The 61,026-nt window shown below is 31.9% G+C and overlaps 3 protein-coding genes and 1 long non-coding RNA gene across 7 annotated transcripts; 1 reads left to right on the top strand and 3 right to left on the bottom strand.

Moving 5' to 3' along the window:
- Positions 1–7,493: 7,493 nt before the first annotated feature.
- On the bottom strand, positions 7,494–8,605 carry LOC107961084 (uncharacterized). The gene is made up of 2 exons (XR_001701181.2): positions 8,027–8,605; positions 7,494–7,714 (listed from the first exon to the last, which is right to left on the bottom strand). It is a non-coding gene; the product is annotated as an uncharacterized lncRNA (long non-coding RNA).
- Positions 8,606–12,837: 4,232 nt separating this feature from the next.
- Positions 12,838–18,147, bottom strand: LOC107961055 (myosin-binding protein 3). 4 transcript variants are annotated; one of them, XM_016897312.2, is made up of 4 exons: positions 17,881–18,147; positions 15,815–17,140; positions 14,100–15,722; positions 12,838–13,347 (listed from the first exon to the last, which is right to left on the bottom strand). In XM_016897312.2, exons 2-3 carry the CDS (start codon positions 16,953–16,955, stop codon positions 14,122–14,124), a joined length of 2,742 nt encoding a protein of 913 aa, XP_016752801.1. In that variant the 5' UTR covers positions 16,956–17,140; positions 17,881–18,147; the 3' UTR covers positions 12,838–13,347; positions 14,100–14,121. The 4 variants fall into 4 exon arrangements, with proteins under 4 accessions (XP_016752801.1, XP_016752789.1, XP_016752806.1 ...); XM_016897300.2 differs by having other exon boundaries at positions 17,754–18,137; XM_016897317.2 differs by having other exon boundaries at positions 15,815–17,090; positions 17,754–18,097.
- On the top strand, positions 17,780–26,530 carry LOC107954109 (uncharacterized). The gene is made up of 6 exons (XM_016889586.1): positions 17,780–17,852; positions 24,453–24,540; positions 24,745–24,907; positions 25,001–25,393; positions 25,436–25,846; positions 26,195–26,530. Exons 1-6 carry the CDS (start codon positions 17,780–17,782, stop codon positions 26,528–26,530), a joined length of 1,464 nt encoding a protein of 487 aa, XP_016745075.1.
- Positions 26,531–40,455: 13,925 nt separating this feature from the next.
- On the bottom strand, positions 40,456–44,559 carry LOC107961044 (NADH dehydrogenase [ubiquinone] flavoprotein 2, mitochondrial). Its single transcript, XM_016897292.2, has 10 exons — positions 44,402–44,559; positions 44,278–44,310; positions 44,107–44,172; positions 43,458–43,574; positions 42,089–42,166; positions 41,891–41,996; positions 41,732–41,778; positions 41,245–41,322; positions 40,921–40,986; positions 40,456–40,796 (listed from the first exon to the last, which is right to left on the bottom strand). Exons 1-10 carry the CDS (start codon positions 44,465–44,467, stop codon positions 40,689–40,691), a joined length of 765 nt encoding a protein of 254 aa, XP_016752781.1. The 5' UTR covers positions 44,468–44,559; the 3' UTR covers positions 40,456–40,688.
- Between the last annotated feature and the right edge of the window lie 16,467 nt (positions 44,560–61,026).

The raw sequence follows: 61,026 nt of genomic DNA, 5'->3' as shown, positions 1-61,026 counted from the left end.
ACGCACGGGAAGGATTAGCACCTCGATACGCCAAAATTGGTACCTAGTTGATTAATTAGTGTCTTAGTGTCGAAAATTTGAAAACTTGAAAGAATTTAAAATACGATCCCTCTTTGTAAAGAAAATGCTCAAATGTTAAGGACCTTCTCGTCTCACAATATAAAATGTCACATCCAGTAAGTTAGGACACGACATCTTGAATTTTCGAGAACGAGCTTGCCTTTTATATAAAAATTCGTGTATTTCAAAAGGTTATTCAGTTAGTTAAGGTGAACGAGGAAAATCGAAACCCAGTAAGTTAGGGCACGTTTCCTCGAATTCCCAAACACCGAATATTGCCTTTACTTGCAAAAATCTTATTTCGAGGTAACGAAATGCCATACCCAGTAAGTTAGGGAACAACACCTCGTATCTCCGAGAATAAGCATTTTTCAAAACTCATGTCACGATTTAAAAGAGTATTCCGTTATTTAGGTTAAAGGAGAAAAATCGAAACCCAATAAGTTAGGGCACGATTGTCTCGAATTACCAAATACGGAATATTACTTTTATAAAAGAATTATTATTGGGTTGGATATAATGATAATAAGAATAATATTAAAGTAAAGTAAACAATAATACTATATATAAATGTATATATATATGTATATAATAGAAATACACACTACTATATAATAATAATAAATATAGAAATACAAAAAGCAAATATAATAAAAATATTAAATTAAAGTAATAAAAATAATACTATATATAAAATATATATATACATAAAAATATACACTAATATATAATAGTAATAGTGATAGCAAAAATAATAAAAATATAAGTAATATTAATAATATATTAGAATACAAAAGTAAAGTAATAACAATAGGGGTGATAATAATAATAATACAAACAATAATACATATATATAATAATAGTAGTTAGAAATAAAAAATAATAAAAGTAACAATAATGATAGTAATAATATAAATAAATATGGAGAGGGCATATATAATATAATAATAATATAAAAAATAATATATACATGAGAAATAATAATAATATAAATAATAGTAAAAATAATAAAATAATAAAACAAAGCTCTCAACTCTCTTTCTCCCTCTTTTCTAAATCCGGCCGTTGGTCCGGCTTTGCTTCGGTCATGGACCCCCACGGGCCGCCATCGGCGCCACCGTACACGGCGGCCGGACCTCAAAAAAACCTTTTTCGATAATGAAAATATGGGTAAGCTTCTTACTTTTATTTTTACTTTCGTATAAAAAAACAAAATAAAATTGAAAGGAAAACAATAAACAAACAAAGAACTAAAGATAAGAATAGACAAAAGAAACCTCTTTTGCTTTGATCTTTGATTAATCTCCAAAAACTAGCTTTTCCAAGAAACAAAAATAACCTTTTTTACAAAAAAACACCTCCAAAAAACAAAAAAAACCTCCTCCAAAACAAAGAACAATCCTTCTCCAAAAATTCAAAAACCCACCCCCTAAAAACAAAGTCTTGAATGGCTTTTATAGCCAAATTTTACAAGTGGAGTGGTTGGGGTGGTTTAGGTGGCCAAGGGTGGTGGAGTTGGTGGCTAAGGTGGGTGGCCAACAAAGGTGGTGGAGTAGGTGGCCAAGGTTTTTATTTATTTATTTATTTATTTTTTGTGTTTGGGTTGGGATTAGGTTGGGCCAAATTGGGTTTGGTTAGGGTTGGTTTAAGTTGGGCCAAAATTGGGCCTTTACAAATGTAACCACCTTTAAGTTATCAGTTTGAATCAATACTCTATCAATATTCTTAACTTCTTTTCTTTCTTTTGAATTATGGTTCACATTACTTTATATAAGCTTTTAGATAATTAATCCCAAGAATTTATTTATCTAGTTATTTAATGTTGAAAAAATTATTTCACTAAAATAATTGACAAGTCACACCGTAGCTAAACCTCTAATTAACAATTCAAAATATTTGATAATTATAAAAAGATTCATAGTTAATATTATTCCAAACATTTTCTAAAATCCATTTTATACATTATGGTGAAGCAATCAAAATATATATCACACATCTAAAAATTACAAATGGGAAATATGTGATTCCTAGCCATAAGGAAATTGTAACGGGGTTAGTTTATTAGCTTGATGCATAGAAGTGTTGCTGCATGTAAAATGTTATATCTCCATATATGTATGAGAATCCGTGTTCTCACAAGTAATGATTTAACTATTAATTAGAGGCGTTTAATTAATACTATCACTAAATTTTGCGTATAAGCAATAGGCTTTGCAACATATTGTTTCAACTTACATACAATATCATTAAAAGCTTAAGATATAAACTAATCAACATTAGCAAAATTGTCTCAATTACATCATTTGTAATTTTCCTCTTAAACTAATTATTTAAGCAAATGATCTCACAAATGACATGTTATGAGTTAATAACTCACATGTGATTATTTTATAAATGCATCTACCAAAATTATATAATTTTATAACATTCCACATGGTGGATGGATGAGATGAGCCCATAGTTATTCTAAAAATATGAGAGATTTAAAGTAAGATTTAACTAGTGAAATTCTAATAAATAATTTTCTTTAAAAACAAGCAACACATAAAAATTATTTAAATTGAAAAATCTTCGAATTCTTTAATGGGTGCTCGTCGAAATTCTCAATTATTTTTCTCACCTCATTGATTAAGATGACTTGGCTAATCATGCCAAATAATTGAAAATTTTGAACATGTGTTTGTTTTTGTACTATACAAACTGAACATTACAGCTGTAGCGACGTAAAAAAATTTCGCTTTCGGTCACTAATTAAGGCGATTATTTGAAAATTTAAAAATCGACTTTCGATTTTATTAAAAAAGGGAGTCGCCACCGATCTTTTTTCTAGGTGTGACCGGACACCTAATAAATCATCCTTTTTTAGAAAAGAAAACTTATTCTTGCACAAAAATGAAGGCCGAATTTAGGTCTACGTCAAAAGCCAGAGTAAAGTTAGGTTTGGGAGTCGGTTACGCGTGAGGAAGGTATTAGCACCCTCGCGACACCCAAAATTGGTATCTTATTAAACACATGTTGTCTTGATTTTCAAAAATACGAATTCAATTTGACATTTAAGTGTGATCCGATTGAAGGAAATGAGAAGTTGCAAGTTTTTTTGTTTTTTAGAAGGGCGTCCCGTTTTTAACACAAGCCGATTGATTTCACCCAACATAGCGATGAAATCGATGACTTAATGTTAAAATCGGTACATTGCCTTATTCTTAAAATTAAAATGTAAAAAGTTTTTAAAATGATAGTAAAAAAAAATCCAAGAATATTATTGTCAATAAAATGCAAATAATGATGTGAATAATAAAATATATAAAATATAAAATATTAAAATATCAAAATAATAGAATAATAATAATTAATATTGACAAATAAAAAATAAAATAGAAATAAAAAAATGTACATAATATATATATATTAGAAATAATAATGATGTTTAAAAAACAATACTATTAATAATACTACATAAATATGTACATATATAAAAAATAAATACGTGATAATATTAAAAATATGTACATAATATAGTGTTAAAAATACATACATAATATAGTTAAGATATATACATAAGATAACATGTAGAAAAAAAAAATATATATATATAAAAATAATATAATATTAAAGATATATACATAAAATAGTACAAAATATATATATACGTAATATAGAATTTAAAATATACCTAATATATTAAAAGAATATATATAATATAATATTAAGAAATATAATAATAACAAAAAAGGAGAGAGAGGGAGAGGGTGGGTGATTTCCGGCCACAAGGCCGACCACCGTCCGGTCGCCGTCGGCCCCACCGTACACGGCAGCCGGACCTCAAAAAACTTTTTCGGTAAAAATGGATAAGCTTCCTCCTTTTATTTTTACTTTCGGATAAAAAAAACAAAATAAGATTGAAAGAAAAAACGATAAGCAAACAAAGAACTTAAAACGAGAATAGACAAAGAAACCTCTTTTGCTTTGATCTTTGATTAATCTCAAAAAAAAAACTAGCCTCTCCAAAAACTAGCCTTTACAATAATTCTTCTCCTTGATTACTCCCAAAAAACCTCTCAAAAATCCTTTACAATAACTTTCTCCCCAAAAAACCTTTTTTTTAGACAAAGAAACCTTTTTTGCTTTGATTTTTGATTAATCTCCAAAAAAAAAAACTAGCCTCTCCAAAAACTAGCCTTTACAATAACTCTTCTCCTTGATTACTCTAAAAAAAACTCTCAAAAATCCTGTACAATAACTTTCTCCCCCCAAAAACTTTTTTTTTTAGACAAAGAAACCTCTTTTGCTTTAATCTTTGATTAATCTCCAAAAAAAAACTAGCCTCTCCAAAAACTAACCCTTACAATAACTCTTTTCCTTGATTACTCTAAAAAAAACTCTCAAAAATCCTTTACAATAACTTTCTCCCCCCAAAAACTTTTTTTTTACATTTGGTTTTATGATGGCTTTTATAGCCTTGTTACAATATTTTTTTTTTTATTTGCTATCTTTTCTTTTTGCAAGATGGAGCAAGTGGAGGAGCAAGTGGCAGACAATGGATATCAAAAATGGGAGGAATTTGGGGTAAGTGGGAAAGTGGCTAGGTGACTAAGGTTTCTTGATTTTTTTTTAGGGTTAGGGCTAGGGTTAAATGTGGGCCTAAGTGTAAGTTAATTTAGAGGGGTTTTGATTTTTTTCTTGTTGTAAATGGGTTTAATTTGTGGTAGGCCAAAATTGGCCTGCAACAACAACAAAAGCTACATATAGTGTCCCTTTTTTTTATTACCTATTGCTGTTCTTAAAACGACTACTAAAAAAATAGTCGCCTTAAAAAGCATAGTAATTCAAGAGATCGAAGAGTTTGTTACAAGAAACGCAACAAGTTAACGACGCTTTTTTTTAGCTTTAGCGACATAAGCCATTATTTTATAAAGAGATTAGTATTCGATCGAATCAAGTGAAAATATTTTGAATAAATTGAGTTAACGAGTTTTATTTTATCATTCTAATTCGATTTGAAATTTTTTCGAATTGAGTCAAGTAAAATGAAATTCGAGTTGAGTCGAATCGAGTGAAATTGTTCGAGTTAAATTTAAAAATTAAACATGTCAAATTAAAATCTTGTTATAGTATAACTAATTTCATGTTAGAGCACATGAATTTGAAAACTTTTTCAAAGAAAAATTATAATAAAATAAATTATTTTAGTATGATAAACTTAAATAATTAATTAACTTATTTAGGTCAAAAAATTATTAGTTTAGAAAATTTTTAAAATTTTAACTATGTTTATATATTCTTTAGAATTTTTATTTTTTTTAAAATATATAATTTTTATAAGTATTTTGAATTTTTTTTTGTAATTTTTGTTAAGAGAGATCAATTTGCTCATTTTCAAATTTGAAAAGATCAAAGAGGTATTTACACTAATCTATTATTCGAATTATTCAAGTTATTTGAATTGTAAAATTCAACTCGACTCAAACTTGAAACTAAAATAATTCGATTTGATTAACTCAAAATTTATTTTTTTCAATTTTTTCAAATCGAATCGAATTTTTTTATCCCTAAATTTATACATAATGGAACGCTTTGTTTCCTTCCGTCACAAAAAATTACTTTGATAGAAAATTATATTTAATTGTGTTTGTAAAAAGAACACCCAATTTATTTGTTTTTGCGATGTTGTCCATCTACTTGTCGCCATATTTATGAATTTCTAGTTAGGGTGAGTAAAATTCGTTTCAATTCGAAAAATTTGATAAAAAATCAAATTGTGAATTAAATAATTCGAGTGATTCGAATCAACTCGAATAAAAAATTAAAATTTTTAGTTTAACTCGAATATGAATTACACAATTCGAGTTATTTGAAAATCTGAATAAGAAAATGCAAAACTACGTCGTTTTGATAAATGTTTATCTATTAAGTTAAAAGGCAAAACCATTATATTGTTTATGTAGTTAAACAACCAGTCTATGTAAATGTCATATTGAGTATAAATAATAGGATTCATTAACTCGACTCAAAAATTTTTAATTTGACTCGATTCGATTAAAAAAAATTTCATATTGAGTTCGGTTGTTAAAATAAGATTCGTCAACTCAAATAGCTCAAATTTCCTTTTAGGATTCATATGACATTTCTAATTTCGGATTTCGTTTTAGAATTTTCATAACATTCTTTTTTTTTAAATGGAATATGAAATGCAAAATTATTGAAAACCTGATTTTATATGGACTTTTCGAGGCCGATTGCTAATTTTAAGCTTATGAAACCATTGGATCTATATTGCATATTATGTGGATGAATATTAAAACAATACATGAACTTTAGTTTGATATGCAATGTTATAGATTTTATGCAATTTTATATATGATATTTTAACTTGATTCAAATTTTATAAACTACTAACAACATTATCGACATAGTACCACTTTACGTTTATATATCGTAAGCACAAACAATTATATTAATCCAATATGAAAATAAATAAATAAATTTATTTCTTTTAAATGTGCACAATTAGATTAAAATTAAAGTTTAATGTGTTTATGTATATGTATATCTATAAAAAGAGGAAGAAGATGGGCCACAAGAAAAATTCCCGCAAATACCATGGTGATAGCATGTATAAGAGCCGAAATAGGAGTAGGCCCCTCTATGGCATCAAGTAACCATACATGAAGAGGAAATTGCGCCGGAAAATAATAAAGAGGCACATAAATTAACAAATAAAAAATTAACCTCATTATTATAAATCAAGTTATTAAATATTTCGAACAAATCTTGAAATTCAAAACTTCCCGTTATCCAATATAAAAACCTAATACTCCTAATAATAAACCAAAATCGCTTATCCGATTAGTTACAAACGTTTTTTTACAAACGTTTACCACAGCAGGTCGTGTGAACCAAAAACCTTTTAATAAATATGAACACATTCCAACTAATTCCCAAAAAATATAAATTAGTATCAAATTCAAACTAGTAACTAATCCCAACATTGAAGTGTTAAACAAACTCATATAAGCAAAAAAATCTCAAATATCCTTGATCATGAGACATATAATTGTCACTATAAATGAAAACAAAAATTCCAACAATGGTGATTAATATTGACATAATAGAGGTAAGTGAATCAATAAAGTAGCCAAACTCAGAAAGAAAAATCATTCTTGATGGTCCAAGACCATACATATTGATAACAAATTTTCATGTATATAATTACATCAAATTAAAGTTCTTATATTGCATTTCACATTAAAATAAAATTCATGTATAATTTTAATATTTATCCCAATATTATAAATCTGAAATGTGCCACATATTATAACATTATACTATGATATATATTGTACCATCAAAATAGAATGTAAAAACAGTAAATAATATTCAATGATAAACTAGTTAAAGCAATTAAAGAATAATTTCGAAGTGGCCCAAGACAATAAACCCAAATAATAAGTAATAAAAGTCCAATTTATAGTCCATTTACAAATAACTCAATTACTAAACCCAACAAGCCCAAAAGTTTAGAAACCCTAGCTCAACTACCAAAAACACTTCAGCAACCCTAGCCTCCTTCAGCCTCAGCCGCCGCATGCCTCCTCTGCCACGTGCGCCACCACCGCTCGGGGCACCAACCACCAGCCTCACACGCTCACATCACCTGCAAAGTGAGACCAGCACGCAAACAAAAGAAAACAACAAACAAAGAGACAAAAACGGTAGCAAGACAACAAGAAAGAAAACAACGCAGAAACGACAAAGAAATAAAAACAAACAGTTTACTATCCGGCTATAAAAATCAAAATATGGCCTTTTGTAATTTTTTACGCGCATTAAGCAATCACAATAGCAAAAAACCAAAGAGGTTGATTTTATTTCCATTCTCGTTTTATGTTCTGAGTTCATTGATTCTCTTTTGTTATTTATTTTTTATACGAAATAGACAAAAATAAAATAAGGAAGGGGAACTTACCTGATTTACTCCGTGATCGCGCCAACAGAGCCTCCTTCTCTTTCGCCGGACTCGAGTCCAAAAAGGGGGGAGAGGAGTCTTCTTTTCTCAATATTTTCAGGGCTAAAAGGGGGGGCCTTTAGGCGTGTTCAAACAGGGGCTAAAGAGCCCATTATCGCACCTCCGACCACCGCTTATGGCGGCCGGTACGGAGGTGAATCGCACCCTCGGTGACCAAAGGCAAAGGGAGAGGGAGAGAGTAAAAAGAACTCTCTGTTTTTTAAAAAAAGGGAATGCAGAAATGAAAAAAAATTGACCTTAATAAAAAAACATGAAACGGCAGCATTGTTTTCAAGGTTAAAGTGGGTCATCTGCACTATGGGTCCTTCAGTTTTGCTACCCGTTTCCAATATCCCCATTTGGTTCTTAATTTTGCGCTTTAATTTGGCCCCATGGATTTTACACTAGTCGCATTTTGGTCCTGCATGATATAAAGCGCATAAGGGCTGGGATATTCTCCTAACAAGTCCCTCTTTCTCTGCATACGTTCCATTCGGACCCTCTTTCTTATAAAATTCATCACTTCAGTTGTATTTTATTTTTTTAATTTAATCCCTAACCTACTAATATCAAACTATTTTGTATATTTTACGTACTTATTTTTTTAAGAAGAACATGTGTTCTGTTAAACAATTATATATATATATATTAGTTCTTAAAAAAAAAGTACATTCTATGTATCATTTATTTAAAATTGAGTTATAGTATTCTTTTCAAATTGTTTTATTGTACATTATTCTAGGTTATGAATATACATTTTCTTATTACATATCATTTTTTTTAATTATCTTGTATATTATTTATTTTATGTTTTTATGTATATACCATGTATTTTAAAGTTTTACATATTTTAAATTTTTATATATCATGTAGTTAAAATTATTTTATATGTTATTTATTCAAAGTTTTATATATAGTTTATTTCAAATTGTTTTACTATTATTTACTTTAAGTTTATCTATATTATTTATTTGAGATTTCTTTTTATTTATTCGTTTTGAATTATTCTTATACATTGTTTGAAACTATTATTTACTTGAAATTGCTATGTTATTTCATCTTTTGATTGTTAAGATTAGAATTTAAGTGACATATGTTATATAATTATTACCATTGTGTGTATTAGATTTAGTTTATTCGTATTTTCTTTATTGTCATTTGCTTGTATAATATGGTATTTATGTTGTATTATTCCATGCTCTAGGCTATATTTTGTTCCATCTAGTCTAAGTCATATCATAAATTAAACCCCAATACATTTATCCAACAAATCGCTTTATTTTAACCTAAATAAATAATACACGTCTTTTAAATATTGTATTCACTACTATTCAAAAACCAAATTTTCCAAATAAGGCAATGTTTTTCATTTTGAAATATCGAGGAATTGTGCCTTAAGTTACGGGGTTTCGATTTTCTCGTTGTTTCTAAATAGTTAAATATCCTTTTCGAGTTTTAAAATACATGGGATTTCAATTTAAATTAAAGACGACCTTGCACTCGGAAATTCATGGTATTGTGTCCTAACTTACGGGATGTGATACTCCGATATCTCGGGATAAAAGAATCTTTAAGCAATCGTTTTGAGCTAATTCAAGAATTTTAAAATCGATGTTAATAAAAAAGATCGTATTTCAAATCCATTCCCGATTTTTAATTTTTGACATTAAGACACTAACTAATCAATTCGGTACCAATTTTTGGGCGTGTCGAGGGTGCTAATCCTTCCTCACACGTAACCGACTCCCGAACTTGTTCTCTTGAATTTCGTAGACCAAAATGCCGTTTTAGTAAACTAAAATTATTTTATTAAAACAAAGGTGATCCGATCACACCAAATAAAGATCGGTGGCGACTTCCGTTTTAATTTTCGTTTTCACACAAAGTCGATGCCTGTTTTCAACAAAAAGGTTTCGACATTTAGTTTATAAATTAATTGTAAGAACAACTCAATAATTATCCATTGCCGATGAACAACCCTAAGAGACCTTCTGATGATTTACTCACTAATCACCTTACTAATTAGAAAGATTTGACTTTAATTAACAAATTCAACCGTGCACGCGTTTTTATTTAAATTAGATAATTCATTCCCATAACATAACCCAGTTACTCTCTCAATCAAACTATGCTAACTGGTTCCATTTATTAGAATAAAGAGATAATTACAGATCTAATTACTCTAATTAACTGATTATTATCTTAAATATTAAATAAGGGGTCATACTTGAAATGATACTAAGATCAATAATAAGTGATTGCCATACCTTTCTTATAAAACAGAGAATGAGCAAATATGTAAGAAAAGAATGAAGAACACTTTGAACCTTACAGTTCTAGTAAGACTCATGAGCTTCTATTTACGTTTTGCTAAAAAAAATTCATAATTAAGAGAATGCCGAAAAAAAATTATAGTTAATCCTCTCTATAATAGTAATATTTACCTATCAAATTTTTGAATATTATAGAGTGATGGTTGTTATACACTTATAATTTCATTCGAGACATCTATAATAACATTCGAGATTAGATCATATTTAATTTTTTTAAATTTTCAAATTTAAAAGCTATAATTTATAATAATTGATGAGATTTAAATTATATTTTTAATAAATTTTACAATAATAATTTCCATTTTTTAAAGATAGCCTTCATTTAATAACATATGATTAATATATTTTTATATAAAATTTAAACATTTTATTATTTTTATTTCACTTAGGAATAAAATTAATTTTATTAAAATTTAAGACAAGTGACTACAATACAAAAGTAATTTAGTAAACTGTTATAGAGAAGTAATTTAATAAAAAAATGTATCTCATACTTCATGATTATTGCTGTTATAAAATATAATAATAAAACATAAATAAAATTGTTCTACAATAAACTTGAAGTACATATGATTATTGTTCTCTTTTCTCATCAATCCAATCACCGCTTATGTTTTTCTTTTCCTTATCAATGAATAGACATCTTTACTTGTATGACTTATGTCTCCTATTTCTTGAAAAAATTATTCGATTATCAGATTTGGTATGATACTGATGAGATATTTGATGACATCGATAAGATTGATATTCAAATATTTCTTCTTAAAACGTATTAATTTGACCCCATAAGCGAGACCACCACCCCATGGCATGTTGCCGCCAAAAATAGAACCCCGTAAATCTCCTAATTGTTCCAAAGCAACTAGAAAGAGATTTTTTAACCAGAAAGAATTCAGTTCAAATGTAGGATACCTATCCAGAAGTTCTCGCAACTCAATCATGTATGACGGAATCATCAAAGATTTGCCCTTTTCGAACTCTATCTATAACTCACTATAGGCTCAAGAAACAAAGAGAAGATGTGTACGAAATATACAACAACAAGAAGGAAAATGATTGAATAGAGGAACTCCTGAACATTTGGCAATCTCAGATGTGTCGATATCAATGATGACTCATTATTTCAACGAATCATTTCTTTGGACAGAAGAAAATTATGTTTGTATTACACAGAAGAAAGAAAGTTCATATTCAGTTCTTTTTAAACTATTGCCAAAAGTTATCTCTTATAGAGGAGTTTTATTCCAACTTCATTCTATAAAGATAATAAAAATATAATAATTTACCAAGTATTTGAAGATCAATCTTATTTTGTGCGAGATTTAGTGCAAAGCAAACTATATTAGCGTTACACGGGCTAATGCATTATCTTAATAGTGTCGTGTAAAGCTATTTAATTTATCCCAAAAAATATAATAATTAAAATAATAAAAAAATCTTATAGTAAAATAAAAGATAAAAATAAGAATTTTAAATGAACTAGAACACCTCATTCAACGGTGAGTATTTGGTACATTGATAATGCATTTTTTAATTCCACGAGCATATTTATAAATTGCAGCGTTTTTCATTTCTTTTTAATTTTTTATTATACTTGTCTAACTCATTTTATTTGCAAAATTTTTAAATTTTACTAATAATATATCAAATATTATTTCGTAATTAATAAATTATTATTAAAAATATTATGGTAGATGACTTGATCCAGAAAGTCTCTTTTTTGCTGCTCAAATTTCCTCAAGGGCGCCGTGCTCTAAGCCAAGTTGAATATTTCCGGCGTATTGCATAAAATTAGCTTAAATTTTAGTATCTTCATGACATAAAATAAACAAAATATACTAATATTATTAGAATTAAATTCCAAAATCATGCCAAATTATGTGCTTTAAGTTGGGATTTGTTTGACTCATTTAACCTACATTTTAATGAGCATTTGGTGGTTCTAATTCTTGTGTTTCTTCTACTTGTCTTTAGCTGTTTTGTTTACTTTGAGACTGTATTGACTGAGATTAGCCACCTACTGTGACCAATTCCAAGGACTTCTCTCTTTGAAATCATTGCTCAATGGTTGTAGTTGAAAATTTATTTATAATAATATCGATTCGAATTATGCTCACCTCGGAAATAAATATGTTGAATCTATCTGAGAAAGGATTGTATCAAACTGTGATTCCACATCATCGCTATCCCTTTCCAATAGAAGAATAACAAGTCAGATTTTTTTTCTCCTAATTTTTAGCACTTTTAGTTTATTTGAATTTTTTTTCCAAGAGGAAAAAACTTAAAATCAGAAGTAAAAGTCTCATTTGTCATTCTCCTAAGGTATTGAGATGATGTAAAATCACAATTTCATACTATCTCTTCTCCTTACATCTATGTCTGAAATATATCAAAGGAATAGAATCAAGAATCAAAACAGCACAAGATATCAAGAAGTTGTGAAAATAATAAACTATTTATATTGAGAAGTTCTGAATTTACAATTGAAGTAGGATTGGCTTACTATGAAATGTGAACAAACCTCCAAAAATAAATAAATAAATAAATCAATGGAAGTAAATAAGACCAAAAATTCACCCGCTTTGAAACCTACTCACACTGCTTCAAAAAAACACCACAAATGTAACCCTTGCCGAAGCAATAAAAAAATAATAATTACTTTTACACGTTTACTCCCACCTACCAATATTACTCTTAGTCGGACATGGGAGTAAGCTCTACTTTCTAAATTTTTTTTCATTGTAGGAACAAACCTCATATCCATGCCCGAATATATATCAAATACAAATGTCGGATACGGATACTTTAAAATAAATAAAGAGTGGGGATAACATAGGTGGATAGCATGTAAAACCGATATTGGTTATTCACAATTTCGTGGTAAGCTGACATCCTGCAACTCTTGAATCAAACTTCATGCTGGTCAGTTTACCCTCAATCTGACTTCACCTGAAATATAAATGTCATGTAGTCGATCATGATTATACAACCAAAGGTTTAGGATGTCAAACAAAGAAAAACTGATTAACTAAACAGAGCAAGGCATTAAGTTTACATTACTCGAGTTTAAGTGCGTGTTGGATACAGTCAATATTCCCATATCAACATCTAGATATTCGTCGGACGTGAATGTCAATCATAGGTATTTCAAGAAAAATTAAGAGTCAAAGCAGCATAGCACTAAATTGAAATTGAGTTCGATAACATGATCAATGGTAGAAGTTCATTATGTTACATAAGAACCTCAGAATAAATATGGCATATATTATGAACATCTGATGCACGTTCGAGCATGATGATGCAAAACCCGGGTTTCTTATGGATGGTAAATAGGATGCAGGTACAGTCACTTCCAGTTATCTCTCAAATACCTATCTTCATTGCTTCCTATTTTCTATTCTTAATCCTACAAAACTCACATTTCACATATGTGGCATCATTCATGGTTAATCTAATTATATCTTGCAGATACATGACCATACAGCATTCATTGTTACAAAACCAAAAAGAAATGATCAGCTTGAGATGGTAGCAATTTACTTGAAACAAAACAAACACGAGGCAGTGTTAATCAACGAGAGGCATAAAGCAATTTGCGCAACAGTCAGTCAAGGCATGCAAAAATTTTATACTGAATGTGCAAGATCTCCACCAAGAAGAGACTATTTTCTTCGGAGAGACATTTATAAAAGAATGCTTACCATGTAATGATAAACATAATGCTCATGACGCAGACATGTTCCTCCTCCTTATCCCCAGTTTCCTCAATTCTCGTAACTCATGAAGTATCTCTTGAATAAGAAGTAGACCTTCGTTTCCAATTTGAAGAGATTTTAGAGAATTCTCAAGAAATTTATAGTCAACCACAAGTGCTTCCAGCTTCTCGTTAAGGTCAGAAATTTCATTTTCAACACTGGCCAAACCAGTTTCATTACAATTCTCAGAACCCTTCTGCCCATTGGAAACCATATGACTGTTTCCCTTACTAACCACTTGATCTTCACTTACTGAAGTATTTGACAATTCTTGCGAAGGAGCACTTTCATCAAGGGACTCTTGCTGATGTTGGCCTCCATTTGCTGCTTCATCCAAGCTTTCCCTATCGGAAATGTGTGGCAAAGTACCATGATGAGCAAACTTGCTAACTTTCCTCTCCAAATCTCGCAGACGCTCAGAAATGTACAACTTCTCATCCTCGAATTCTGACCATGCAGATTTGGCTACAGGATTATCACTGTCGGGAAACATTGTTTTCGAGGGAAATCTCAGATCATCTTTTACGGAAAATGTGCTCGTAGTCTCGGTAGAAACATGCCCGTTGCTTAAGTTGATGCTTGCCCCAGTTAAATTCTCTATATGAGTTTCATCTGTGAAGGTTAATCTGTAAAATTCAAGCTCTGCTTCCAGATCTTGTAGTTCTTTCTCCCTTTCTGCCAGAAGATCATTAGCTTTATCCAGGGCATCTCCATCATATTCTGCCTGCTCTTCCATCATCCTTAGGTAATGCAGGCCCTCCATCTGGAGGTTTGACTTCTCTTCTTGCAACCTTGTAATCATAGCCATTGCCTGATTAGCAGCTATTGCGGAGGCATTTCTTTCTTCCTCCAATTCCTTATATAATCCATCCATGCACTTCTGATAATGCTCAACTTGCCGCTTCAGCCTATCGACTGGATCTTCACCTTCAATTTCACTGAAAGTGCTTTCATTCAAAGGTTCAAGGATATCAAATTCACTCCTTTCTGTATAGAGTAGGTTATCAAAACTCTGAACCCCATAAGGATCGGATTCATTAGTTGTCTCAAAGTCATCACTATGACCTTGTAACTCAGGACTTAAATGAATCCCTTCTTCAGAAGAATTCTGAACTGGCAATGACTGATCTTCGTTAACTCCAAAGCTACCAAATTCACTTCTTTCCGCAGAAAATAGATTATCAAAACTCTGAACCCCATAAGGATTGGATTCATCAGTTGTCTCAAAGTCGTCGTCGTCATGTGGGAACTCAGAACCTACATTGTTAAATGATAAATCAATCCCTTCTCCAGAAGAATTCTGAACCGGCAATGATGCATATTTGCTAACTCCCTTATTATATCTCTGCATTGGTTCTTCCGTAACAAACACAGATGCACCTTTTTCTTCACCATAAACTGGTGACGTATTCACAGCATTTAGATCCTCATGCGCAGAATGTACCACAGCAGTATCACCCACAACTTGATCAGTTTCGAAACCAGCTCCAGCTGATGTGCTTATCAACTTCAAGCTTTTGTCGGTCTTGTTGATAGAAATATTTTCATTTTTACTTGCACCAGTAACATCTGCGATTGCAAATTTAAGACATTAAGCCATATAAGATAAGACCAACATTTACATGCATACACATATGTACACAGAAAGGGAGATAACTTACGCTTTCCCGATGATGCTTCAAGAGGAGTTTCCATAACATTAACTGAAGGGGGCTTATCAACTAGAGAAATAAGATCAGAAAGTAACGAAGCACTGTAACTTGGAACTCCCACAAGGCATGATGATGCAGGAATATCATCTAGAGAAATAAGCTCCGGCAAAACTGAAGAATTGGTTTTCTTATCAGCCAGCTGTCCTTTACGGTCACAGACATTATTCTCACTTTGGACATTGGGATAAAAATATCTAAAATCATGGGGCTCACTAGATTCAGGCTGTTTCCTTTTAACCAAATTGTTGTACAGTCTTTTAGATGGAGTTTCCGGAGCAGAGTGAACTAGAGATTCTTTCTTACTCTCATTCATATCAAGAACCATACAATTGCTAACCTCATCATCAGAAAATGGAATCTCAGACTCCGATTCAGAAGTGATCTTCAGCTCAGTGAATCCTGCATGAGGCGATGTATCAATTCCAGTGCTTCCTATATAAGTCAATGCTGGAGCAGAAAACTTATCCTTTGACTTCTTCAGACCATTTCGATGTCTTAAGCGACGTGGCAAATAAAAGTTTGCCCTTGCAACCTCAACGCCACGTGATTTTAGGGGGGGTAATCCTTGGGCATTCGATCTTGGAGTCCATGGTTTATCACAACATAAACAAAACCTAGTGCTTTTAGAAGCAGGGGAAAGATCCCTGTTGAAAAACAAGCTCTGGGAATCACAATTTCCAAAACCTGCAGGTTCAAACCCCAAATTTTCTAAGGAAACCCTCTGTATATCTGAGTTGGATTTGTTTTCCTCAATGTCTGATGAGAGACAATTGTCACACATACCATGACCATCAACCAGCTTGCCATGAATGTTGCAAGAAACCAACGATGAAACCTCTGATCTATGGTTGCTGCAAAATAGATTCCAATAGTATCCGGGTTTTTCATTTCCGAAAACATGATCAAGCCTAGAGCATAAAATGCAAGGCGCTTGCAATCCACAGTAATGTGCAAATCTTGTCAGCAGGTACGAGAAGGCAGCATAAAAAAACAGCAGAACAATCAGAAAACATTCACAAGCAGCAGATTTTAGGGCCGATGTAAAGCCCTTCAAATTCCTTTTAACGTGTGAAGTACTGTTTGTAGCCATTTCCACAACAATAGCTCTAGGATACCACAAGGTTCATAACTGGATGAACATCAAAAAGCCTTAATTGATGCATAAAGTAGTTCTTAACCTTGCAATACAAAGCTGACAATCCCATCCCCAATTCAATGCGGCAAGCTACGATTACGCCATAAAGAAACAATCAATCAAGTCAGCAATAGCCCCACCTTGACAAAAGAAAAAAAACAACAACAAATTCAGTGCTAAGCAAACTTCCTAAGCTATCAAAAATGTATAGAAACAACTAAAATTAGAAACACACAAAAATGCATATGCTCGAACACACGATACAATCGCCAATTCAGTGTTCCTTGCTTTGAGTCATTCAACACAAATAAAGATAAAAAAAACAAAACCCATTCTGAAAATGTAAGAATTTGCAACCATATCAAAAACATATTCCTTTAAAAAAATGTGAATTTCTTAATAACAAAAAATTGAAGAGGACATGGAGACAGTTTAGAATTGAATTAAAATAGTAAACTACAATCAATTCACATGTGCAGCATAATGCTTGGGGGATCATCATCATCAACCTAACCAATTAATATTAATAAAATTCAAAGACCTAAAACCTAACCCATTAATATTAATAAAAACAAAAACCCCAAATGGAATTTAAAACCAGACCCAGTTATGAGATCCATTGAAAACAGCTTTATCATCCAAAACCCGATATTAAGAAGAACATTTAAATACAATTCCAGATATTGTTCATAATGAGAAGCTTCAATCCAATGCCAAAATAAAAAATAAAATAAAATAAAATAAAATAAATACCTTATGGAGAATTGAGATTGGCAATGATGAGGGAGGGAGGGAGGAAAGGAGAGAGGAAGAACAAGGAAGAAAATGAAAGGAAAAAGGAGGAAATGGAAAGTACTTAATTTCCGAGAAAAGGACTGACCGTTGAATTCAACTGCTGTGATTTGTTGGTGCCAAATTAAGGAAATGCTTTAAAAAATTTACATTTTGGTTTTCTCTATCACTATAATAAGCTTCTGCCTAATTAATTCATCATCTTTCAAAAAGAACCCCTTTTAACTCTTTGCTTTCTTTTCCTTTTTAGTAAATCTTAAATCAATGCAAAACCATTTCCATATCCATATCCATATCCATTTCGTTTCTGTTTCTTTTCTTCTTTTTTTTCTTAAATTAAAATCTAATCACATTCATTTATTTCTTAATTTTTTATATTATATTGATATGAGTAAATTTTAAAAATAGTCACTTTTGTTTGCTTTAGATTATATTTTAGTCCCTTATATTTGAAATATTACGTTTTAGTCACTTACGTTATCGTTTTGTTATGAAGTAGTTACTCTATCATTAAGCTCCATTACTTTCCTAAAAACTTATTCTCATCCCAACAACTAGATATCTAAATTAGCATTTAAAATTTATTTAGACTATCACATAGGGCTGCCGTCAGAGAGATAACGGAGTTTAACAGTAAAGTGATCACTTCATAACAAAATAATAATGTAAATGACTAAAACATAACATTTCAAACATAAGTAATTAAAATGTAATCTAAAGTAAACAAAAGTAACTATTTTTGTAGTTTACGCTATTGATATTTATATATATTTGTTATTCAATTTGAATTTAAATGGAATGAAATCAAATTCATCCCAACCCAATAATTCATTTGCAATTACAAATAATATATTTAAATAAAATATAAAATAAGTTGAAATTTGGAGTTGCAATCTTAAAAGTTTCTAAATTTTCAATTTTGTCATTAAATTAAAGTTTTATTGAGAAAACAAAAGAAGAGAAATTCATTAATTCATTCCATGTGATCATACAATTCGAAAAAACAACAACAAACACTTATTGTATATGGTAAAAGATAAACCTTGTCAACACAACAAAATTTCAGTTTCAGTGTCAATAGAATATTATGACACGATAACAATTGGTTCTATAACAACTCAAATACGACATATTTAGAGTGATTGTAAGTACTTGATACGATAATAAAATAATAATTTTTTAATGTTAAATTAAACTTGCTAAGAAATCAATGAGGATGGCTATTAATTTTTTAAAAATATATATTTTATTTAAATCTAATTCTAACATTATAATGTATTAAAATATAAATATTATTAATATTTTAATGCTTTTAAATGATAAAATAAACTGTCTTAGGTCAGAGGAGCAAAATAAATATTTGGAGAAAACTAGACCTAAAAATATTAAACACTATTAGAAATAGACCACACAGCACGAACATTGTGTGAGTTATTAAATACAAATATCTAAAAGATAATATAATACAAAATATTAATACATTAATACATTAATGTATAAATATAAATATATATATATGGAATACCTAAAATACAATTATGATATGATAAAATGGGTAGTTATTAATTAGTTAATACCGTGAAAAATTTTAACTTCGTAAGTAAGGTTAGAGATATTTTTATATGTTCTTAAATTGTATTTAAAAAATTTTAAAAAAAATAAATAAGACATGTGACATAATCTCAATCCGCTCTACTACTTGTATACTGAATAATTATTATGATAAAATATGCAAAAGTATACCAAAACTTATAAAATGAATTAATTTAAATGTGATTATGAATAAGATAACTAAAGAATTATTAACGTAGTAAAATTATTTTTTTAATATTAAACTCATTATAAATTTTAATTATATTTGTTCTTTTTTATAAAATATCTAGAACAATTCATAACTCTTCCAAATTTTTAAATAGAAGGATAATATGTTACGACGTACTCGAATCAAAATTTTTTTATAATAACAATAATACTTCGATTAAATTACCTCGTAATGGAGATATATCATTGGCGTAATAAAATTTAGCTAACAACCCAAAATAAAATTGCCACTCACTGAAATGCGTCACAATTTATGGGTGTATTTGGCACACCTGCATTGAGGTGCGGAAAATTACTCTTCTAGCCCATCCATCATTATTATTTTAATTATTTGTTTATTTTTTAATACAAAAATGAATTTAATAATTATTTTATATCATATAATTGTAATATAATAATACTTTTAATAATATTTAATTATGATTTAACATAAATATAATTTACATATTATAATTTATTATCTTTAATGATTATTTTCTATTTTAATCTCATTAAATCTAAACATATATCCTATTACCAATATAATCTCCAATAAGTAAAGCATTAAATTTAAGCATTTTAATCCTTTAGTTAAATAAAAATTTTAAACTTTAGTCCCTCTAAAAAATAAATAATTTAATTTAAGTATTTTTAACATAATATTTTTAATTTTGGCTTTCAAAATTTTATAATTTTATTTCAACCCCTAAACAAAATTTTTAATTCTATTCTTATTATTCTCATCACTACAATAATTAATCTCATCACCACTACTTTTTTTAATCTCACCGTTCATCCAAATGAAGCTTAAATGTAAGATACTATAAAAACAATATAACCTAACAAAATATCAAAATACAACAACTCAACAAAGCATGAAAGTACACGATCAACTATTGTCATATAAAAATTTAATGGTTATAACGATATGAAATATCTAAGGTTAAAAATTACTCTTAGTCTTCGTACTTTAATAAAATTTGAGATTTAGTCCCTATACTCTAAAAGTTAAACGATTAAATCCTTTTACTTTTTTAATTTAAAAATTTTAATCCAATCATTATCGTCAATGATAGTTTCTATCATAATTTATCAACTCAATATGTTTATTTTTTGTCAATTATATGTCACGCCGTATAAGAATAACCTAATCAAAATTCTAAATTAACGAATTTTAATAAAAAAAATATTTATAATTTTAATTATTGAACTGAAATATTTGAATCACCAAAAAATATGTTTGAATTTGTCAAAAATCCCGGGACTAACAACATATTTTAATCAATATCAAATGATATTGTATTAGAATTGGGTTGTGCAATCTATATCTTTTAATAGTTCACATTCTTTTTCTTTTTATTGATTACTACTATTATTTTTATTATATCGTTTTAATATAAATATAATATTAATTATCATTTAATAAATATAATTTTAATAGCTTTTAATTATTATTAATTTTATAATATATTATTATTTAATATAGACATGATTTAATAGTTTTTATTATGTATACACTTTGTACACACCAATTTTACCAAGGCCCATTTTAAACCTAATTGTCCAAGCCCAACTAAACCTAAAGCCTTGACACAAAAATCTGAATTTTCAAACCCTAAGTGCACCGCACCTAAGGCCTTCAGCCAACCACTTTCTATCCCATCGCCCATACCACCTGCCCATTGCCTCCACCGTCGTTCACCTGCAAAAATCAAAAGGAGAAAAGACAGTATAAAGAAATAATAATAAAACTTGTAAAAAGATGGCTATAAAAAGCCATTCAAAAATCATGTAAGGGATTGGATTTTTTTTTTGAGGAAGCAATACAAGCAATAGATTTCATTTTTAGCACAGAGTAGTCTCAAAACAAAAAAAAAAAAATACAGCAAGCATTGAAGAAAAAACAGATTCAAACAGCTAAGGTCCCATCTCTTTTCCCTTTTTATTTTCAATCTTCGACAACACATACATATATTTTTCCCTATTTAAAAAAAAACAGTATATATATATTTATATATAAATATAGTAAAAAAATTAAAAAAAAATTACCTTTTTTATTTGCACGGTGGCCGGCGACGGCGGCTAGCGGCGACCCTGCGGCGGTCCGGCAACCTGAGACCTGGCCTGGCCCCAGATGCTTTGAGAGAGGGGAAGGGAACTTTTTTGTTTTTTTTTTAAGAGGGGTGAAAATGAAGATTTTTTGAAATTTTTTTGGCTTTTATAGCCTAGTGAAACGACACCGTTTCACTCACCTCCCCCCGCATCCAAAATGACGTCGTTTTGGGGGAGGAACCCGAAAACTCGACCCGTCTGTGCCTAGGATCCCCGTGTTCTTGGACTGAGGGTCCATTTGCACCCTCAGTCCTTCCGCTTTTGAGGCTGTTTTCAATCGGGTCATTTTACCCTTTTTTATTCTCGTAGATTTGGCATTCCAATTTTATTTCAATTTTAATTTAGTCCATAGCTAGCCAAGCGAAACACTGTGTATGAGGGCCGGAGTTAATTTCCATGTCAGCCCCCAGTCATAATCGCGCATTTCAATTCGGTCCCTCCCCCCTTTTTTTTCATTCCCGATTTGTCCCAAAACTTCATTTTTAGATTCAATTTTGTCCTTTTCGTTACTCTTGATTTTTCATTATCAGTTAAATATATTATTAATATTAGTATTATATTTGTATTTATATTTATTTTATTCAAATACTATTATTATTTCTACTATTGTCATTATTATTATTATTGAATTATTTCATTATTATTATTATTATTATTATTATTATCTTAGCATTAAACCCATAAATTTCATATCGTTATCATTATATTATATATATATTATGTATATATTATTATTTACATCATTATTATTATTACAATTTTTATTTTCTTTATTTTATTACTATTAACATTAGTACTATTTTTATTACTATTACTTTATTACTATTACTACTAATATCACTATTATCATTTTTTTTATTACTATTATTATTTTATTTTTATTTTTTTACTATCTAATATACTATTATACCTTTTTATTATTATTACTATTATTATTATATTTTCTTTTTATTACTATTACTATATTATTTTTATTTTTACTACTATTATTATTATCAATATTATCATTATTATTATCGTTTTCGTTATCATTGTATTTTTTTTATTTTGTCATGTTTTATATATGTATATATATTTTTTATACTTATGTATTTGCTTATTTCATTTTCTTTATGCATTTGTTTTATATTTTTTTATTACTAGCCTTGCTTTTATTTCATATTTTTATAATTGCTTATATTATTGTTATTGATATTGTCGCACCTATTATCATGCTATTATACGTATTAGTATCATAATTTGCTTTTATATTTCACTATAAATCACGTCGTATTTTTTCTCGATACATTAAAATAATTCTTTCATAAAAGCAATATTCCATATTTAGAAATTCGAGAAAATCGTGCCCTGACTTACTGGGTTTCGATTTTTCTCGTTTAATCTAAATAATGGAATATTCTTTTAAAATTGTAATACGAATTTTAAATAAAATGCTTACTCTCGGAAATACGAGGTGTTGTGTCCTAACTTACTGGATATGACATCTTGTTACCTCGAGATAAGAATTTTTGCAAATAAAGGCAATATTCGGTATTTGGAAATTCGAGAAAACGTGCCCTAACTTACTGAGTTTCGATTTTTCTCGTTTACTCTAAATAATCAAATACCCTTTTAATAGGTTAAAATACACAAATTTTAAATAAAAGACAAGCTCGTTCTCGAAAATTCAAGATGTTGTGTCCTAACTTACTGGATGTGACATTTTATTATTTCGAGACGAGAAGGTCTTTAACATTCAAGTGTTTCTACAAAAAGAGGGATCGTATTTTAAAGTCTTTCAAGTTTTCAAAGTTTCGACACTAAGACACTAATTAATCAACTAGGTACAAATTTTTGGGCATCACGAGGGTGCTAATCCTTCCTCGTACGTAATTGACTCCCGAACTCATTTTCTGATTCTCGTAGACCAAAAATTATCGTTTTAGTAAATCTTAACTTTTATTAAAATGATTAATTTAAGGTGACCCAATCACACCTCATCAAAAAGGATTAGTGGCGACTCCCCTTTTTTTCGTTTTCGTTTCCAAAATCCAAGTCGATTCTTGTTTTTTCAAAAAAATAGTTTCGACAGCTTGGCGACTCCACTGGGGAGTTAAGTCCAAATAAGAGAGTCAAGCCACAAGTTGATTAACTTTTGTCTTTTTGTCAAAAACTGAAAATTTGGTTTTGATATACGATCCATTCATTGCATTTCACCCGTTTTTCTTACGGTTTTCATCGTTTTATTTCTGTTTTCTTTATTGCTTCAAGTTTTTTTATGCATATATCCTCGCGCATTGCATTGCATGACCGTTGTGGTCACATCCTTTAAGTGGGTGTGAGACACTATTCCTTCGTGAGATTTTCACCTTCGTGCAGGATAGCGGATCGCTTTCGGGATACATCCGTACTTATGTCTTTGTGAGATTTTCATCTCCGTGCAGCCGTAGGAAAATGTATTCCCCTGAACTGAACTCAGTTTGTATAAGCCTATAATAGGTGAAGATTGAGGAATCTGCTGGTTCGGGTACCTTTACTTTAGAACCGAGCCACATATAGTGAGCCGTAGGAACCCACCTTAGGTAGAGCTACACCAAACCCTAGTGGTTACCTGAACAAGTGCTATATTTGTTATTCCTTGTTTGCTTTAAACTGTGTATGAAATACTGACTTGTTTTGTTTTACTTTGATTGTATTCGCATGGTATTTTCATCACAAAAGGTGTTGATTCACATTTGGTTGCTAAGTAGATAACTTATCATGGAAAAGGGGTTTTTAATAAAGTAGAGGACAATGCGGCTGTCCGGAAACGGGCTGAGACAACACAGCAAGAGAGAGGTGATAGTCTTGCCGAGGGGTACGTGTCAGAGTTGTGGGATTTTACTTGGATCAGTGTAATTCAGAGTAATCTCCAAGAGATGAAAAAAATTTGAGGTCAGTGGGATGACGAAATCAAATAGCTATTCTATTGTCATTATGGCGATTTACCTTATCTGCTCGATGTCAAGGTAGATGAACACCTGTTTTGAGCCCTCGCCCAATATTGGAATTCTGCTTACAGTTGCTTCACTTTCGGGAAGGTAGATTTGGCACCTACTATAGAAGAGTACACGGCCTTGCTCCATTGCCCAAAGATTCAGGTTGACAGAATTTATTCCAGAGCTGCCAACGTCCCAGCATTCTTAAAAAGGCTGATGAACATCACAGGGATGAGCGAACAGTGGGTTACAACCCGGATCAAACAAAAAGGAGATTGTAAGTGCATTCCTTGGAGGAACCTGAGGGATCTAATCTTAGCGCATCCCGATGTGAAGTAGAAGGTAGATGTGTTCGCTTTGAGCATTTATGGACTGGTTATCTTCTCCAAAGCTTTGGGACATGTAGACGAGGCGGTTTCTGATCTTTTTGACAGGCTTAATAAATGGGCCATATTTGTACCCACGATTTTGGCTGAAACTTTCAGATCATTGAATGCTTGTCGAAGAGCGGGTGAAGGGAGATTTATTGGGTGTGCACAACTCTTGCTATCTTGGTTCCAAAGCCATTTTTGGAAAGTGAAAAGGGTCTCGTATCGTATCTTCTCTGAAAACTACTCTCCACTGAAAGAGTTAGTGGCTATGCCGAGACGAGATAACATTACAGAAGAAAATTGGATGACAGTTCTTCAAAATTTACAAGAGGAAGACGTTGAATGGAGAGCCCCATGGATGGTTCCTGACGAAATATTATATCGATGTGGAGATTTCGATTAGGTTCCCTTGTTAGGAATATGGGGAGCTGTCGGGTACGTTCCTTTGCTTGCATTAAGACAGTACAGATCCAGACAGTTTACTCCACCAACACATAGGTTAGCTCAATGTGAGTTCATATACATGGGGAATAACTACAAAAATAAAGTTTGCGAGATATCAAATGCCTGGAACCAGACTCGTAGAATGAAAAGGTTTGCAGCCAATCCTATGACTACCCTTGAGTATGACTGGTGGCGGGACCAGAGGATCAACGAAAACATTCCTATGTCAGATCAAGAAAACACCCGATCAATAGAAGAACATTTGACAGTGATCCCTTTTGAGTTAGAAATTATCAGGCAAGATTTTGAGAGAAAGAGTCTGGAACTAGAAAAAAGGATAGAGCAATTGGAGGAAGAAAAAATGCAGCTGGTTAGATGTCGATGTCTAGAAACTAGCAGTTGAAAGACTTAAAAAAGGAAAAAACAAGGCTGAAGAGGATTTGAACAGTTTGAAAACAGACTACAAGAAGCTGCGAAGGTCAATGAGAATCGTTAGGTTAGGAAAAACATCTGAACAGTAGTGACGGGAAGTTAAAGAAGAGAAAATAAAGCCAACCAATGGGAAGAAAAATTTTGGGATGCTCAAGCTCGAGAAAGTGCTCTGAAAATAAGTTTGGTAGAAAGCCAAAACGAGAATGAGGGATTAAAGATTCAGGTGTCAGAGTTAGAGAGGTCCTTGTATCAGTATTGTACGCATAACTCTGTAATCGAGTTGAAGGCTAGTCAGAGCAGAATTGAAGAATTAAAAGAGAAGATAGAAGAACTTAAAGTAGTGCTGCAAAATCGTGAACTTCAGATTGAACTCCTTGAGGTAAATAACGAGCGATGGAAAGAACAACTTCATCAATCTCAAGACCAGGTCAGGAACAGGGATTACGTCATGGGTGAAGCTTTGACTCAAGTGCGAGAAGTGGCTGATCACTTACAAACATTAGAAGTACAGGTCGATGTGCTGAGTTTAAAATACGAGTCAGAATCGGACCAAGGCCGAGAGCTAGCTTGGCTTCTTAGGCAGGTCAAGGCCTTAAGTATCAAGGCCAAACCTTATATGTAATCTGTTTTATATAAAGAAACTTGTTTTTTAGAAAAGTTACTCCAATAAAATTGAATTAGAATCAACACCTTTTTTGCATTCATGCATCAACATTGCATCATACGCACTAAAACTCACAAAAAAACCTTAAAAATCATGGCAGTTACCCTGGAACATCGTTACAGTACAAGAGGAAAAACAAAAGCAATTGACCAAAGGTTAGAGAGATTGGGACAAATACAAAAAGAGATGCAGGATCAACTATAAACACGTATGCAAGAACAGCTGGCCAAAATCCAGCAAGACGTGAGGGACCAGATGCTGGAGTCCCAAAAAAGTATGATGGATCAATTAACGGGACTATTGGCTGGTGGATTAGAAAAAGGGAAACACCCCATGATCAATGCGGGAGATGATAATGAAGATCTTATCTACCCTCCGGGTTTTTCCCCAACGAACGTTCAGACACAACCTGATATGTACCCAAGAAGGCCATTGGTCACAATTAGGCCCCAGCCATTTCAGGCTGGTGTTTCGGTGCCGATAAACTATGAGGCTGGCTCAGGCTCCAGTTCGGGGGATAACCCGACTAACCCTGTTGTCCCCAATCTTGATGAAGTGATAGAAACAGAAAAGACAAAGCTAGAGCTCCCGAAAGAACTCGAAAAACGGTGTAGATGGTTAGAAGAAAAATTTAAAGAAATGGAAAACGCCGACTATCGTGGTGGAATTGATGCTAATGAATTAAGTTTGGTTCTGCATTTGGTATTCCCCCCAAGTTCAAAACTTCAGAATTTGAGAAGTACAATGGGACTAGCTGTCTCGAAGCTCACATCACTATGTTCTGCAGACGAATGGCAGGCCATGTCAATAATGACCAACTATTGATTCACTGCTTTCAAGAAAGCCTGGTTGGGGCAGCTTCTAAATGGTACAACTAACTGAGTCGTACCCAGATCAATTCGTGGAAGAATCTAGCACAAGCTTTCATGAAGCAGTACGGTCATGTGGCGGATATAGCCCCTAAGAGAATCACTTTACAGAACATAGAGAAAAAGCATAATAAAAGCTTTAGACAATATGCCCAACGATGGAGAGAAGTGGCCACACAAGTTTAACCACCTCTGCTAGAAAAAGAAACCACCATGCTCTTCATTAATGCACTGAAAACACCTTTCATTAATCACATGCTGGGTAGCGCAACCAAGAGTTTTTTAGACATAGTGATGTCTGGAGAAATGATAGAAAATGCGATAAGGTACGGGAAAATAGAAGCTGGAGAAAATACAAAAAAGTCAGCACCGAGAAAGAAAGAGCACGAGGTAAATAATGTGAGCACATATTTGAAATCGATCACCGTAAGCCAACCAAGGTCGACAACCACTGGTCAGCAGGACCCACCATGACAAGAGCCCAACACAAAGTAAAATAGGGAGAAACTCTAATTTACACCCATCCCAATAACGTATAAGGAGTTATATCAAAGTTTATTTGATGCACATGTTGTGTCCCCCTTCTATCTAAAGCCAATGCAACCCTCATACCCTAAATGGTATGACGCAAATGCCCAATGCGAATACCATGCGGGAGCCACAGGACACTTGACAGAAAACTGCACCACTTTTAAGAAATTGGTTGAAAGACTCATCAACATGGGCATCGTGAAATTTGATAATACATCTAGTGCAGAGAATCCATTACCTAACCATGGGGATAATGGGATAAATGCGATAATCGAGAGTTCGGGGAAAGAAATTAAGATGAATATCGCAGAAGTGAATACCCCACTGAAAGAAGTATGGAAGAAAATAGTGTAAAGAGGGTTCATAACACAGAATTCAAGGGTCAGACCCCGAGAAGCAAAGAATTATTGCGAGTTCCATAATCAAGAGGATCATGAGATTCAGATATGCAATGAATTTAGGGCTTTAGTACAAGGATTAATGGATAATAATGAGTTAGAATTCTTCGAGTATGTCGGGAGCCTAGAAGGAACAGATGTGTGTGCTTCAGAAGAGGGGTCAACGAAGAATATTTACAAAGTCAACCACCCAGTGGTTATCATATCACATCCGAGAATTAATGAAGCTGGGACACAAGTTGCACCAAAGGTCGTAATCAAGAAGCCCGTTGTTTTCTCTTGTAAAGATAGCAAAAGGGTATCGTGGAACTATAACTGCAATGTAACGATCCCGAGAGAGGAGATCCCGATTAATGCATCAGAGGAAGGTCAAGACGAGGGTTTTTATACGTACAGCGGGGGGGTTATGATACCCCAAATACAAAAGTCAGGCATGTTAAAGGAAAATTATTGGCGATTGAGTAAAAGAAAGAGAAGCCAGCGGGACTTGAACCGACTGTTAATGAATCAGTGACGAAAAAAGAAGCAAAAGAATTCTTAAAATTTTTAAAGCACAGCGAATATAGTGTCATTGCCTATACAAAAGGATTTCAGAGGAAAATGAATGCCGAATTGGGAAGGACCTTATGTGGTAAAGAAGGCATTTTTTTGAGGAGTGTTGATATTGACCGAAATGGATAGTAAAATTTTACCTAATCCTGTGAATTCAGATTCGGTTAAGAAATACTTCTCCTAAAAAAAAGGGAAAAGGGGAGGCCAAAGTGAAAACTCGCAAAGGGCACATTGAGCCCAAAGGGATTTTGAATTGAAAACCCGTAAAGGGCGATTCAAATTTTGATCGAAGATGGGGCATGCGATACTCTTGTGATGCTTGAATTAACAATGAAGAAGTATGCTACATCTTGAGGCATCTACAAGGGTACTCTAGATCCCCTAAACACATATTGGGCTTAAAAAGGGAGTCCTCAAAAAGTTCGTACAGAGAAGCTCACGCTGCGATATCTGGGGCACTTATTTTCTTTTTATTCATTTCGTATTCCAGCAATGTTTGTTGTCTGTGATTAATCTATTCCCTTCAAATTTTGTTTCTAACAAATTTCAGTTCTGTCATTGTTATGATCTTTTTCAAGCATTTTGTATCGAAATGATGATTAATGGACTAATGACGCTTTCACAAAAGGAGTTCTGCATATTACTCTGAAAGTTTCTAAATAGTACAGGAACCTGAAACAGGGCTATTATTTAGAACTAATCAAACCTAAGGATTGGAGATATTTGAGAAAGAAGAGTTTAAATTGGGACTACCTCTTCAGGTTTTCTGTCTAAGATCTGAGCTGAACAAGACGACAGGTTACTGTTTCAGTGATAGAACCTTGATGAACAAAAAACAATGGTAACCCAAACATTAAAAAGGGATCATTCTCATAACATGTTGCACTCACGCATTTATAGATCATTCATAACACATCTAGTTAAGTGCATTCGATTCATTTCGATCATAGTATCCTAATTATTTGGCAGAAGCATAGATACATGAAACCGACTCTACAGGTCATGTCCCTAGATCGGTGAATTCGTAAGCCTTAACCCCCTAAGCAGTAGGGTAACAGACTGAAAATTACAGATCTTGTCTCCCTAAGCAGTAGTGGAACAGATCGAAGACGAAGGGCCTTAACCCCCTAAGCAGTAGGGTAACAGGCTGAAAATTACATATCTTGTCTCCCTAAGCAGTAGTGGAGCAGATCGAAGACGAAGGGCCTTAACCCCTTAAGTAGTAGGGTAACAGGCTGAAAATTACAGATCTTGTCTCCCTAAGCAGTAGTGGAGAAGATCGAAGACGATGGGCTTTAACCCTCTAAGCAGTAGGGTAACAGGCTGAAAATTACAGATCTCGTCTCCCTAAGCAGTAGTGGAGCAGATCAAAGACGATGAGCCTTAACCCCCTAAGTAGTAGGGTAACAAGCTGAAAATTTCAGATCTTACCTCTCTAAGTAATAGTGGAGTAGATCAAATACGGTAAGCCTTAACCCCCTAAGCGATAGGGTAACAGGCTGGGAATTACAAATCTCTTCTCCCTGAAATGGCGTTGGAGCGGCTTGAAGCCACAGCAGATCTCTTTGAAGTTTCAGCGGATTTCTTCTCCCTGAAATGGCGTTGGAGCGGCTAGAAGCCACAGTAGATCTTCTTGAAGTTTCAGCGGATCTCTTCTCCCTAAAATAGCGTTGGAGCGGCTTGAAGCCACAGCAGATCTCCTTGAAGTTTCAGCGGATCTCTTCTCCCTAAAATGGCGTTGGAGCGGCTTTGAGCCACAGCAGATCTCCTTGAAGTTTCAGCGAATCTCTTCTCCCTGAAATGGCGTTGGAGCGACTAGAAGCTACAGCAGATCTCCTTGAAGTTTCAGTAGATCTCTTCTCCCTGAAATGGCGTTGGAGCGGCTAGAAGCCACAGCAGATCTCCTTGAAGTTTTAGCGGACCTCTTCTCCTTAAAATGGCGTTGGAACGGCTTGAAGCCACAGCAGATCTCCTTGAAGTTTCAGTTGATCACTTCTCCCTGAAATGGAGTTGGAGTGGCTTTAAGCCACAACAGATCTCCTTGAAGTTTCAGCAGATCTTTTCTCCCTGAAATGGCATTGGAGAGGCTTGAAGCCACAGTAGATCTCCTTAAAGTTTCAACGGATCTCTTCTCCCTGAAATGGCGTTGGAGTGGCTAGAAGCCACAGTAGATCTCCTTGAAGTTTCAGCGTTCTCCCTGAAATGGCGTTGGAGCGGCTAGAAGCCACAGCAGATCTTCTTGAAGTTTCAGTGGATCTCTTCTCCCTGAAATGGCATTGAGCAGTTAGAAGCCACAGCAGATCTCCTTGAAGTTTGAGCGAGTAAATTGAAGTCACAAGTCTTATCTCCCTGAAGTTGTAGTAGAGCAGACTGAAGATAGCAAATCTTATTTCTCTGAAGTTGCAATGGAACAGATTGAACCTATAAATCACAGATCTTATCTCTTTGAAGTTGCAGTAGAGTAGATCAAAACAAGTTTTATCTCTCTAAAGTTGTAGTGGAGTAGATTGAAGTTGAAGATCTTATCTCCTTAAAAGTACAAAGGACTGGAATGAGGCAAGCTGAAGAAGAGGAGCACCAAATAAGTCAAGGCTCGGCAAGACCGGGCAAAATTAGTCTTTCTTAAAAGTCTTTGCTCTGTTCTCGTTACACGACAACGAGCAAATAGGGGCAGCTATACACACTAATTTTGCCTAGGCCCATTTCAAACCTAACTACCCAAGCCCAACTAAACCTAAAGCCCTGACACAAAAATCTAAATTTTCAAACCTTAGGTGCGCCGCACCTAGGGCCTTCGGCCAACCACTCTATCGCCCATACCACCTGTCTACTGCCTCCACCGTCGTTCATCTGCAAAAATCAAAAGGAGAAAAGACAGTATAAAGAAATAATAATAAAACTTGTAAAAATATGGCTATAAAAAGCCATTCAAAAATCATGTAAGGGGTTGGATTTTTTTTTTGAGGAAGCAATACAAGCAATAGATTTCATTTTTAGCAAAGAGTAGTCTTAAAACAAAAAAAAATATAGCAAGCATTGAAGAAAAAACAGATTCAAACGGCTAAGGTCCCATATCTTTTTCCTTTTTATTTTCAGTCTTCGACTACACATACATATATTTTTCCCTTTTTAAAAAAAAAATAGTATATATATTTATATATAAATATAGTAAAAAAAATTAAAAAAAATTTACCTTTTCTATTTTCCGGCCACCGTGGCGACGGCGGCTGGCGACGACCCTGCGGCGGTCCGGCAACCTGGGACCTGGCCTAGCCCCAAATGCTTTGAGAGAGGGGAGGAGAACTTTTTTGTTTTTTCTTTAAGAAGGGTGAAAATGAAGATTTTTTGAAATTTTTTTGGCTTTTATAGCCTAGTGAAACGGCACCGTTTCACTCACCTCCCCCGCGTCCAAAATGACGTCGTTTTGGGGGAGGAACCCGAAGACCCGACCCGTCTGTGCCTAGGATCCCCGTGTTCTTGGACTGAGGGTCCATTTGCACCCTCAGTCATTCCGCTTTTGAGGCTGTTTTCAATCGGGTCATTTTACCCTTTTTTATTCTCGTAGATTTGGCATTCCAATTTTATTTCAATTTTAATTTAGTCCATAGCTAGCCAAGCGAAACACTGTGTATGAGGGCCGGAGTTAATTTCCATGTCAGCCCCCAGTCATAATCGCGCATTTCAATTCGGTCCCTCCCCCCTTTTTTTTCATTCCCGATTTGTCCCAAAACTTCATTTTTAGATTCAATTTTGTCCTTTTCGTTACTCTTGATTTTTCATTATCAGTTAAATATATTATTAATATTAGTATTGTACTTTTATTTATATTTATTTTATTCAAATACTATTATTATTTCTACTATTGTCATTATTACTATTATTGAATTATTTCATTATTATTATTATTATTATTATTATCATTATCTTAGCATTAAACCCATAAACTTCATATCGTTATCATTATATTATATATATATATTATGTATATATTATTATTTACATCATTATTATTATTACAATTTTTTTTTCTTTATTTTATTACTATTAACATTAGTACTATTTTTATTACTATTACTTTATTACTATTACTACTAATATCACTATTATCATTTTTTTATTACTATTATTATTATTATATTTTTAGTTTTTTACTATCTAATATACTATTATACCTTTTTATTATTACTATTATTATTATATTTTCTTTTTATTACTATTACTATATTATTTTTATTTTTACTACTATTATTATTATCAATATTATCATTATTATTATCGTTTTCGTTATCATTGTATTTTTTTTATTTTGTCATGTTTTATATATGTATATATATATTTTTATACATATGTATTTGCTTATTTCATTTTCTTTATGCATTTGTTTTATATTTTTTTATTACTAGCCTTGCTTTTATTTCATATTTTTATAATTGCTTATATTATTGTTATTGATATTGTCGCACCTAATATCATACTATTATACGTATTAGTATCATAATTTACTTTTATATTTCACTATAAATCACGTCGTATTTTTTCTCGATACATTAAAATAATTCTTTCATAAAAGCAATATTACATATTTAGAAATTCGAGAAAATCGTGCCCTAACTTACTGAGTTTCGATTTTTCTCGTTTAATCTAAACAATGGAATATTCTTTTAAAATTGTAATACGAATTTTAAATAAAATGCTTACTCTTGGAAATACGAGGTGTTGTGTCCTAACTTACTGGATATGACATCTTGTTACCTCGAGATAAGAATTTTTGCAAATAAAGGCAATATTCGGTATTTGGAAATTCGAGAAAACGTGCCCTAACTTACTGGGTTTCGATTTTTCTCGTTTACTCTAAATAATCAAATACCCTTTTAATAGGTTAAAATACACAAAATTTAAATAAAAGGCAAGCTCGTTCTCGAAAATTTAAGATGTTGTGTCCTAACTTACTGGATGTGACATTTTATTATTTCGAGACGAGAAGGTCTTTAACATTCAAGTGTTTCTACAAAAAGAAAGATCGTATTTTAAAGTCTTTCAAGTTTTCAAAGTTTCAACACTAAGACACTAATCAATCAACTAGGTACCAATTTTTGGGCGTCACGAGGGTGCTAATCCTTCATCGTACGTAACCGACTCCCGAACTCATTTTCTGATTCTCGTAGTCCAAAAATTATCGTTTTAGTAAATCTTAACTTTTATTAAAATGATTAATTTAAGATGACCCGATCACATCTCTTCAAAAAAGATTAGTAGCGACTCCCCTTTTTTTCGTTTTCGTTTCCAAAATCCAAGTCGATTCCCGTTTTTTCAAAAAAATGGTTTCGACACACTCATTTTAATATTATGTTATTAAAAATTATTTTCTATTTTGACCGTCACCTTTAGGTCTAGATCTTAACATGTATTTCATAATTAATTTTATATCTACCACTATGATAATTAACCTCACAATCATCTCTATTTTTATTTATAATAGAGGCAATCTTATCACATCCCATCCAAATGAACCCTTAATCTTTCCTTATAGTGTGACGGGTAGCCAATCCGATTGCTACTCATCATTTTTCTCCTTCCTCTCCCCCATTTCCCCTTCACCTTCCCATTCTCTCTTCCTTTCCCCACACTTCCTTACCACATGCTTCTCCACTTGTCTCTCCCTACATCATTTTTCTCCTTCAGCTTCCATTTCCATTTTTTAGCAAGATGATTCCATCCCTTGCCTTTTCCTCCATTCTCTTCTTTCTCATTTTCCTTTTCCCTAAAAATTGTTATCCCCTTTTTTGATGTAGTCGAACTAAGAGGAGATCCTTTCCTATTCTTTCAGCAACCTCCATTTAGAAGGGTCATTTTTTCAGTGTCTCCCTTGTGGAATTGAACCTTTCTTGAGTTTGTCATGACTAATTGTCATCTTGTTTCAGTGGTGCAAGCATTTTTTTATTTTCAATATTTTTAAAACTGGACTAGTGGACAAACTAGTTAAAATATAAGATCGTTAGCCCAACTAATTTAAACTGTCTAGGTGTATGATTAAATAAATAAATAATTAAAATTTTATAAAATAAAAAATATATTAAAAATCTGATTTAATCCATACTAATTCGTAGCTCAATCAATCAATTTAAAATCTCTCCTCAAATTTAGTCCATTTTCACTCCAAACCGGTCCAGCTAATAAATCAAATTTGATTTAGATAACGATGAGAGTCCAATGGGGTCATCCAAAAGAGCATCACCTTGTTGCCACTAGAATCGATGCACCAGTAAGGAGTCTCTGAATGTGGTGGCTGAGTGATCATGTTGTGGGCTTGATTCCCTTATCGATCCTGTTCGCTACTGTCTTCAACCATCGCTTTTATAGATCAGAAAACAAGTCTCTTCTTCTTTTTTTGAAAGGTTGGGATGTATTACAACTTTTTGGATGCTCTTTTTATTGATTTGAGAGGGCTTGCTCTCACCATTTCTTCGGCTATTATCTTATATACAATGAAGTTTATTTGAACAAAAAAAAAAGGGTGGTCGTGTGAACCCAAGCTCTACACTTGTCCACTAGGAGATATTAATTGTTAAGAGTCCCCATCTTGAGCTAAAATATATCCTATTAAGAAGGTGAAGTGGAATAATTTTGATAAATAATTATATAATTTTATCTTGATTTTTAAAATTATTAATTATTAATGATGCCTTAGTTGTGTTGGTAAGGTTGATAGTTAAGGTTGGAGTTTTATTATATACATGCATGAATCTCTCTCAGATTATTTTAAGTTGAAGTTCTATCATGAGTAGATTTTATTCAAATTTATTTTGATTTAAGTTTAAATATATTTCTATTTTTGGTCCATTGTACTTTGTATTAATTTTATTTTAGTATTAGTTAACCGGACATGTATTATATACTTAAATTGCCAAATATATATACTAAAACCATTTTCTATATGAATATATTATATGTTTTATATATTTTTATATTGCATATAGTTGCAAAATACGTTAGAGAAATAAACAGTAATGTAAAATATTGATTTAAATCGCAAGATCGAACTAGAACAACATAGATATATATATAAATTTAAAAAACTGAAATTGGAAATAAAACTGAATTGAAATTGTGTACTCGTAGGTAGACAGAAATTCTACTGGTAGTTGAGGCCTGTTTTCACAATTGCCTTAAGGCAAATTCAGCTGCTCCTTCAGTACTGGAGAAATGTTGCAGTGATGAACGAACTACAGCCTAGCAGAAAAAAGATCTATTTGCTTACAATAAGTATGCACTAAAATAAGTTCCTTACTATGAATAAAATTAGTGCTCTCAATCTCGTACATAAAACCCTAAGCAATCCTTTTTTAAAAAAAAGACGTGTATTAGTTTGTCAAAATTTTAATTAATGTGAACTTTAATATCTTAAATTCAGCTCAAATAGGTAGCTAAAAATCCTCTTTAACATATGCATTAAAAAGTTGAAGGTTTTTGATAAAAAAAAGAAGATGCCAACAATAAGGAAATCTAGATACAAGTTAAGTTGCAACTAGAATGTGTAATTGGTACCGACAATCTTCCCCCCCTTTTTTTTTTTCTTCAAAGCTGCAAAGGCTTCATCAATGATCATGAGCAAGTAAGTCAACATTATAACTGAGGAATGGAGCTTTCTAACAATTCAGGAGCTTAATTAGCTTTCCGAATGTTGTAGTTATTTATCAATGTAAGCAACATCTTCATGTAGCTGCTTGAACAATGTAGCCATATTAGCATTATATGGCCTGTCTGTCAAATATAGATCCAGTGTCTGCAACTGAATGTTTATAAGAATACTTGAGTTCTGGCACAGGAGGTTCAAGAACCTAATCTTATTGCATTATATCTTGCTTTTGTTATAGCAGGGTCTGATAAATGAAAGAGGGAAAAGGTGGCATGTCCGTAATGTTCTTGGTTTCTGCATGTTTTATAATCACATTGAATATTAGAAACCATGTGTAAGCACTAAATTTTTGTCCGACTAGAGTTTGTGTTTAACTTTCAAAATTTCAAAAAAAAAAAATTAATTAAAAAATAAAAATTTCATTTTGACCCTTAAACTTTCTTTAAATTTCACTTAGACCCCTAAACTTTCATTAAATTTCATTTTAATCCTAAATTTTCTAAAAATTACATTTAGCCCCAGAAGTTTTGTTGCATTTGCGATTTGGTCCTTCAGACAAGTTACGTGATTTGGGGCACCCACTTCCCAGATTTTCAGGCCATAAACATGGGTGGCTGCTCCTTCTTCACCCACTACCTGCAAACAATGAGAAAGAGGACAAAATTTGGAGCTTTTAAAAAGAAAAATTGAAGAGAAGGGAGGGGGATTTTTTCGGCAACCAAAAGCAAAAAAAAATAGCAGAAAATTCCAGCAGCAAAAAAAAATACTCCCATGGGCCGATCCCACGCTCACCGCCACCGTACACACGCCACCACGATCGCCATGCAACGATCATCGTTGCTCCTCGCCGAAGTCAAGCTAAGAAATGTGCAAGCATAAACAAAAGAAAGGAAAATAGCAGCAAGCAAGCAAAAAAAAAGTAAAGTAGAAAGAAGTGAAGAAAGAAGAAGAAGAGAGGAGGGAAAGGAGAACGCCGGCGACCGTCCAACCACCGCACCCAGGAGACACCGACGGCGGTGAAAAAGAAGGGCCAAGGCTTTGAGACAAGAAGAAGAGAAGGAAGAAAAAAGAAAGAAAAAAAGAGAAAGAAAAAGAAAGAAAAAAAGTAATTAAAAAGTAATTAAAAAAAATAAAAACAGCAGCCCATTTTTGGTAAGCCACCAGCAGTCCACCACCAATGGACTTGACCCAGTGCAGGCCCAATATACCAGCAGCTCCAGCGGGCCGATTGCAGCAGTGAAGCGGGCCAACTGAGGCCCAAACCGAAAAAAAGAAAAAGGGCCTTTTTGGGTAATTTTTTCATCTATTTTGTTTTATTTAATGTATTTAAATGTTGTTTTATTTAATTTAAATTAGTATGTTTAAAAATAGTTTTCATAAATATTATTATGTCATTTTAATTGCATATTTTTTTAAAAATAATAATAATAATATTTTAATGCATAAGGCAACGAACCGATTTAGCATCGAGTCATCGAATTCATCGCTATGTTGGGTGGATATCGATAGCTCGTGTTAAATTCGGGACGCCCTTTTAAAAAAATATATTCAAAAATCCTCGTATTTTAATAAAAATTCTTGTGTTTTATTAGAATCCCAATTAAATATTAAATTGAATTGAGTTAACACTAGTTTGATGGTTTCATCGCCATATCGGGATGAATATCATCGATTCGTGTTAAATACGGTATTTGTTAAAGAAAAATCGTGTTTCAAAAAAATTCTCGTGAATAAAAAAATTCGTGTTTTCAAAAATTCCCGTGTTTCAAAAAAAATGTCGTGTTTTAAAAATTTTCATGTTTCTAAAATTTTCGTGTTTACAAATTCTCGTGTTTTCAAAAATTCCCGTGTTAAAAAACTTTCGTTTAAAAAAAAAAAGAAATACTGCGCTTCAAAATTCTCGTGTTTTTTTTTAAAAAGAGGTTCTCATATTTCAATCGGATTACGACTAAATATTAAATGGAACTCGTATTTTTGAAAATTAAGACAACATGCGTTTAACGAGATACCAATTTTGGGCGTCGCAAGGGTGCTAATACCTTCCTCGCACGTAACCGACTCCCGGACCCTAATTTTCTCTGGATTTTGATGTGGACCTTAAATTGCTTATTTCTTTAGAAAAGTTAAAAAAAATTCTTCTAGAAAAAAGATTTTATTAGGTGTCCGATCACACCTAAAAAAAAAGATCGGTGGCGACTCCTTTTCGAATAAAATCGAGACACTATTTTTAAATTTTCAATAATCACTCCGACTAGCGCCCGTGCCCAATTTTTAGGTCGCAACACCATGATGAACAAGATTAAACAAATCTACCTTGTACAACAATTCTATCATTCTCTTGTTAACCACCATACTCTTTTTGTTTTTGCAGCCAATAATTCCTAATAGAAATAGCCTGCAGCAGAATATATATAGGTTCGAGTTCTCAAATAAGTGGACTGAACTGAGAGGTCAAGTCATCATGATTCACAGTATAATTACCATCATCTTCACCAATGTGATGCAAGAATTTGCTAATGGCAGTAGGATTGAAAGTGAACCAGTGTCCTCGAATTTATGTCTGATGGCAGTAGGATTGAAAGTGAACTAGTGTCCTCGAATATATGTCTGCATGTAATGTGGGTGACGTTTGGAGTTTGGCATATAATTTCTTCACCAGATTCTTCGCATATGGCTTGACATGTGTAATTGAGTAAAAAGATCATTCTGTTCAAGGAAGATGTTAATACCATTTTCAATACACCCAGTCAGATGTTCCTCTCAATGATAAAACCTCTTTCAGCTATAATTTTCATTCTCTTTGCACAGACTGGGATGAGGAGTCGTGGCTTCTTTTTCTCAGGTTCAGGCCTAGTAGCTTTAGTAGCTTCCCTCAAAACCTTGGGGCACTAGCATTTTTCATGTTCTTGCTTCTTTCTTGGCCGAGGAAGGAGCACCGGGTCTTTTAGAACGATGTTTTGCAGCCTTTGGTGCCAATCTAGCCAGTGGCACATTATCCTTATCATAGGAATCATCGGCTTCATCAATGGCAAGTGCTGTTCATTGTTTTCCTTTGCCTTTACTAGCCACTTTCATCTTTGCATACTCTGATTCAAGACAGGAAGTCCTGGTTCGCCTTTGAGATACAAGACCAGTTGCAACTGACATAACAACTACCTTAGGTTCTTCAGCATCATCCTCTCTACCAAGAATAGGCTCTCCTTTTTCCTCTTCTATAACTACATCTTCAACAAACCACTGGGCCGCTAGATCGATATCAATTGGTTGTAGCTGAGTAAAAGCGTTAAGATGGGGAGGTTCCGCTAACAGTCTGATTTTCTAATTTGATCATTTTTTATTTCCCTTTTTTTTAATTTTAAAATTTCAGTTCTAATTCTATTAATTAAAATGACAGTTTTGGAATAAATATTATATGAAGATAATAAATTAACATGACATTATATATTAAAAAAATAAAAATGTGCTGCAAAAAATTTTAAAAATTGAGGGAAAACTTAACTTTTATTTATTTCTTTTTTTTTCCCTCATAAGTATTACCCAAACATTCAAACCCAACCTAGATTATGGCAGTCGATCACCACGCGGACCGTCGTTGGTTGCTACTAGTCAATGGTCTATCATGACGAAAATCCCACCCTAACAAGAGTTCAACATAGATGCAAAAGTTTAAACGGCTATTCTAAAGTCCAAACTGATAATTTAAAGTGAACACAGATAACATAACGTTGAAAAACATCACCCTTACGGAATCCGAATCCTGAAAACTGATAACATAATGTTGAACTACATCTACTATACATTCAAGGTGGTTCTAGTCAGTTGTAACTGAGAAAACCCCATGTTCTAAGTCAACTTTAAAAGATTTAAAATAAAAAAAAAAGTTTAATGGGATTCCAATACCACAACAATTATGGCCTGCTTTCATAGAAGATTATGGCAAAAACATTAACATCAATTATTTGGTACAATGCAAATTTAGTCATCTCATAACTTATACCAAGTTGAAATTGCATGGAAAATTCAAAATATATGATTGGTTGAGCTTCACAAATTCAACAAGAACATACATCCAAAAAAGCCTTGGCAAACCCAAGCTTCACATTATTTGAGACTGCGGTGGCATGTTAACATTAGCAGGCATCAAGATCACGGCATGGAGGAGGTTTGGGATCGGTTAGCAAAGTGGTATTTCCACCTTCTGGTCCGCTCTTGATTCGTTTTGGATTTTGAGTGCCAGGCTGAGATAAGGAGAGAAATCAAAACTTACATTAGTGGTATCACTATGGAAACAAAAGCCAATAAATCCAAACACCCTAAAGTTCTGTTAGGGAAACCAAGCACTACTGAGCAACTTGCACTTACCGGTAGCTTCTCTCCCCTTCTTAGCATCTCAACTATCTCAATAACTCTTTTTGGGGTAATATCTTCCTGCATTGTTAAACATGAAATGTATATATTAAAGGACATTTGACCTGGGTTTAGTTCTGTTAATACATGCAACTATCCTTAAAAGGTGGCATCCAACGTGCCTGGGGTTCAAACCCCAACATCTACAATCTTTTCCCTTAGCCCAAGGCTGTGGCTTTCTTTGTACCGAAAAGAACAAACTTGAAGTAGGTTTTTGTCAATTGAATAGACCAAAGTATGGTAAATAGAAAAGTTGAAAGGAATTCACATGAAACCCACATAGTAATTATATGTGTATCCTTCAGATCCATTGGAGTAATCAGCAACTGTGATCATAGGAGCATTTACACAACATCCCTGCAGGAAACAAATTAGTAAAATGTCAAACTTGTCAGTCTAACAACGAAAAAAGGTCAGCATAGCATAGATTTCAAACTCTTGATAGCAATTTGTCTTGCAAATACCATAACAATGTGTAAAGGTAGCAATACACAAATAATATGGTAAGCCGAGCCACAAAATACCCTATAGGTTTTCATGAACAGGTTTTCATGCATTGCTAGCTGCACAACAAAATTTTCCAGTATCCTAGGTATAGATCCTTTTCATGAATTTGTTCTCCAAAGATCCTCTGGGACCAGTCGCCGTAAATGAATAAATATAATTATTGTCAATTTGACTTCTAGATACCATCAAAAAGCAAAGCTAAAAAGCTAAATAAGAAAATACAGATCTGGATAGGTAAAGTGAGAAGGAAAAGACTTACCATACATTCCATTTCTCCAACTGAGAACAAACCATCGCTTGTTACCTCTAAACCACAGAAACAATAGATACTTAATCATCAATGCTATCTAAAAGTTCAAACTCTGACATGAGTTTTGCAAGATGTCAAACTAAAGGTAAAAATAATTACAGCACTTACCATTCCGCTTAACCCCCAAGTGGTTCAATAGGGCTTCTTCAATTTCTCGTGAACCACGTATCATACAAGGTGTTGTGCCACAAACTAACAGATGATATTTCCCAACCTGAGAACAATTGAATAAACTCTACTATAACTTTGTTCATTGGCAGTACCATAAAAAAGACTTTGAGGTGCAAAACAAATATAAATTCTGACCTTTGACCGGTTGAACATTGAATAAAATGTCGCAACCTCATATACACGAATAGGAGCAACTTCTATAACCTTCGCAACCTGCACAACAGTTAAATCTTTGATTCTGAATATAATTCATTTAACTTTTGCATTAGGAAAATGACTGCACCACTCAAAGTAGTTTAACTAATGTGCTTAGCCACAGAAGAGAACCTGAATTCTCTCTACAGACTTGCTCATGTTTCATTTCAAGCAGAAATTTAATAACAGACCGATGCATAATTAAGTAATGTCTATTTAAGATTAGATGACCCACAAAAAGTGTTTAAGCAAGTACTGTTTCAGTGGTTAAAAGATCTAGCCAAATTTCACTCTTTTGCAATTTCAGATAAAGGCAAACTAGCTATTGAAAAGACAAATATTGAAATCATACAATTATGTATTTCAGTCTAACAATCAAATTGAACCTCAGTTCAAATAATTCTAGATGTAATTATTTGTAGTCATATAGTTATCTCGACTTTTCCTTTCTTTACAGGCTCTATACATTCATCAACTTGAATCTTCAGTCAGATCACATATCATATTAACACAAGATCAGGTACTACTAGTCCAGTAAACAACATGCTTAAGAATTCCCTTTTGCTTTGCATGCTGCAGTAAAAATAGAGGGCATCTACATGATCTAACATGAACTTAAATTTAATTTCCTTAACAAAGTTCCTAGCATGGATTTTGTGTAAAACAATGATAAGGATAGCAATGCATACGGTGACATCATAGGAAAATCATAACCAACTTGCTGACCTGATTAACGCTAGTAATTCTTTTACTGGATATTAGTATTAGGTCAGCAGTCAGCTGTATCAAATTAACCACCTACTTGCACAAATTTGCTACCAAACATGGAAATTTTTAACTATAAAAGGAGTACTCAAAAAGAAATTGGTAATTTAATCAGACAATAGAACATTGAATTTTTTGAAAATATAATAAAATAAGATTCGGGATATTTTTCTTCAGTTAAGTACTTAACAGCTCTTACATGACAAAAAGTTTATCTAAAAGCAATCCTTTTCTATTATATTTAGCACTATAGGTTAATAACTATACATATGTCACGAAGTACAAGTCTGTAATGCAATTTGGCTTAAAAACAGCATATTTATTGCAAACCAGAAACCAGATGGCAGGGCAAACACTTAATATGAAGCCAAAAAAGAAGACTGAACTTCACCTCCAAAAGTGGTTAGTTTTCAAGCCCAAATGAATCATCAGTCTAATTCTTCATATTAACTAAAAATCAGACTTTCTAAACACTTAAAAATTACTAATTTGAGAGTATTAATGCATGTAATCAAATTTATTTAACACTATTCATGCCACATACTGCATTCATTGCTGAAACTGGAAGCCATCCTCCATGCTGCTGCTGAGCAAGATCTAGCAAAGGAATAACTGCAGATTGCTTGTAGTTGGATGGATAATGAGATAATATCTCCTTGACCTATACATAATAAGTCCAGATTAAGACATAATCAACTTTGGATTAAAAAATGTTGCAAATAACCAAGCCACTTAAAATACCCAAGGTAAACTTAAAAATCAGATTCAACTTCCATATAATTGAAAATAGATTGATGTAACAAGGAGAGAAAATTAAACGCATTCTACTCTCATTATCTCATACAATTCTTCGAATTTATGTTACTAGGATTCAAGATACAGGTAACGTTTAAAATTTTCCAATGCTTCAACAAAAATGAAGAGTAGGAGTAACACAGCTTAGAGAACAAACCAGCTTTAAACAACCATACATAGAATGAGAATCTTTGCACTCATATAAGTTATGGAAGTAAATTAATGGCCTTTGATTTCAATATCCTACATTTATTGAAGTTTACAAGAGTTCCTCAATATTTTACAAATCCCAAATCCCATTTTACTAACACCGTCAAAAGTCATAAGCTTTCCAACCTACAATGACGGAGAAAATAAAATCCATAACTCCAATTGCAAGCATTTCAAATTAAACTAACCTTTTGTTTGTTCGCCTCGGAAAATTCCCATGGAAGGTCGGGATTATTATCTGGGGTATCAAGATGCTGCAACCCCAAAAAAAACCACAAATTCACTCAATCATCTATCTTTTCCAGTAAGGAGAAAATCCCAGAAAATTGACATTGTAATATGGAAAGATTAGAACTTACATAGTTCAGGGCAGTGGACAAAGATCGAGAGGCCTGCAGAAGAGGGAAATAAGATCTAGGAGGTGTTTGGATGAACGGAAAATGAAGGAAAATGACAAGAAACAAAGAAAAGGGAATGAATTACCTCAGAAGATTGACGGAAAGCTTGACGGATCTCGAGAAAACGTCGAGACGCGAGCCGAGCAAGCATTTTCAATACCAACAAAACCAACCAAAGCCTGAACGAGTGAAGAAAATGAGGCGACGAGATTTGGGAAGAAAATCGAGCACATTACAGGCGTTGTGTATATATATTGTTAACATTTACGCTTTGGGCGTGTGGTTGCAGCGTGGTTTGGTTGGGCCAATAACCCAACCATAGTAATTGGGCCTATAATTTCATAGTCCAATAATAGCTGTATTGGGTTAATTATTATAGAGATTTTAATTTAATATAAGCAAATGAATATTGAATTTAAATATTTGAACCAATTATTCAATTAAATAAAAATATTTTTAATAATGAATTTGAAGGTCGAATTAATTTTAAAATTTTATATCTATATGAAATATGTTTCTAGTGTTTATTAAATCTATTGCTTTTTTTTTTTTAGTTTGAAAGTATAAATATATGTTGAAATAACCATTTAATATATTAAAATTTTTCCATATAAATGAAAATAATCAAATTATTATAAATATTTTTTAATGTTAATTTTATTAGAGGTTTTTATCATATATACTCTTTTTGATGATCCTTAATTTCAGTGCATTTAAAGTCACATCCTCCTGTACTGATAACAGTATCAATACCAATCGAATTAAGGATCATTCGAAAAATCTAACCCTTTTAAAATTATTAAATTTGCAAAGGTCCCAATTAAAACCAACTCCATGATGAAACTTGTTTGTATCACAAGTCCTTTACATAGTTAAATTGGGTCTGGGCCTATCCGATGGCCCATTTTTTTTCTAAAAGAACGAAATTAAATGAAAATTTAGGGTAAACTATTTCATTAGTCACTAAATTATGAGAAGTTTTTATTTTGGTCACTTAACTAAAAAAGTTACAATTTGGTCACTGAACTATTCAAAAGTTTTTATTTAAATAGTGGGGCTATTGAAATCGATGCAATATGACTTTCTCTATTCACAAGCTTTATTTCCCCTTCTCTTCTACGATTCAGTTTTTTTTGCATGAAACAGCTTTGAATGTCATGAATCTACGAACCAAAATTCTAACAACTTTTTTTCCAATCTTCGAAACTGTCTATCAGATCAACTTAGATCTAAGGTATGCTCTTCGACTCGTTGATGGATATTGATCCATTGTATTGATTGTTGAATTGTCGCTTAGAACTCGCTAGCAGAACTTAAAAAAAACTTGACAGCTCAATGAGTTAGATAAAAAAATTTTAATGGTTCAATGACTTAAATGAAAATTTTTAATAGTTCAGTGATTAAATTATAACATTTTTTAGTTAAGTAACCAAAATAAAAATTTACCCACAATTTAGTGACTAATGGTGTAGTTTACCCATTAACTTATTTGATATATATACATGTATAAGTTTCTTAATCGGTAAAATATATTCGATTAGAAATTGAATAAAAATTTAATAATCAATTAAGCTCTCAAAATTATATTTTCTGTAAAAGCCTTTATCAAAGTTAATTTTGTGTTGATTGGGTTGATGACATAAAGGATGATATGGAAGTTAAAAGAAATATTTAAAAATAAAAAGCAAAAAATCCTAATTTTTTTTAAAATTATTAAAAAACTAATAGAATTTAAAAATATATAAAAATAAAAATTATAAAATTATAAAAAATAACTTAAAAAATTATAAATCATATAGGTGCATATGATGTAACTGCAAATTAAGTATAAATTGCTGCAAATTTCAAGTGAAATGTTTGACCCAAATCATCCCTTTCAATTTTTGCTAGGAATTATAATTTATCATAGTATTTTTTTAATTTTTTTATATTTGAGTTATGAAAACATATTTTATTTTTGAATTTTAGTTATATTATAAAAAAAAGCATATTAACCCAAAAAATTAAAAATTATCTAAAATTACCTTCAAATTTTTCTAAAAATCAAGTTTATTTTTTGTAATTTTAAATTATAAAAATATATAAAATTACTAAAATTGGATTGAAATGAACATAGACAAATGAGCATCTCGATCCATCTAATTTTAGACATTCATTTGTTCAAATTGAAATAAAAAATCCTAAAAATCTATAATATATCATATCATCAAGTGTCCACATCAATTACTACATCAATTATCACATTATCAATTTTCAACATCATCTGTCACATAATTAACCACATAAATTATCACATAATCATTTAACAAGGTTAGGGACTTCAACAAAAAAATATAAATTTCAGAATTTAATTGATTGTTAGTTTTTTTTATTAAAACTCAATTGAATGTTGTTTTTTATTAGAAATTCAAGTCATCATTTATTTATTTTACGTTTTTGGATATATTAAGATTTAAAAGTTAAATTATGATTTTGGTTTTTTTAGTATGTTACAATTTAGAATTTAATTTTTATATTTTAATTTAGTATAATTTAAATTTTTTATATTTTAATTTAAAAATATATAATTTAAAATCATCATGCTAAGAAGATTTTTTTTTGTATTAGAGTTTGGAATTTGTGTTTTTATTAACTCACATTAACATTGTAATTAAAATAATTAATTGTATTAACCATAGTTAATTCACATTATAAAAATAGAATATTAAATTAGAGTTGAAAACTTTATCCTAAAACATTACAGTAAGACCAAAACTAAAAGTTAACTATAGTTCGACGTAAAGCCATGGCACGTTTAAGTAGAAAATTTGTTCCCTTTCCCGACCGCCAACAAAAGTCAGAATTAATACAAAACACTTTTGCTTGTTGAACATTATATTATACTATTTGAATACGGTAGGATAAAAATTAAAAAATGTTTAATATAATAAAAATCATATGAATATAATATTTGTTAAGGGGATAGAGTTTTTCGAGAGAAGCTTTTGAAGTGTTGTTCTTGGAGATATCAACTCGATCCTTCAACAATAGAAGGTGTTGTCTCTCAATGGAGGGTTTTGTCTTCCACTCCGCTGAAAGTCATATACGATTCATGGAAGGGAGTGCCTTGAACGTATGTAGACGTATGACTATCCACCAAGACTCTGTAGAGGGAGACAATACCTTTTGTTGTTGAGGGACCGAATCAACATCTCTGAGGACAACATTTTAAAAATTTCTCTCGAAATAATTAATTCCCTTATCAATATAAATATTTAAATATTTCAAAAATCATTTTTAATGAAAATTAGTATCCAACACATTAAAATTATTTAAATATAAATGATCATAAATACAATTACGGAAGAGCAACTTGAGTGAATAAAGGTTGTTGGCCAATTTTCACTACAAATCGCACTTTGCTTCTGATATTGAAAGCCTGGTATGCCTTTGTTTACATTTTTAGAAGAAGAGAGTACTCACATAATTATTTTTCTACACTCATTATCACTCTAATATAGGGTTTGTCTTATTTTAGTCCCTCAAAATTTTTTATTGACTTTTGACTAAGGTTTAGAGACCTTTCTATAAAGTTAAAGGAGAAAAGTTTGGACTAATTTTAGGGACGTCCCTAAATTTTAGTCAAAAGTCAACAAAATAGATCTTGTGTCAATCACTCAATGCACTAATGTGCCTCATTAGCAATCTGTTAAAATGAAACAAAAATGCTAATTATAATGAATAATTCGCACAATTATCTTATTTAAAGTGATTCAATTGAGAAAAAATATTGAAGTGACTAAAATAGGATAGACCCTATTTTAGAGTGATCATTGGTATAGTTTCCCTATTTAAAAATCAAATATCTAATGTGAATAAAATCTTGGTACGGTTGGCAAAGACCAAGGCCCTAGATTTTGGGTATCTAAGTTCAGGATTCATTATGCGCAATTATATATGTGGCCTCTGAATCTCATCTTGTGCAGTTGTCATATTGTAACTAGTAATGAAAATAAATTGATAGTTATGATTTCTCTGAATTAAATTTGATAACCCTATTGAGATTCGATAACGATGTGTTGCTTAGATAAGTTTAGATATGATGATTTGTGAATACATTTTATATATTTGTTATTTTTCAAGCATTTATTATGATTCTAGTGTTTATACATTTAGTATATTTAAAATTAAATCACTTTACTTTTAATTTTAGATAGTAATCTTTCTACTTTTTTGATTTAATAATTAAAATCCAATTGATAAAATAGTCAAAATGTTTTTTTTAAATTGGATTATATGACAATAAAAAAATTACTCATGTAGCCAATTCAAGACTGTGTGGAAGTCATGCAAGTAAAAAAATTATCGACTTTTACTTTGCTTTTTTGAAACAATGTTAAATAATCTTATAACCCATTCAAATTCAAAAACCTTAATGTAGAAGGAGAAAATTTTGGATTATTCAAAATTCATCACGTCTCATTATTACTTATCTTTAAATAAATTAAATTAATAAGAAATAGACCAATAAATTAAATTATTTTAAAACTCTTTTATAAAGACATCATGTTTTTTAAGGATAATTTTATTTATAATTAATTTAAATTAATATGAAAAAAATAATAAATAAAAGAGTTTAACCCTTATACATCATTCAAATGGAGAAGTTATATTTTATAATAACACTCTTTTAATCTACTGCCTGGCACTATAAAAGGGGACCACCTCTAAGCTATTCAACACATTCTAAAGTTTAGAAATCGAAGCTTGAAGAGAAGATCTTGAGACTAGAAGATTTCTTCAAAATCCCAAGAAATCTCTAAAGAACTTGAAGAAATTTTAAAGAACACTACATCAGTGTTGAAGAAAACCGCTACTAAAGAAGGTTAAATACATTCTTCAATATCAAATCTAGAGGACTCTCGAAATAAGAATCATCAATCTTAGATCAAGCCTCAAAAACCCTTAGATCAAATCTCTTCGTAGTCTAGTTCCATCAACACAAAGGAGATGAAATTCATTCTTCAATATCAAGTTTCACCAACCCTTAAAGTGAACCTCATTGACCCAAGATCAAATCTTAAACACCCTTATCAATTCTCAATCAATCAAATCTACAATCCGTTTTCAAGATCAAGTCTAGACAACTGTTGAAACAAACTTTATCCTTTGCCCTTGTCTTATCTATGAGAACTTGATCTTAACTCGTGTTATTATCGTTGAGGAGCGTCACGACTCACAAATTGTTTTAACTTTCCTCTTCTAACTTCTTCACTCAATGGCATTGTAACACTCTCATACCCGATCCAATCGTCATGTCACGGTACCAAGTTGTTGTATTCATTGCCAGAGTAACCACTATTAACTCAATTCATTTTATCATTTTAATCAAACTACTAAGATCAATTTACGATTACAAGACAATTTAAAAACTTATCTAAATTTAATACGAGCTTCCAATAGCTCGCGTAACAATTTATAATTGAATCGGGACCAAATTATAAAATTTTCAAAACCTCGATTCGACGTCACGACATTGGGGGTTCCTCGTTGCGACGACACCCACTGACTTGAGCTCGTCGCGATGTGGTGAACTTATCGTCGCGACGTCGATTCTATGTCCACTTAATTTCCATTCTATCATTTCTCATCACTTACAATCAAGTTTATATGCCACAATTCATATCATTCATATGCATCTATTTCCAATTTCAACACTATATGATTCTCAATCAAATTTATAAGATCAACACAACTATTAAAATTTTACAAATAAGTCCATTAATACATCATATAACAATGATTCACTTAATGTCTCAAACAATTCATTTAAATTATTCTTATGTGTTAGCAAATCTATCACTTATAACACACTCTTAGCATCACACTCTTCTACTATTTATTTTCCTTCTCTCCATTCCACATATTTTATATAGGTGTGTATATATATGTATATATGAACCTTTAATTTTGAGTATAGTATGTGTACCGGCCCAATTATGCCCGGCCCAAAGCCAAATTACCCAAGCCCAATTTACATCAAACCCTAGCCCAAATAATAGCCTATTTGCTTAAGATTTTTCAGCAACCTTAGCCTCTTTCAGCCTCAGCCGCCGCATGCCTCTTCTGCCGCGTGTGCCACCACAGCTCAGGGCACCAACCACCGGCCTCACATGACTCTGACACACCTGCAAAGAGAGAAACACGCGAGCAGTAAAAAAAACAAGAAAAAAATGAAAAATAGAAGAAACAAATAGCAAAACGACAAGAAAAATGGATGTAAAATATTGTAATCTGGCTTTAAAAAGCAAAAGGGATATCCCTTCTCTGGGGTACGCACACTGAAAATACAAGGTAGAACAGAAACTTCGAAGGTTTTCAATTTTTCATTAGATATTTTCGTTTCTTGTTTCTTTCATTTTATTTTATTTCTAAACACAAATCTTTTAAATAAAAAGAAAGAGGAATAAACTTACCTGAGTGGTCCTACGCTCCACCGTTGCCAAGGGTGTTTCACCGGCACCAAGGGCCTCAAAACCTTTCAAGGTTTGGTCTCGACCTTTACGGTTGCGTCGGTTTGGTAAAAGGACCAAAGCGTCCTCTTTTATTTGTTTTTTTGTCGCGAACAAGGGCTAAAAGGGCCATTTAGCACCTCTCCGACCACCGTCCATGGTGGAGGAAAGGTGGTCTGGTGGCGGCGCGATGATGGGTGCATTACCCTAGCAGAGAAGAAACGAAAATGAAAAGGGGGGAAAAGAAAGAGTTTTTGGTTTTTTTCTCTTGGAAATTAAAAGAGGAACCAACAAAATAGAAAAAAAGGAACCTTTTTTAGTCATATGAAACGGTGCCGTTGGTGTACTGGGGGGGTTGTGAATTCTCCCTAAAAGGGATATTTATGCGATTGATCATTCTCCTTCGCAACCCCCATTCAATCAAGCCCCATTTTCTGTCTTCTTTTGTTTTTAAAATTTAGCCCTCGGATCCTGTTTGGTTTTCGTTTTGATCCCTAATTAACTTTTCAATATTTATACTTTTAAACCCCGAATTTTAATTCATTTTTAGCCATGTCCTAAATCTATTTAATTCATCTATTAACCCTTTCTTAAATGTTTCATTTATATGTTATTTCAAATATTTTATATGTTATTTATTTACACCTATTCTAACTTATTTTAATGTACTGTTTATTCAAATTCTTATTATTTATTTTAACTTGCTTTATGTATATTTGTTACCTTAATCTATTTTATATGTATTATTTATTTTTATTCCTTACCTATTATATATATACATATAGTTTATTTCAAGCTTTTTTTATATATTTATAATTCTTTAAAAATTGTTATATATTTATTTCAAATTATTTTATATTTTAAGTTATTGTATATTATGTATTTCGAATAACTCTCTTTATATTACCTTTGAACTATTAACATTATAAAATATATTTATATTGTCTATTTTTAATTCTTTTACGTATTATATATTTTAAACTTCTTATTTATTACTTTTAAATTAAATTGTATATTTTTTATTTTAAAATTATTTTATATACCTTATTTTAGATCCATTCTACTTATCCCATATTTTACACTTTTATTTGTATATATATTATCTATTTTAAAATTATTCATATGAATTTTTTTATTTGCTTTGTATAATATAGATTTTAAAATTCTTCTACATTATTTATTTTAAACTCGTTTTATGTATTATTCATTTGAAATTGTTTATTTATTTACTTTAAAATTTATATATATTATCAAATTTTAAATTATTATATCCATTTTTCATATATATATACATACTAGTTATTTTTTGATGTCTCGTATATTAACTATTTTAAAAATCTCTTTTACACATACTCTATTTTTTTAATTTATTTTGTACATTGTTTATAGTAAATTTCTTTTTCACGCTATTCATTTTAAATTCGTTTGTTATTATTCGTAAATTTGTTTACATTTTATGCATTTAAGTTTGCCTTATATCTTTTACCATTTAATCCATTGGCTTTTTAGTTATCGACGCTATTATTTGAATGTTGCATGATTATTGCTATTGCATGTATGTAATTAAATTTGCTTACTCACGTTCATATTATTGCCATGCGCTTGTGGAATATTTTATGCGTGGATCATTGTTCTATGTCGTACCATATTTTATTTCATATCTTTGCCCCGCGAATTAAACCTCAATGTATTTATCCAATAAATCACCTTATTTTAACCTAAATAAATAACACATGTTGCTTGAATATTGCATTCGCTACTATTCAAAAGCAAAATTTTCCAAATAAGGCAATATCATGCATTTTGAAATATCGAGGAATTGTGCCCTAACTTACGGGGTTTCGATTTTCTCGTTGTTTCTAAATAGCAAAATATCCTTTTCAAGTTTTAAAACACATGAAATTCTCATTCAATTAGGGGACAACTTTGTGCTCGGGAATTCATGGTATTGTGTCCTAACTTACGAGATGTGATACTCTGATATCTCGAGACAAGGAAATCTTTAAACAATCGATTCAAGCTAACTCAAGCATTTTTAAAATCGACGTCAATAAAAAGGATTGTATTTTAAAATCCATTCCCGATTTTTAACTTTCGACATTAAGACATTAACTAATCAATTCGGTACCAATTTTTGGGCGTGTCGAGGGTGCTAATCCTTCCTCGCACGTAACCGACTCCCGAACCCATTCTCTCAAGTTTCGTAGACCAAAGGCACTGCTTTAGTAAACTAAAATTAATTTATTAAAACAAATGTGATCCGATCACACCTAATAAAGATCGGTGGCAGCTCCCGTTTTAATTTTTCGTTTCCAAACAAAGTTGAACCCGTTTTTAAAAAAATGGTTTCGACAGTATGTTTATATGTATCATTAATTATGATTTCACTAATTACATATTTTTAGCAAGGCTAGCCACTTGAGTGGAAATCACTAAATTATTTATATATTGATCTACAATGTTCCAAATTAAGATTCTCTTGTTGTTTTTAAAACTAGACCAATGAAAACTTTACCATAAAAATTTCAGAATTTCCATTTAAGCCAATTAATTTAGTGTTTTCTTTAAATTTTCCCCTGTTCTGCTACTAGGCAGCTTTGACCCTTCTCCACCAAAAATTAATTTTCTTTCAGTACAAGATTCATATTATGTTGTCATTTGTTTCCCTTGCAAATAGGCTCATCAATATTTTAAAAATATAAATTTAAGCTCCTAAATATTTTTGTAAAATTTATAATAATTTTTCAAAATCATAACAGGAGAACTCGAAATCACTCTGACCTTGTCTCATAAAAGTTTATATATCTCACAATCTACAATACTATTGCTTACAGCGTTTCTTTTATGTAAAACTAGACTCAATAAGCTTTAAATACATATTTAATTAAACCTCTAAATAGATTTCTACAACTATTAATGAACTTTTAATTTTAAACTACTGCTATTGTTCAAAACTATTTTAACGAATATATTTAATTATTAAGATTTATATTATTTATACCAACATTTAAATTTTATTTTACTTATCAACTATTAAATTGCAATAAAGATCACTTGATTATGTATATCATCACACTTAGATTATTATTCAATTTAATCCTCAAAGCTCACATATCATTAACATATAATTTAATCATAATTTCTCATAGTACAAATTATACCACTATCTATGAATTACAATTTGTAATATACTTCCTATCACTACTACTTAAATAAAATTCACATTTTAAACACTCAAGTTATTACATACCTTAACTTAATACTTTGAATATTAATGAAATTAAAATGAACACTAACCTCTTTTTACAAGAATTTCACCTCTTTTGCTTCTCTTCTATTTCTTTCTCAACTTCATCACTATCCTTCTCTTTTCTTCTATTTTTCTCCACTTCCATCTACCAATTTCTTGCTTCTAAGTTGAGGAATATACTCTCTAGGATCTCTACTTCATCTTTCTTCTTTGGTGCCTATAGGAATTTCCAAGAATTTTTGGGTGAAATAATGGGATTTCATGACAAAGAACTAAATTGCATAAAATGTAAAATTTTCTTCTTCCATTCATGAAAGTGGTGCGAAGCACTTATATGAAAGATGAAGAAGTTTATTCATTTTTACATCAAAATATCTCAACTAATTGAATAATAAAATATTATTATTTAATATATAAAAATCTAACTTTAATCATTTTAATCAAATGGCTAAGATTTCATCTTATTTTTCAATCTCATCCAATTACCTATAATTTGCCAACAATCATGATATTTTCTTATAAATTATCTTATTTAAGAAATGATCATTTTACCCTTCATGTTTCTTCAAATTTCCAACCTTGAGTTACTACTTTCTTTTGGTAAAATTACGATTTAGTCCTTCATATTTCTCCATTTACTTAATTTGGTCCTTGCTTCCCAATTTCATTTCATAAGAATTTGCATTATTTCCATTTTTGATATTTCAATTTTTCTCTTATTTATACATTAACCCCTCAAATTTTGAATAATTTTACTTGAACCTCAAAGCTTTTTACATCTTTATGATTTAATCATTACTTAATTTAGTATACTACAACATACTTCTTAATTCAACTTTTTTTGATACTCCTTAATCTTCTCTTTTATCACTTTCATTTATTTTTTTACTTTATCGAGAAATCAATTGTATGCTATCTCGATTTATTATTGCTTTTAAAATATAATGATTTTAGAGGTGTTACAGGCATTTTTCAATGAAATATAGTTTTCAGTTTTGTGCCCATAGAACTGGCATATTTCATTAGCTCAACCTCTATGTGGTCGAGTCTCATTAGAAGAGGACTTTTGAGGATACCTTGGTTTTGAACTTGGCTCAGAATGTATGCTTGAGATGAGTTTAAGGTGTAACGACCTAATTTCCAATGATGTGAGAAAATGCATTTTCGGGATTCCATTTTTGTAAACCAAGTTCGTAAATATTAAATAAAAATATTTACAAATTTAATATATAGGTGAATTGAATTTTGGACAAGTAATTTAGCCAAATTAGGGCTTAATTGAGGTCCAAAGACTAAATTTTAAAGTCCAATCGCTATAGATTTTTTATTAGAAAATGGCTTGAGGACTTAAATTGAAAATATAACAAGGTTAAAAATAGCAAATATATCATTTCTAAACATTAGGAAGTGGACGACATAAGCATGTTATCATTAAATTAAATAAATTAAGTATTATATATATTAAACTAAGGTTAATTACTTAATTAACTAAGTTAATTATACTATATATGTGCAATTTGGTGGGGAGAAAGAGGAAACTCATCCTCCCCAACCGAACCAAAATAACGAAAAGAAAGGACACCATTGATATGAAGAATTTAAGCTTTTAACTTCAAAATTCAAGAAAGTCCTTAGTTATTTTCTTGTAATTTTTATAAATTTGAGGTCATGGGAGCTTGATTTTAGCTAGGCCATGTACCAATTTTTTAGACTGTTAAAGTTTTGAAAGTTGACATTGTTGATAATTGAAAGGTTTAGGTGTTAAATTGATAGATTTTAAGTTTAGAAGTGAAAAATGACTAAATTGTAAAACTAATTGACAATTTTGTACATTAGGGACTAAAGTGAATGAAATGTAAGCTTTACTGTAGAAATAAGAAATAGAAGGTCCCTAATGGTTAATAGTGAAATCAGATTTTATTTTGGAGTTTTAAATTGAAAGTTAGTTTAGTCCCGGTTTTAGGGACTAAATTGAATAAATTATAAAATGTGTGTGTTTTTGTAATCGATTGTGATTTAGTCTTGAATTTAATGTTATGTATTGTCGGATAATAATTCGTAGCTAAAGATGACACGAGAATGTCGAGAGGGAAAGGAAAGACGAGATTCGACAACAAGTAACCCTAGTGTTCGATACAGTAAATCCTCAGTAGTTCGAGTAGAGTTCTAGCATCTTGAAGTTGATTCCCGACTCAGCAAAGCTTATATGCATTTTTTTGTAATTAGGTTGGCATGTACCTAGTTGAGTCATTTTTATTTAGGATTATACTTATATGAATTTATCTTTTCAATTCAAAGTGTATATATATATGGATTTCACATAGATACTAAAGTATAAATAGTATGGCAAATTTGAATACACATGCATAAAACTTAGGTGATTATGCTTGATGATAGAATTAAATGTATTATGGTCTTAGTTGATGATTGAATAGATTGTTGATGTGTTATGAATGGTAGATTAAGTATTGGATTAAGGTTGAATGAAATTTTTGAGTGATTTAGTTGTTGTATATGAAGTTAACATGTGGTTTATTAAGTATAAGAGATATTATTGCAAATGGTCATTTGTGGATAACATACATGTAAATGGTCTAAATGAGTTATGATATGGTTTGTAAAGAAATGAAAGGGTACTTTGCTAATGGTAAACCTGGAGTAGCATGTATGTTACATGTGGTTGAATGAAATGTGTTAGGTAAATAGTTTATAAGTAGTATGACATAGAGATTTTAATGATTAATGTACTAATGAACTTGAGAAGTTGCTTGAATGGTATTGGATATTGATGACTTGAACATGTATGATAATTGTAACATTCAAAAAAAAAAATTTGGAGTCTTAAACAGTGATAAATATATAATAAATTAGTCGAAATTTTGAGAAAAGTCAGAAATTGGAAATTTAAAAAGTTATGAGACATAAAAGATAGGCATAAGATATTTGGAAAAGTATAAATATTAATATAAATTTATTTGAGAAAATGATTAAATTAATGGAAAGTATTGGGGTAAGGTGAGAAAATTGGGTGTTGAAGGATTAAATTAAATTGATGAAAAAGAAGGAGAGACTAGAGGTAAAAATATACCAAAGGAAATAGGACACATGGTGTTATTATAGAAAAAGTGAAAGGGTAAAATGGTAAAAGAATTAAAAAGATAATTATAAAAAAAGTAATAGTTTAATTGTAATTAAGTGAAAAGGGCAAGATGGTAAATAACATAAAAAGATATTTTTGTATAGATAAACATGGAAGAAACTAGAGAAATGGAGAAAAGAAAAGGATGAAAGGCTATAAAAGGCCATCAGCCATAGTGTTTCATGTCAGCCACCATTTTTACACCATTTCAACTTTTATTTTTCTTTCAATTTAGTCATTTTCATCAAATACAAATCAATTAAGTTAGTTTCTTTCAAATTTCTTCAAGATTAGTTTGTAAAATTAGTAGAGAAGTGTAGTAACTACCCAACTGTTAAAAGAAATGCATCCATACTTGTGACAGCCCAAAATTGACCCTAGTCGGGAAGTGGTTTCGGGACCGCTAAACCGAGTCACAATAATAATTAGATGTTATATCCTATGTTTATTTCATGTGAAAGTGCATGTGTGAAAATTTCATGCTTTGATTTTGCCAATTGTGAGTGAAATTTTGAAATGTGACTCATGTGAAAATTTTTGCAAATGCTATAGGCTAATTTGTAGTGGCCAAATAACTTATAGTATGAAATAGGTGGATTTGCATGTCAAATTTCCCACCTTAAAACAAGGTGGCCGGGCATGATGGGCATGATGAGCAATTGTGCAATTTTTTTTATGGAAATTATGGCATAAGTATGGCACAAATAAAATATGTTAATTTGTGTCATAAAATGTTGGGATAAAACAAATAAAATAAGGGGCATGGGCATAAAATAATGAAAAGGAGTATGGTGAATACAAAAAAAAAATGTGTGTGTGTAGTTGTTTGTCCCCCCCCATTGCCGTGAGCTAAAGAAAAGAAAGGAGAGAATTTTTGTTCATCCTTTTCTCATCCTCATACTTGCCGAAACTAGAAAGAAAAACAAAGAAAAAAATTTCTCATCCTTTGGTTCATCCTTGGCCAATAATTTTAAGGAGGAAGGAAGAAGAAAGGTGAAGAGGTTCGGCCATGCATGTAGCTAGGCTAAGGTATGTTTGATGATGTTCCATGAGATGCATGCATGTTTTAGTTGTTAGCTTGAGTTCTACCTAGCCCATGGTCTAAATCTTGCTATGTGATGGAAATGACATTTGACCATGGATGCATCATTCTTGGTTGATGTTTGATGTGGTGGTGATGAGGCAAGAGGATGAGTTAAAATTCGGCCTAGGTGGAGGTTGTGTTAATGCCATTGCATGCTAAATATGAAGTTTGTTAATGATGCATGTGATGACGACTTGATGATTCTTGAACCTCCTTTTTAGCATTTTTGTGTGAGCACATATGTGCATTGGTTGCAAAATGGAGAAGAATCGGCTAGCAAGTTGTGTGCTAAGGCCGAATGTAACTTTTACATGTTAATGAGCAATGCATGTGTTAAATCGATGGGAAGGGAGAGGATGCTTTACTAGTGTGTATATGTGTGTATTAAGTGTTGAAATCGACCCCAAAAATAGACATGCATATTCGGCCAAGGGGGAAAAATTAGCTAATATGTTGTGTTGATGCATGATTTCACATGTATGTGACTTTAATGTCTAATGTATAAATATGGGCTAAGTGCTTCGTGTTCATCTTTTTTTGATGCCTAAATGATGAAATCAATTTATTTGTTTAATTAAGCTCAAGAGCAAAGGGGAAATAAATCCGATAAAGGGAAGGAAAAAGTGGTCGAATAGTTAGCGGAATCGTTCGACAACACCCGAGGTAAGTTCTTGAGTAAGAGAGCTTAAATTACGATGTGATTAAATCATGTTTTAAGCAAATTAAAATCATGCTCTATGTGTGGCTATTGAGCCGAATGTGCAAGGATGGTATGTGCCTTGTGTTTGAGTTTTGCTAATGAAAAAGAAATACGAATGTGCCATGAATTATTGTTAGATGTGCATGATTAATTGAATGCTGTCTGGGCTAAGTCCCGAAGGCTTTGTGCTAAGTGACTATATCCGGACTAAGATCCGAAGGCATTTGTGCGAGTTATTAATTCCGGGTTAAGTCCCGAAGGCCTTTGTGCGAGATACTAATTCCGGGTTAAGTCCCGAAGGCATTCGTGCGAGTTTTAAAATCCGGGTTAAGTCCCGAAGGCACTTGAACGAGGAGCTATATCCGGTTAAATTCCGAAGGTACGTGATTTTGGTAATGAATGAGCTTGCTGTAAAATTTCAGCTAATACTCGAAAAATATCCCAATATTGGGATATGTTACGTATGTGTTGAATTTAATCGAGCCCTTACAAATAAATATTCGCTCAGTTGATGAACGAGCTACCGGCCTTCGGCTAAGTTGGTCTTTTGTGTATGTACATAAGGGTTAACGTTGTGAAGTAAGTTTGATATCGGAAAAATTGTGTATTATGAAATATTCCGTTTAGCTAAATGTGTGCTATGCTTTCGTTATGCTGGAATTTCTTGCTCAAAACTTACTAAGCATAAATTGCTTACTTCGTTCCATTGCTCCTCTGTTTTATAGATTTTTGGTTCTCCAGCTATCGGACTCGGGATCTTGAAGTCGAAGTCGCCCACACTATCAAAGGCTCTTTTGGGTACTCTTTTGGTTGAATTTTGATATGGCATGTATAGGACGACCCATTGTTGTTTTTCGAGTACTTTATGTGATGTGTAAGTTTTGGATAGCCATGCGAAAATGGCTTATATGTGTTTGAGTATAATGTTATAATCATTTGGTGTGGATATGCTTGACAAGGATTGGCCACGGGGATGGTTAATCACTTTCATAAATTGTGCTATGTATGCAAAAAGGGCTAGTTGAACCATGAAATAGGTAAAGCCTACCTTAAAGGTAGATGCTGACAGCATCAGTGATGTAGATTTGGAAAATCACTAAAAATAGTAGGAATGGAATTAAATAGTGAATAAATTATGTAAACAAACCTTGAAGAATCTACTTTCATAGGAAAGTAACGAAACAATCATATGGATAGTATGTTAAGAGATATTCAGGTTCTCGTGAGACAGGGCCAGAACGGGTTCTGGATTCCTTGTTCCGACTTTGGAAATTGATTATAAATTAACCAGAGATAATTAGGAGTCATACCATATATGTATAGATTCCTCTCTGAGTCTAGTTTCTATAGAAATAAACGGCATCAGTATTGGAGCCCTGTACAAGGAGATATCCAAGTCGTAATGCGCAAAGGTCAGGGTAGTCGATTCCTGTAACATGGGAGACTTTAACTAATAAACTGTACTAATTGGCCCGATCAAAAATTCTAGAAAAAAATATGTAGATGGGCATATGAGTCTAGTTTCAGGGAAAAATCACGAAACTGATTTTTGAGTTGTGAAGCTCAAGATATGATTTTTAAAGCGACTAGTACACAGATTGGGCAGTGTCTGGAAATTTTTCAAAGTTTGTTAACACCTCGTGTTCGACTCCGGTGTCGGACTCGGGTTCGGGGTGTTACATTTTATTGGTATCAGAGCTACGGTTTAGTTGATTCTAGGACTACCGTAATGTGTTGGGTCTAGCTATACATGCCATTTTATGTGATTACTTGATAGTGTGGTGATTTCTGACAATTGTAAATGTGTTTATTTATAGTAATGGATCCCGATCGTGACCGAGAGGTAGCTGATGATCTTGAGAGTGTAGCGCCTGCTTCCGCACAAGGGACAGTGCCGGCAGACTCTCAACCTAATGCTAGTAATCCGAATGATGAAGCTAGACAAGCATTCTATAGCGTGATGAATGATTGGTTCAACCAATACATTCGAACTAATATGACTGTTCCACAACCTCCATTCCCGACAAATACTACCCCCGCACCTAC

The sequence above is a fragment of the Gossypium hirsutum genome, chromosome A08, assembly GCF_007990345.1.
Source record: "Gossypium hirsutum isolate 1008001.06 chromosome A08, Gossypium_hirsutum_v2.1, whole genome shotgun sequence".
In the NCBI taxonomy this organism is placed as follows: Eukaryota; Viridiplantae; Streptophyta; class Magnoliopsida; order Malvales; family Malvaceae; genus Gossypium; species Gossypium hirsutum.
Note: the sequence above shows the minus strand (reverse complement) of the source record. Positions and strands in the feature narration are given on the sequence as shown.

Excerpts from the sequence above, each read along its gene's own strand:
- LOC107961044 (XM_016897292.2), bottom strand. The coding sequence starts at position 44,467 with ATGCTTGCTCGGCTCGCGTCTCGACGTTTTCTCGAGATCCGTCAAGCT. Across the intron at positions 44,173-44,277 it reads TGTCCACTGCCCTGAACTAT|CATCTTGATACCCCAGATAA; the intron begins GTAAGTTCTAAT and ends TTGGGGTTGCAG. Across the intron at positions 41,997-42,088 it reads CAATGTTCAACCGGTCAAAG|GTTGGGAAATATCATCTGTT; the intron begins GTCAGAATTTAT and ends AATTGTTCTCAG.
- LOC107954109 (XM_016889586.1), top strand. The coding sequence starts at position 17,780 with ATGAGGGAGGGAGGGAGGAAAGGAGAGAGGAAGAACAAGGAAGAAAAT. Across the intron at positions 17,853-24,452 it reads GAAAAAGGAGGAAATGGAAA|GGGTTTTTAATAAAGTAGAG; the intron begins GTACTTAATTTC and ends ATCATGGAAAAG. Across the intron at positions 24,541-24,744 it reads GGTGATAGTCTTGCCGAGGG|TTGCTTCACTTTCGGGAAGG; the intron begins GTACGTGTCAGA and ends TTCTGCTTACAG.
- LOC107961055 (XM_016897312.2), bottom strand. The coding sequence starts at position 16,955 with ATGGCTACAAACAGTACTTCACACGTTAAAAGGAATTTGAAGGGCTTT. Across the intron at positions 15,723-15,814 it reads TGAAGCATCATCGGGAAAGC|ATGTTACTGGTGCAAGTAAA; the intron begins GTAAGTTATCTC and ends TTGCAATCGCAG.